At 55.7% G+C, this 69,035-nt stretch overlaps 1 protein-coding gene across 1 annotated transcript; it reads left to right on the forward strand.

Annotated features, from left to right (window-relative positions):
- The first annotated feature begins 5,699 nt into the window (after positions 1-5,699).
- On the forward strand, positions 5,700-50,358 carry PTPRU (protein tyrosine phosphatase, receptor type U). Its single transcript, XM_026043392.1, has 31 exons — positions 5,700-5,816; positions 13,660-13,931; positions 14,004-14,085; positions 14,580-14,695; positions 14,904-15,078; positions 16,032-16,325; positions 20,729-21,037; positions 23,895-24,004; positions 24,294-24,495; positions 25,548-25,650; positions 26,228-26,501; positions 26,684-26,720; positions 27,692-27,830; positions 29,581-29,610; positions 30,104-30,261; positions 31,580-31,770; positions 32,634-32,706; positions 33,035-33,111; positions 33,843-33,860; positions 34,501-34,537; positions 34,693-34,790; positions 34,886-35,002; positions 35,478-35,632; positions 35,999-36,134; positions 36,477-36,626; positions 36,705-36,878; positions 39,198-39,338; positions 42,212-42,337; positions 45,494-45,651; positions 46,545-46,680; positions 48,507-50,358. The coding sequence occupies exons 1-31, from the start codon at positions 5,783-5,785 to the stop codon at positions 48,567-48,569; spliced, it is 4,185 nt and encodes a 1,394-aa protein (XP_025899177.1). The 5' UTR covers positions 5,700-5,782; the 3' UTR covers positions 48,570-50,358.
- The last annotated feature ends 18,677 nt before the right edge of the window (positions 50,359-69,035 follow it).

Here is a 69,035-nt window from a genome sequence, read left to right on the forward strand (position 1 = left end):
CTGTCCTTGATGTTATCAACTTAACAAGGTGGTGCAGGGGACAGGCTGCTCTAGATGCTGGATTTCTCTGGACAGGGCGAGGAGATGTGGGAATTTCGTGATCTGATGTGTCCTAATGAGGCCCTTGTGCCCCGGTGGCTGTGGCGCAGTTGGTGCCCGCACATGGATGAGCTGTGGTGGCCCCCGGCATCTCCGGAGCTTCGCCCGCTCCTCTGGGCTCATCCCAGGTAGCCCAGGAGCCAAACGCCTCCTTTACCAGAACGTTTTGTCTGGAAATGGGAGCCTCTGCTGCTGCTCGGAGTATGGAGGATTTGGGGACAACTCACGTTGCCTTCTTGGTGTCTCATAAATCCCTTCTGGGGGTGACGTCTGGGAGATGCTCTGGTGGCACCACATCCCATGGCAGAACCGTTGGGTCCCCTCTCCGGCAGGATGTGTCTGGGTGCTGGGAGGTCTCTGAGCTCCTGTTGAGCTGCTGTGTTGGACTGATGGATCCGGAGAGGTTTGGGGTTGCTCTGGAGTGGGGAACCTCCAAAATTTCCCCTTTCATTTAGGAAAAAGAAGCCCAAATGTCCGTGGCGAAGGGCTTGGAAGCAAATTTTGGCTCTGGGATTTGCCCGGAGCGGCAGGAGCTCCCTCCTGCGGTGGGTTGTGCTCCAGTGTCCGACCGTTGTCCGGTGGCGCGTGGCACCTGCCGGTGACGTTTGCGGCCGCGTCGTCATCCCGCGGGCCGAGCGAGGGGCAGAAACGGCGGGTGCAGGGGACGTGTCGGGTTCGAAGAACAGGAGATCCCGATCGGAGGTTGGGAAGGATTTTCCAGCTCTTAGAACCAACCTGCTCCCCAAATGGGAGCTCTGGGGGTGGACGGAGAAGGTTTTTCCATGTCTCCATGCTCCTTGGTGCATGGAGCACCTTAGGAAGGGGGATGCAGCGACATCCTCCCTTGGGAGAGAGCCGTGCAGGGTCTCGCCCTGCAGGAGACCCGTTCAGACTCCAATAACCCTTTTTGATTGATGTTTAGCCCCCTGTCAACGCACAGCTCAGGGTTGTCTCCTCCTTTGTGGCTTCCTGAGGCTTTGGGAGCTCGGTGGGGATGTGACTGGTGGTTGTGGTGATGCCGGGGGACGAGTGGGAGATGGTGACGATGCTGCTGGAGAGGTTGCTCCTTGGGCCCGGTCCACTCTGAGCATCTCCCGTTCGCTGGGGCGGCTTGGAGCCTGCGAGCTGCTTGAGGATCCAGCTGCAGGGTCTAGCTCTTCCTCTTCCCTCTCTTCCTCCTCTTCTGCACTGCTGATACGGGCATCAAACAGAACTTGGAGCTGCTGTTATTAGTGTCACTTCTTATATAAAAAACCTATATATTTTTTATTTAAAAACATGTATGTATTCTACACAGGCTTGCTAAGGAGCCCAAACGCTTCACCTGCTTTCTCGTGTCAAGCTTTTGAGTTTGGCTGCCAGGCGGAGCAGTCGCGGAGCGGGTGCGAACGGCAGATGGGGGCGGCCGGGGCCGTCGGATCCTCCCTCCCTGCGCGGGGAGGAACATGCAACAGATGGAGGAGAAGGAGGGGAATTAAGTCCTGTAACGTCTCGGTGCAAAACAAACCTGCTGCAGCCGCGACGCGTTTGGCACCGGGAATGAATCATTTCGTCTGCGCTGCCGCTTGGGGTTTTTGTCTTCCCTGGGTGCTCTCCTCGTGCTGGATTTTGAATGAGAAAACAGTTGGGGTTTTTGCTCTGTTTCTTTGTTTTGGTTTTTTATTTTTGCTTTCAGAGTGTGAGTGCAATGAGCTGGCAGGGCCTCAGCCCACCACGCAGGGTCTGCCTTTGAAAGGGCCCTGTTTTGGGGCTCGCTGGGCGACGTTTCCACGGGCCCGCTCGCTGCCGGAGCCCTTTAGGGATTTTTCCTCCTTGGAGAGGGTGGATGCCCCTGTGTGCGCATCAAGCTGCAACTTTTAGGGAACCTATGGAAATAACTGGGCTCCCAGCAGCAGTGCCAGAGCCCATTAATATCCCCCAGGGGGAAAACAAGGGAGAAAACTCCAATTTGGACTATTGACACAGGCCGTTGGCAGGGCAATCCCGGCTTTGCGGGCAACGGCACCGCGAGGCTTGGGAGGAGAGGACGGGGCGCTCTCGGCGGGGTGTCCCCGACCCCGCGCGCTGCAGGGTGGGCGCCGCGACGCGCCCGGGTGCCCCCCGGGGCTGCGCCGCGTTTTGGGCCCCGGCAGCTCCCGCGGCGCCGTTGGCTCCGTTTGGCAGCGCGGCCCCCGCGCCCGTCGTTGATCCGCCCGTGTCAGCCTCCGCGCCACCTTTCAGCCTTCCTGCCAATCTTCCCCTATTGCTTTTTTCCCTCTTTTTTTTTCAGTTTTTCCGTTTCTTTACAGCTTGCGAGGGAGCTGCTGATGGGGTTTTTGCAGAGCAGCGAAACCCGCCTCGTTCCCACCTTCCTCCCTCCTCTTCCTCCCTTGGAGCACTTGGCTCCTGCAGTACCCAGGCGCTGTCTGGGCTGCAGCGGGGCGAGTTGCCTCGTGGGCAGCTCTGCAAGCAGCTTTTCCCCCCCTTTTTCATGGTGCAAAGCCATAAATAACACGGCTGAGCTGCCCCGCGGCGCCCCATGTCCAGCCCCGCGGCCGAGCTCCGCTCGGGGCAGCTCCGCTGCAATCGGAAGCGATCGGTGCCTGCGAGATGGAGGCTTCCAAAGTCCTTTTATATATATATATATGTATATATAAAAAAATATATTATATATATTTATATTTTCTCCTTGGAATAGAGGCAGCCCTGAATGTGTTAATTAACCACAAGTTAATTATTAAGTGCTTGCATTGCAGGCCAGTGGCTCCTGGGCTGGAAACCCAGGAGCTTGGGAGGTTTCAGCCATGGTTTGAACCACGAGGAGCCTTTTCCAGGAGAGGAAAAAAAAAAAAAAAAAAAGGAAAAAAAAAAAAAAAAAAGAAGAAAAGCTGTTGCCGACAGCCCGATATTGTTCCCGGCGGCGCTGCGCTCCGCGAACGCTGGGGTTATCGGGCATAAGTGACTTATTATGCAAATCCTCTCTTAATATCGGGCTCCTCTCTGCCTGGGATTGCATTGGCTAAAACCAGTGTTTATGCATTAGCTGCTTTGGCTATTTTACAAGGCTTCGAGTTGCAAATTGATGTTTCTTACAAGCGAGCAGATTATTTTCCTATTAAATGCAGTGTTTAGAAGGAGGAGGAAAAGCAAAACAAACTCCTGGCAGGGTTTTGGATGTCGCTGCTTTCCGCGTTCTTCTGCTTAGCTTACGCTGCGGCCAGGAAATAGGGAATTTTTTGCTTTTGAGCATTTTTCTTTTGCCGAAGTGGGCGGAGAAGGAAAGGAAGCGCTTCTTGCAAGGTGTTGCGTGTGGAATAGCTAATAGTTTGTGTGGGGCTGTCACGTTTGTGTCCCCCCGAGCGTGCGACGGGCGCCTAATTGAGTAGTTAGCTCCCCTCCTCGAGACTTGCAGAAAAGCCCCGGGGGGAGCGACTTCGGCTCCGGTGCCATGGAGCCCGATTGCTCCTGCTAACGTGGAAAAAGCTCCTGCGTTTCCAGCGCGGCGCCAGCGCTCAGCCGAGCGGCGCGGGGGCAACAACGGAGTCTGATTTTAGCCGGGTCTCGGCGCTCCCGCTGCCGGATCCCCACGTTCCCTCGCTCCCGGAGGAACGGGAACGCCGGGAATGCTGCGCTGGCGGCGCTGCCGGGCTGTTGCTGCTCCGCCAGGCCGTCTCCTTGCCCGCTTTGCAGGCAGCTGCATTCTGAATGCGAGCGATGTGCCTCACCCCAGCCTGGATCAAAAATCACATGCTTTATATTCCTGATTTTTGATTGTTTTTAAGTGGGTAATAAAAGAAGCAAGAAGGAGCAAGGGAAATGATCGTGCAGGAAGCCCTCGTGCCAGGCACCCCTCGCTCCCTCTGCGGCTCCGCAGGGCTCCTGCTCGCCGCGTTCGGACGCTGCTCGGCCACCCCGTCCTCGGGCTCGGGACGTTTACACCCTCTCCCTTGTGCTTGGGCGCTGCTGCTTTAGTCAGTGGTTTTTCCCTCTTCCTGTTTCCACAAATCCTTTGCTTTTGCTCTGCTCCCTGTGCAGGTCCCAGCTGCATCCTTCCCGCTCGCTGCCTTGGCAGCAGCATCCGGACTTTCCTGCTGGGCCTGTCCCAGACCCCGGCCACAGCAGGAGCTTTTCCATGTTCCTGCCCCATCTCCCGCTCTTGCTCCTTTTTGCCCCTTGCGGGGTGTGGGGCAGGGCCCTGCGTTGCCCTCCCGGGTGTTTTGGGGGTTTGTGCCGCTCTGAGACGCGTGGGCGCTCTCGGAAGTGGCACCTCGCGGGGTATTTTTATCTGCTCTTGCTGTTCGGATCGCACCTCCTCCAGCACAGGCTGCTTTTAGCCCGAGCACATGGATCTCTCTCTTTATTCCTGGCCTTGATCCGATGCCTGCTTTTTCCCACCGGTGCTCACAGACACTTGGCACAGGTGCCGACGTTGGTAGGGCTTAAAAGCGGCTTGTACTCTTGTGTACTCTTGAACCTACTGACGACGGGCCATTCCAGGGACAGCGTGTCCCAGCCCTGCAGGTGCTTTGGGCAGTGACAAGCAGCCCTGTAGGGGCACAAGGCTGATACATCCCTGATGGGGAAGTGCTCTACATATATATACTTAAAAAACTAAATTGCAGACAAATTGCAGCCAATGTGGAGAGCCCCACGGAGCTGAGCTGTAGACGGGGGGAGCGTCAGGGAGGAGAGGCCCCCGCGCAGGAGGGACCAGCCCAGGCAGTCGGGAGGGCTCGGGCAGCCCCGTGGCCACCGGCAAAGGCTCCTCTGACCGGCTGTGTTTGAAGCTTCTGCTGCTCACTAGCAAAAAAAGAAAGAAAAAAGAGGAGGAAAAACCCCGTTCCGTTTGGGCAGCATCCTTGGTGACGTGCTGGGATTTTGTGGTTTTTTTTTCCCAGCCTTCATGCTCAGCGGGGGGAGGTTTCGGGGAGGTTGGCAGCCTGGCCGGGCAGGATGGGAGGGATTCTGCGTGCGGGAAGAACCCGGGTTTCCTGCTGTGCTGGGGTGGGATTTGGGACTCTGCTGGTCCCGTTGCTCCCAAAGCCCCCATGGGAGCTGCAACCCGGCGCGGGCGGCATCCCCAAGCATCCCTCTGCATCCCTTTCCGCTTGCCCAGGGCTCTTCCCGCTCGCCATCGTTCCCTGGCCATGACCAGCATTAGTTGCAGCCCAAGTCCCGGCTTGCCCTAATCCCGGGTCTAAGGGCACAACACGAGGGAGCGGGCGGCACGTGGCGCCCCGGCTCTGCCGATGGCACTTGGCTATCCTGTGTTATCCGTGCTTGGATCCGTGATGGGGCCGCCCGACCCGGCCTTACTCTGCAAAATACATAAATAAAAATGAGTCAAGTAGCGCCCTTCTCCTAAAGGGTTTCCGTGTTTGGAAGCCGTTGCCTCCCCGGATGCAGGCGGGGGCTCACGTTAGCGATTGGCTGTGGGATAACCTGGCTCCTGGGTGTCTAAGTGCTGTGATCCCTAAGGATGGGGATGCTGGGAAAGGATGTGCCGGCACCCGCTCGAGCATCCTGCTGGGAGCCCGTCCGGGAGCGCCGGCCACGCGTGTCCCCGGGGCTCGCTGCGCGGCGCTCACGCCGTCTCCCTCCGTCCGCAGCCGGCTGCACCTTCGAGGAGGACGGCGACGCGGCGCAGTGCGAGTACAGCCGGGGCGAGGACGATGACTTCGGCTGGGAGCTCGTCCGCAGCTACATGATGCCTCACCTGAGCGCAGACCTTCCTCACGGTGAGTCCCGTGTCCCGGCGGCCTCGCGCTCGCCCCTCGGCCCTAGGGGACAGCGATGCCTCCCGGAGCCATGGCGGTGTTCCCAGGAACCCTGCTCCGGCTCCTGGATGGCGGGGAATGGGCTCCTGTTCGCAGGTGCCCTGCGCTCCGAGCTCTTCCTCGCTTAGAGCCCGGAGCTGCCATCGCCGGCTGGCGGAGAAGGGATCGACGCCCGGGATTGCGATGCCGGCCGGAGCGCAGGGGCCGCCCCGCTCCCCATCTGTCCCAGAGCGGCACATCTGCAGCAGCCACCCCAGCCTGCCGGGCGTGGACACATGGAAAAATGGTCCTTTTTTCTCCATTTTTTAAAGCGCCGCCTTCAGAGCAGTTATTCCCATGGAAGGATCTGGCTCTGGCCCGTTGACTGTTGCAGCATCAATGGCTGGGGCTGGTTTTGCCTGGAGCTCGGTGCTTTGTGCGTAATTCCTGCCTGCTGGTGTCCAGTGAGAAGGAAAAGGGCGTTTGTGGCCCTTGCTGGGCTGGGAGAGGCCGGTGCTGTGAGCCAGAAGCTTCCCCGGAGCTGTAAGAATGAGGCAGCGCAGTTGGACCCGCTTTGCTTCTTTCAGCCCCGTTGCTTTCACACCAGTTTGCATCATTTGCTGGACGCAGGGCGTCGCTCCGCCTGCCCGGCCGAGTCCAGGCTCTTTCTGCAGCCCAGGGCTCGGGGAGAGGAGGTGGCACCGTCGGTGGCACCGGTGGCATCCCGCTGGCACCACTGGGAGCTCCTGTGGATGTCGAGGGCAGCGGGGCCGGGTGGCGCTGGCCTTGTCCCCAGCTCCGGTCCCGTTTCCGTGCCACATCCCTCGGCTTCGCGCTCCCTTGTTTCTGCATCCAGGAGCTCCTGGACACGCTCCTTTAGGAGGCTGTGTCCAGCACCGGCGAGAGAAAAGCTGGTTTGTAGCCTGACAGCACAAATGTTTTTTTTCCCCTTTTCTTTTTTTTTATTAGAGCATTAACTGCTTTATAGAAAGCTCTTTACTGCCCCATCAATCTGCCTCTAGGTGTTTATCTTGCTGCCGCGCTCGTGCTGCTGCTTTGCTCGGCTCCCTCCTCTGCTCTTCCTTTATCTTCTCCCTCCTCCCGACGCCTTTTCCCTTCCCGCCGGCTCCAGGGACCGCGTTCCCGAAGGCAGCGGCCGCGGTCGGGTCCGCGTGGTCGGAGGCCCCCGCTGCGCCCTGTCCCTGCTGTCCCGGGGTGTCCCCGCTGTGCCCTGGGGGGTGACAGCGGGAAGGCGGATGGGGACCACGGAGGGCAGCAGGATGCGGAGGACGCGGTGTCCCCTGCGTGTCCTGGAGGCCGCCGGCAGGGACGGGGCTGCCACCGTGCCGAGGGATTCCTGTTTATGGGAGACACCTCAGCTCCGTGGTCGCCCACGGCCCAGCCACACCAGGGCGGCGCAGGGGGAATTTTAGCCTGGATTTAGCTCCTGCTTGGCTCTCGTGCGCAACCCAGCCTCTCCGGTGCTGATGGCCTCGTGTCTCCTGTGGAGCTGACAGGAGGGTTTTTCTGGGAAAAAAAAAAAAAAAAAAAAGGAAATTCCAAAATAAGGAGGAACCAGCATGTCTGGATGCAGCGGAGGTGTCTGTCCATGCAGGCTGTTCCCTGCAAAGCCTTGCTTGGAGCAAACGTTTCACCCTTGGGAAAAGCTTCCCGGCCCGTTCCGCATCTCCGGACATGCGGGCGCCTCCAGAGCAGCAATTAAATGTATTAATCAGCGGCCGTCTGACATGCTGGGGGCTGAGATTTAGGCCAGGAAAAGCTGGTCCTAAATAGAGCTCGTCAGAAAACAAAACAGCTCTTTCCTGGTCGGTTAATCATGGACACGATGCTATTAGCGGTGTCTATTTATTTTTCCTTCGGAGGTGGGAATTGCAGCGGCTCCGGAGGGAGCGTGGCGGGCCCGGGGGCTCCTCCTGCCCCCATTGCAGCCCGGTCGGACGGAGGGGACTTGTCTCGGAGCAAAGACCTGGCCGTGCTGCCAGACCGCTGCTCCTCGGGGATTCCTCCAAATAATTGCTTTAAAATGAGACTAATGGGAGTCTCGAGGAGGAGAATGGAGCGGGTACAGCGGCGGGGATGTCAAGACGGGCACAGGATGGAGCAGCGGAGCCTGCGGTGGCTGCGGGGGCATCTGCCGACGTGGGGTCTGCAGCTCCGGAACCAGCTGGGTTTGCTGCGAGCTTTGGGGCCGTCACTGAAGCCCCGCAGAGAAGGGGCCGAGCTGAAGAGCCGATGTCTGCGGGGCTGGTGCCACCGCGCCAGGCTCGCGGACACCCCGTGCGGACGCCGCAGCGGGGCCGCCCTTGCCCGCGGGGAGGCAGCGGCCCAGCCAGAGCCCTTGGCGTGAGCGTGCCGGGCAGCGGGACGGCGCAGAGTGCCGGATCAGCGGGATGGACTTCCCGACGCTTCCCACAAAACTGGCAAGGGCGGGAGGGGCGCGCGGCCCCAGCCTCATCGTGCCGCTCCGGGCCCCTCCGGCACATCAGTAATATCCCACATCCCTGCGGCCTCTCCAGGGAGCGCTTTACAAAGGCGTCTCGTGGTCTTAGATTAAAATGAGTTTTTATTGGAGATCAGCCAATTTCAAGGAACATGGAATTTATGTGAGCAGATCCTGGCTGCTCGCCACCCACCTCTACCTTTTCTTCCCTCTTTCTGTTTGTTTTTGTGCTTTGTTTGTGCTCATTTCCCCCAGCCCGTCTTGACTTGTCTCCCTCTTTCACATGAAGCTGATGGATGGGTCTCTCCCGCGTTGCAGTCCTGCTTTTTCACCACTTTATTGTTCTTTAAAGGGAAGGTTGGGGCGAGCTGGGGTCGCGGGAGCTCTCCCGCTCCTGAGCTGGGCTCACTCTCCATGGACGCGGCGGGGGATTTCGGACGTGCTCCTCTCCTAGGCGGGACCCATGGATGTAGCCTGGCCCATGGATGTGGCCTGGTCCATGCTGCTCTTCACATTCACATGGAGTGCCCCAGCTGCAGGGGTTGGGGTGGTGAAGGACAACCTGCCTCTGCAGAGAAAGGTCCAGATGGTCTGGGCAGGGAAATTGGCTCAGCAGGAGTTAAATTGGGCTGATTTCGGGAGCTGTTGAGGTGAAACACGAGGTTGAGTCACTTAGCAGTGGTCGAAGCTGCGAAGGGTGTTCGGGTGAAGCCCTGCGTGAGCTCGTGGGATGCGGATGGTGACGGGGCCCATGTTGGTGACGGGGCAGAACCAGGGGACAATGCTGAGGAAGGGGTTTTTGCTGTTTGAAATTGCCCAGTTTACCTGGTGGAAACTGCACTGCAGTTGATTGGGGTCGGAGGAAACCTGGGAAGGGCCCAGCTCGGAGCCTCCTGCTGTTCCGCTCCTCACCCAGCCGTGCAGCAGGGCCCCGCTAGCAGCGGCCACCTTGGTTGGAGCACCTGGACTCCTCTGCCTCCTAGAACTGCCTTGCACGTATATGTTTCTAAGTTTGCAGTGCAAAGCATTTTTCTTTTTTTTTTTTTTTTTTTTTTTAAGTTGGAAATTAGGGCTTACCTCCCCTCTAGGCTGTTTCTCATCCTGCTTTCCCTATTTCTTATCAGTCTTTTAAGTAAGTTCAGCGCTGGGGAGAGGAGAGAGGCTTTTCTGGTGTGATGAGACGCTGCTGGGTGTCCGGGCTCGCTTGTCGCCGTCGAGCAGCCAGCCCGGGGGTGGCTGCTCAATGTAGAGGTCCAAAAGCAGGTGGCAAACGTGGGGCGAGGACGGGTCAGTTCAGCATGAGCAACTGCTCCATTTGCATTTGCCTGCACACAGAGTGTAAAACATGTAAAATACAGATGGAGCAGCCCTCCAGAGGCGAGCGATTCCCAGGTCTCCTGCGTCCTTGTGCGAGGATGCTCTGGGGAGCACCAAGCAGGGCTCACCAAAAATCCCTGCTGCTTCATTGGGGAAGGGGACACCCTTTCCTGGATGCTTTCCCTTAAAATCACCCCGAGCAGGGCACCGCGGCATCCTGCACATGGCCAGTGCTGCCTGCCCCTTCCCGACCCCGCGGCGCCGCTCGGCTCCGATTCCCACTCGCCGGGGAAGCGCCGGAGCAGAAGCCACGGGGCCGCCCCGGGAGCTCGGAGCTCCGTGGCGCCCGCGCGCAGGGGTCGACCCCGAAGTGCGGATTGAGAGGAAGAGATTTTTGTTGCCCTTTTCCGGAGGCTTTGCTATTCTCTGGCGGATCCTCCACGCCGCTCAGGCGCGCGCCGGCGTGATCCATCTCGGCGCGCTCAAGGCTGCACTCTGCAGCTGGGCGGCTTTTGGGAACGCGGTGCTGGGCTTTGCTGCTCAAGGTCGGGGTTTTCGGAGGTGCCGGGTTATTCTTGGAGACCGAATTGGACTCTGTGCAAAGGCCAATTCCCCCCTTAATCAGAAAACTAGGCTAGAGACGTTGCATGAGGACTTCGCTCTGGCAAGCTCGAGGTTTTCTGCGTATGGGCAGAGCCAGTTTGACAGCTCACACTTCGGATGGGCCTTGCGGCCAACTTCTACAGAGCAAATGGATGCCTTTCCCATAGGAAATGCAGCCAGAAACTTCTGTTTCCATTTGTTTTACTCCAACACTTTCCAGCTTCCCCCGCCCTTTTCCAGAGTTTTTCTGCATTGAGCAGCTGGCGCCTCTTCCCCAGCAGCCCCTCCAGGTTAAACGCAGTGCCGGCCTCGTCCCGCCCGCTCCCCAGCCCGGCGAAGTGGGGCCGGAGGGCGCGGGCGGCAGTGGGAGCAGCGTCCATCGAACCCGCCCTCACATGGGATCGAAGGCCAGAGGAAGGAATTAGCAACCCCGGCTCGGCAGGGATTGATCTGCCTGTGCTAATGGGCTCTTGGCCGGCGGCGGCTGTGCACCAGGGGTGGCAGTGGACGGACGGATGAACGGTTCTCTCCTCTTCCGCAGCCACTTGGGGCAGGGGGATGATTCCTCTGCAGCTTGGGGCGATCTCTGAAACAGACCAAGCCGCAGGTTGGGTGAAAACTATGCTCAAGACTGGTGCATTTTTTGCGATGCTCCCAGGGCTTTCTGCTCAAGGTGTGGAGAAGCCCTTGCAGAGCCCCCCTACCCCTGCTGTGTCCTTCTGCATGTCCTTTCTGCGCCCAGGAGCCTGCGCAAGGGCACGTGGTTCTTCAGTGCAAGCCCTTTGGTGGCTCTGGGGACCTGTTTGCTGCTGCGGAGTGACACCAGCCACGCTGGAGCTGCAACTGGAGCCAGGGCCGTGTTGTGGAGGTTGGCGTGAGCCCGGACATGAGTGGATGGAGAGGCTGTTTCGCTTCTTCTCCTCCAATTCTTCAAGGCTGCAGGAGCTTTTAGGCTATAACCATCACTTGAAGTACAGGGTCTGAACCTGCCTTTGCCTCTGACTTCTCAACCCAGAGCATCCCACTGGTTGATGCAGTGATCCCTGAACACAGATGTTGGTTGTTGCATGGTTGATTCGCAAGTCATTTCCCTGTCATGAGTTTTAGAGCAGATTTTAATGGACATGTTGACATATGGACAGGACTTAAGGAAACAGCTGTGCTGATTAGCTGCAATGTTGCTCCAACCCCTCTGGCTGCCTCAAAATGTCCTGGGTGTCCCCTGGGCTCTGCTGCGCTGGTCTGGGACCTCCTGGGGCCGTGGTGGCCCTGGATGCCCAGCCGAGCGGGACCGGCAGCAGCCTCCCTTGCTTTGCCGTCTCCTGCTCCTTTGCAGGGATGGAGATGGGCTGTAAAATCCCGGATTTGGCAGCTCACAGAGTGCTCATTCCTGCTCCGCCATCGCCCCGGGTGGGAAGGCTGGGTGATCCTCATGGAAGCTGTCACTAGAACGAGGCTGAGTGCGCGGTGGGAAGGACGTCTTCCCACGGGAGAGGCTTCCTAGGGGTCTGGGCTGTGGTTTAAGGATTAACGGGCAACAAATCCAAGGGGCCTGGAGCCTCCTGTCCTGTTTGCGTCACCCGATGCACTCGCTGCTAGGCCACAGCGTGGCACTTGCCGAGGGCACCCGTGTTGCACATCGCGGGCTGAGTTCATGATTTACTGCAGCTCTTGTTATGGAGCATGACCGATTCACCCCAACATGAGCGCCATCTTCCAACTGCTCCAAGGAGCGTGGGGCAAATTCCTGTACGAGGCTGTCGTGTTCCTGTGGCTCGGAGAGCTCCCATATCCCTGCGGCAGCTGCACTCCAGGCACCTTTCCACTTGGCTCCTCCTTATTCCCACTGCAAACCCAGAGGCTCGTGGTACCTGGGGCCTTGGGAGCATCCCTGTAGAGCTCGGCATTGCCTTGGCTCCGGTGTGTGGCTGCCAAATGCCTCTTTGAACTTTCTGTCCAGATGTTTGGATGGTCATGGTGCACGTGCCAGCTGTCACCCTGTTGTCACCTGCAACCCTTGTGTGGGTCTCCTGCTGCCTCCATGGGTCTCCCTGTGCTGCTGCCGTGGGCAGGAGCGTGTTTTCCCTCAGCCCCATCTGTATCTGCCGGCATCTGTCCCTTTACAGCAGGAATAAACGGCGCTTTTCCCTCCGGGTGCTGCGCAGCCTCCTGCCACGCTGCTAGCTTGCGATCCTCTTTTTTTGCTTGGCGAGCAACTCTCACCCTTGCAATTTCAGTAATTCCCCAGGGCTGCAGGATGTGCTGCTTCATGCAGAGCCCCGTTAGCCCCTGCGATAACAAGGACTAATCAGCAGGCTCAGATCTGGACGGGTGTTTCACTTCAGTGCGCCGCAACCCGAGGATACTGCCTGCAGCAGGAGGATGCTCAAGACGGCTGCTCAGAGCTGGTTTGCTCGCAGCACCTCTATCCTCTCACTTGATTTATCCATTTAGAGCAGATAAATACTCCTGCAGATGAGTGCTTCCTTAATTGCCTCGTTAGTGGGAGATAACATCCTAGCTTGGGATCCTGGATCCTGTCGCTGGCTGAGCTGGCCCCTTGGCTTTAGGGGTTGATGACGAGCTCCTCATCTGGGGTAATGATCCTGGTTGTATTGGCAGCGCTGGGGACTGGCTCTGCCCGGGGAAAATTTGTTTGTTTGGGTTATCTTTCATTATTTATTTGTCTAAAGCAAAAAAAATAATCTATCCCCGGAAGGTTAAGGTGAAGCTGAGGCTGGAGTTAGCAGCAGCAGTTTGCAGGGGGGAAAAAAAAGACATTGCAGGGATGACATAATTACTGCAAAGCCGAGCAGCGCGAAGCCGCTTTCGCGGTTATGGTGACGCTGGGAAGAAAATATTTAAGAGGAAAAACACCGAGCGCGGGGATCCTTGCCAGCTTGGCAAGGAAATATGGAAAGTACGGAAAATATTCCCATAGAGTGTCTCGGGAGCGCTCTCCGGGCTGCGTTCGGGGACTGTGGGTCCATCGGGGAGGACTCCCCCGTCCCAGTGCTGCAGCCTGTCGTGTTTGGGGGCTGCTCAGCGATTTCATTTTACTCTCAATTATTTTTTTTCCTCTGCCCTCTTTCCAAAGGGCCTTTTTGTATCAACATCAACCAGCAGATCGGATGGGCATCAAGGACGGCGCTTGGCTGAGGCATGGCCCAAAGGGAGCCCGAGTGTCTCCATTTTGCAGCAATAACTTTGCTGGGGAGGGCAAAAAGATCATGAGAGAGAAGAAACATCCCCCTGCTCCCTTCCCTGCTGCTTCCAGGAGGAAATTAAAATGATCCCCTTTTATTTTTCTTTAATTTTCAGCCTGGAAAGCAGCCTGGCGCGGGCTGAGGCGGGAAGGCCGCGGTGCGGAGCGATGGCGAGGGGACGGGGCGGGCGGCCTGGGCGCCGCGCGCGGCTTCTCACGGCGTCTCCCCCGCGCCGCAGGTTCCTACCTCATGGTGAACGCGTCGCAGCACGCGCCGGGCCAGCGGGCCCGCCTGCTCTTCCCGCCGCTGAGCGAGAACGACACGCACTGCCTGCAGTTCAGCTACTTCCTCTACGGCCGCGAGGGCCGCGGCCCCGGCGCCCTGCGCGCCTATGTGGAGGTGCCGGGCGGCCCGCCGGGCCGCGCCGTCTGGGACGCCTCGGGCTCCCACGGCCGCCAGTGGCACCAGGCCGAGCTGGCCGTCAGCATGTTCTGGCCCAACGAGTACCAGGTGAGCGCGCGGTGCCCTCGGTGCCCCTCGGCCGCGGGCTGCCGCCTCGCCTGACCCTGCCGGCTGCCCCAGGTGCTGTTCGAGGCCGTGGTGTCCAGCGAGCGCAGGGGCTACCTTGGCTTGGACGACATCTTGCTCCTGAACTATCCCTGCTGTGAGTACGGCCGAGCGGCCAGCGGGCCCTGCTGCTGGGGCGGGTGAAGCCAGTGGAGGCCGTTCAAGAGGATGGACGAGGTCTCCTCGTGCTGCCCCAGGGCTCCTGTCTCCCGCCATGGTCTCTGAGGGACACGTTGCTCCACCGGGAAAAGAGCCTTTCTCTGCCTGATGTGCAGCCCCGTCGCTGCTCTGGTTGATACACGAGCTTGGTGCAATGCAGGCTGAAAGCAAGCGCATAGCCCCAAAACGCCCTCCGAGATGGGCTGGTGGGGCTGGGAGCTTCCCCCATCCCCGCTGGGAAAGGGGAGCTCGTGTCCCAACAGACGCTGGGAAAGGGGAGCTCGTGTCCCAACAGCCGGTCGGCTGCTACTCCTGCCTGGAGCTCAGCTCTGGCCCCAGCGCCCAGGTCCTGGTGGTGGGGTTGAGGTGGATGTGGGTCCTTGGTGAGTCTCAGCCCTCTGGTGACTCTCCTGTTTCCCCGTCTCCCGACAGCGAAAGCGCCTCATTTCTCCCGCCTGGGCGACGTGGAGGTGAACGCGGGGCAGAACGCAACCTTCCAGTGCGTGGCCGCCGGGAAGGCCTCTGAGGCGGAGAGGTTCCTCATGCAGGTAAGATGGATGGGCTGGTGCCCTCCGACCAGGGGTTACACCCCACCGCCTTCACCATTAACCTCCTTGTGTCCCTTTCCTATGGAACATGATAACAAACGAAGGGGGGATCTCTCCCCTCTAACCAGACATCCTTTGGAGACCTATTTTACGGCTTGGGAGGTGATGTTATGCCTCCTTCTAACATCTCTCTTTCCCCGGCGGGCAGAGGCAGAACGGGGATGTGGTGCCGGCCACCTCGGTGAAGCACATCAGCCACCGGCGCTTTCTGGCCACGTTCCAGCTGGATGAGGTGTCCAAGAGGGAGCAGGACATGTACCGCTGCGTTACCCAGTCTGTCCGGGGCTCGGGTGTCTCCAACTTCGCCGAGCTCATCGTGAAAGGTGGGCAAGGGGACACTGTCCACACGGCGCCACAGGCTGCGGGGAGCTGGGCTGCCCAGGTCCCCAGTTGGGGAAACTGAGGGCCTGCCACTGTAAACGACTTGCCTGGGATTAGGGCTGCGGTTAGAGGCTCGTTGCTGTGTTCAGTTCTGGTGGTGGCCGGTACCTTCAGCAATCCGTTCCCCCTATTTGGGCCTCCGCTTCCTGGAGTTTAAAATGTGGATAATTTCCTCCTCAAGTCTGGATCGCATCTAGGGCTTGGTTGCAAGAGCTGTTTCTGCTGCCCTGTTTGCCGAGGAGGACAGCGTTTTTCTCAAGGCAGGGGATCGCTCTTGATTGCTGTGACCAGTGCGCGTGATTCAACCAACATGTGCACATCAACACAGAGAAAGAACACTACCTGTCCCAGCAGCTTTTTCTTGTTTATTTGTGACTGTAGTAACTGGGAGCTAATAATTACAGTGCAACTTTGCAGTACCTTAGTGAATTTTGTGCTGTGTATCGTATAAAAATAATTAAGGTTTATCAGATGAAACTGAATTGCTGCCTGGGCTGTTAACCCTCACTGAAAATGATGTGTATAGAGGGACTTATTTGCTGGGCTAAAACGTGCTCTGGGCTGGGTTGTGCTCTCAGATATTTCAGTGCACATCCCCATCTTGGTTTCACTTGCCCTCTGTGCATGAAATCAGTTTATCCTGTTGTGCCCTGAGGTGTGAAGGTGATCAGGTTGTAAGAGAAGAGAGACTGCCAATGTCTCAGTTGTGCCCAGACAGAAAGATGGTTTCTAGTAGTAAAAGTACAGCTGAAGTCAAGGAGTCTCCTCTGGTTGAGAGAGATCGTATCTGACCTGGTGTTAGCAAGGCCCAGATAGACAAGGAAGGGCAGGGTCTGGGAGCTTAGCCCTTTCCAGAGGGGAATGCTGAATCCATCACGTCTTCCCTCTGTTCCAGAGCCCCCGACGCCCATCGCTCCCCCGCAGCTGCTCCGTGCGGGCTCCACCTACCTCATCATCCAGCTCAACACTAACTCCATCATCGGCGACGGCCCCATCGTGCGCAAGGAGATCGAGTACCGCATGACCTCGGGGCCCTGGTCGGAGGTGCACGCCGTCAACATGCAGACCTACAAGCTCTGGCACCTGGATCCCGACACGGAGTATGAGATCAGCGTGTTGCTCACTCGCCCTGGGGAAGGGGGCACGGGCAAGCCAGGGCCGCCCCTCATCAGCAGGACCAAGTGTGCAGGTGGGTGTCACGCTGGCGTCCTTCTGCCCCAAGCTGTGGGCTGTGCGTGGTGTGGCCGTGTGTTGGTCAAGGGCATCAGCGTTCCTGGTGGCTTGGAGGGAGCTCCCTTGGTGTCTCGAGGGGTGTCCGCAGGAAATCGGAGCAGGGAGGTCCTGGTGAGACTGGGAACAGCCCTGTTTCAGACCTCTCACAACTCCAGGCAATACAAACTGGTGCTTAAAGCTTGTGTGCTGCTTTCCTAGTCCATAGGCTGGATGGGAGAAGGGAAGAGAGCTGGGCAGCTCTGCCATCTCATGACCTTCCTTGTCCTCGCTCTGTTGGGAAGTGGAGACGAAGGGCTGCTGCGTCCGGACCAAAAGCAGCTCTGCTTCTAGAAGAGTCTGGTGTAGGAGATGCCAACCAAGATCCTTTTTGGGACTGGCAGGGCTGGAGGAGCCCAGTGGAGGGGTCGGTGTCTCTGGAGGCTGGGCCATAACTAACTAGACTCTGAGAGCATCAGCATGGCCTGGGACCTTGCCGGTGAGCGCGGCCTCACGGTGGGATTCCCTCTCTCCTCTCCAAGCTCAGCAGAGCCCCACTCGGGCAGACTTCCCTGTTGCCCTGCTCGATGAAGAGGTGTGGGGCTGAGCAGCCCAAATGAGTGTCGGGTATCTCGGGGGGACCTCTAGCAAAGCTGCTGTTGTGGTGGGGCTGGCTGGAGGGCGGCGGGAGCGCAGGCGGCAGCCCAGTCCTGAGCCCACGCGAGCGGCGTGCGTGGAGCAGCCGCGTCCACCCGCCCCAAAGCGCCAGCTCGAGCCCAGGGGCTCCCACTGACAGCCCATTTTTGCTAATCAGTGTCAATGGTTGCTGGACAAAGTAGCGTGACCTTGGTGCAGAAACGCACAGACGTGATGCACACGCTTATCAGCTGCATCTGCTGCTGCTCTTAGTCCCTTGTGGTGGGTGAAGGCTGGAGGAGGGCAGGAGATGCAGCTGCTGACCCCCAGCCTGGGCCCGGACCACAGGTCCTAGGCATGGTCTAGCTCAGGGCATCTCTAGAGCCCAGGGCTGCTGGGAGGGACTGGTGTCCCTGAGCACAGCCACTCTGTTTTAGGGGTCTCGGAGCATGTGGCTGGTGGGAGGTGGTGGTGCCCAGGCCGCTCTGCCCCGGCTGGGCCTCCTGCCTGGAGGGCAGGGCTGGTCTGGGATACAGCTCCATCCTAGCTGGATGAGTGCAGCGGCAAGGGCAACAGCTGCCACACACCTTGAAATGTCCCTTGGCCTCTGACAGATGCTGCTCTGGAGATGTACGTGGGGGAGTCCCCATGCCCTGGTGCCCGTGCAGAGGCAGGGCCGCTGGCACGTGTGCAGGTCACTCGCATGTTGTGAATGTTACCCCGGGCTGGACATGTCCCTGGCAGCCAGGGGAGGCTCCGAAACCTGCTGTGGCAGAGCCAGCGCCACACGGGGCTCGGGGCGGCGCCCTGGGGGTGTTTGCTGATTCGGGGCACCCCCTGTCCCTGCCAAGGCTCCTTGCTCCCATCCTGGAGAACAGTGGCGAGAAGGGATCTGGAATTTCTTCCTTCTGGCACATCTGGAGCCGGCTGCGAGTTAGTGTGGCATACCTGGTGCCCCCTCCATGCCTGACAGTGACAGTATTTCTTTGGGGATGTGGGGCCGCTGGTGAATCCCTTTCTCTCTGGGGATTTGCCCTCAAACTCTTCTCCGCCCGGCCTTGGCGGGGTGTCCGGCTCGGAGGACCCGCTCTGCCCCCGTTGCCTTGGCTGTGGTTGCACGGGTGAGAGGAGGCTCCTGGTGCAGGAGCTTCGGGCAGGACATGGCAGCCGCCTGCCTTGATGTGCGGAGGGCTGAACTGCCCCTAATTGACCAACGCCGGAGGGAAGGGGAGATGCTGAGGACGGACGTGACTGTTGTGCTCCTCGGCCCGGCGCGGGAGCAGTTTTTATGACAAGGCCCTTAACTGCCATCAGCCAGGCAGCGATTGCAGCCGTAATGACAGGCCGGGATCCTGCTCTTTGGTTTCTCTTCCCTCCTTCAGCCCTGGAGCCTGTTGGTGGCTTTAACTGAGGTTTATAAATTAAATCCAGGGGGTCCTTGTGCTCTGGTAGCAGTGGAAATGTTCAGCCTGTCTGGGAATGAGCTTCTTTTTCTGTTGTCCAGATAATTGCTCCAGTGTCTTGTGGAAGAGCGAGGGTGTCCTTGGAGCAGAGCAAGGCACTGGCGTGGCCTTCTTCCCATCAGTCCTCCCCATTCCCAGCCTCAGCTCCCTCATCGCAGGGGCGTTGGGAGCCTCTTTTGGGGAGGTGGCCTGGGCAGCTCCAGGTCCCTCTGAGCACCCCGGTGGCCTCCCTAGGGTGGGCAGGGGAACGGCCTTGGTGCTGCGTTGACGTTGCATCGTTTTCGCTCGTGAGATGTGGGAGTCGCTCCCTGCGTGTGTGTTACGGAGCTGGGGCTGGCCCTTGGCTGCCCCTGCTTGGAGTGGGGCTCCAGCGAGGCCTGTGAGCTGGGCGAGCTGACTCCGGGTCTGAGGGCTCTAGACCCGCACTCCTGTCTTCCTGAATAAAGATAAAATAATGTCCCCAGTCCTGTTTGCTTTGCAAAACGCCCTCCCTCCTAAAGCGCAGCACCTCCCTGCAGCATCGCTATTGCTCCGATGGCGCCTGCCTGCATGGGATGCAGCCCTAAATCCTCCCTGGGAGGAGCTGCGGAGTTGCCATGTGCCGCAGCATCCCGCGCCGGGCGGCTGGGAGCCCGCGGAGGTTCCCGGCACTGCGATGCCGCCGCGCTCGGTACCGGTACCGCTGATCGCACGGCTCTGTCCCGCCGTGCTGGCGCCTGCAGACGTCCTCTTTAGCCTCGTTAGCCGAGCGCTCTGCGAGTGCACGCGCGCTGGCCCGGGGCTGCCGCGTCTCTGCTTGTCCCTGCTGATTGAAACGCTCCGGAGCGAGGAGGGGATGGGGAGCTCGGAGCCTGGCCCCGCAGCCCAGGCGCTGAGGCAGCACCGCGTCCCCATGGAGACCCCCCTCTGCAGCCCAACGTGAGAGATGCCCACGGGCATCAGGACTCTGTGGTCTTGCCGAGGAGAGGGTTGCTCAGGGCACAAGGCCTGCAAACCCATCCTGAAAAGAGCTGCCCCCCGGGATCTGGCCGCCGTTGAGCACGGCCGCGTGAAAGCGGTGACCAGGACGTTGCAGTTCCCAGGTGGGCAGCCAACAAGCGGCCTCCTGCCTCCGCGGTGGCGGGATGTGTCCCCTCGGCTGGAAGCCTCTCCGTGGGCGCTGGGCTCCGAGCTGGCTGTGCAGGGCAGTGTCCCCTGGTGCCCGGGGCGAGGAGGACGGCGCCGTGTTTGCCCGAGAGCCGGGGCTGCGGGCGGCAGCCGATGAGCCGTGGGCCTCCTGGGTGGTGATGGTGCCAATCTGCCCTCCTGGTTACGGCAGCGCCGGGAGCTGGCTCGCTGTGTTCCCCCAGGAAGGTTTCCAAAGGCTCCTCTCCATGTCTGGCTACAACAGGCCGCATGGATGAGCCTCATCCCTTCCTTGTCGTGTTCCCCATCTGCAGGGTGCTGAAACTCGGTGCCGAGAGGCGCTGGGTGAGGAGCGAGCGCTGAGGTGTGCGGGGCTGCGTGGAGGAGCCCGGGAGCGGGCGCCTTGGCCGGGCCCCGCGGCAGGATCCGGCTCCGTCCCTGTCCCTGCGGGGCGGCACCTCCTGGGCACGAGCGGCTGTCCTTGGCCCATGCAGTCGGGCTGGGAAGCATCCCTCACAGCCCTGAGCTGTGCGGACTCCCCCGCGGCGCGAATCCGGGGGGAATCTGCAGTGCTTGGGAGGGATGTTTGCAGGGGGTGATTTGGGAGGGATGGTTGCAGGGGGTGGTTTGGGAGGGATGGTTGCAGGGGACATGTTTGGCCCTGCGGGGGTGTCGGGGTCGTGGGGCGCGTGTCACCGAGCTGCAGCAGGGTGTCAGGTGTCACTTGGGCTCTGCCGAGTCCCGCTGCGGGATTCATCCCACGAGGGCAACCTCAGCCTCCAGGGCGTCCTTCCCACCACTGCTCGTACAGCGGCCGGCCTAGGAGCCCGGCTCCTCATTAAATCACACCTCTGATGATGCCGATTATGCTGACTAATTAAACCTCTTCCCAACGAGTGCATCCGTCTGTCTTCCCGGAACCTGGCATGAGCTCCGTGGAAAGGCTAGTGCTCCCGTGGCGCTAGACTGTTCATGAGGGGTTGGATGCTGTCCGCAGAGCCCTGTTGGGGCGCTGGCCATGCTCCTTGAGTGGAATTCCCTCCTTTGGGTGGGAAGGAGATGGGGATGCCAACCTGGGTAGTTTTGCCAGCTGTGGATCCATCCTACTGCTTATTTTCCATGTATTGCTCATGTGTCCCCATCCCTCTTCCCTCGGCAGAGCCCATGAGGGCCCCCAAGGGCCTCGCGTTCTCCGAGATCCAGGCGCGGCAGCTGACGCTGCAGTGGGAGCCGCTGGGCTACAACGTGACGCGGTGCCACACGTTCACGGTCTCGCTCTGCTACCGCTACTTCGTGGGCTCCAGCCACAACCAGACCTTCCGCGAGTGCGCCAAGATGGAGCGCGGCGTCAACCGCTACACCATCAAGAACCTGCTGCCCTACAAGAACATCCACGTGAAGCTCATCCTCTCCAACCCCGAGGGCCGCAAGGAGGGCAAGGAGATGGTGTTCCAGACGGACGAGGACGGTGAGTCCGCGCGGTTCGCTCGGAGCGAGAGCTGTGCTGGGTGGCAGGAAGCTCCTGCCTTCCTGGCTGGAGCCCTGCCAAGTGCTGCTGGTTTCCTTGTTCGTCCGGCACTGCGGGGTCAAAGCCCAGTGATGGTTGAAGTAATAAATAGGCATGGTTTATAATAATAATAAATAGGTTTAGGTAACGTCGGCCGTCCATGGAGCTCGGGCTCTGCTTAACGAGGCTTTATGCCCTTCCTGGTTCTTCGCTGGCGACGCTGCTCCTAGTGGGAGCGATGCGGGTTTTCCTCTCCTCTTCCTGGCCACGCTGCAGGATGGATGAGGCCCCAGGGTCTCCATCCTTGGAGATACTCCAAAGCCACCTAGGCAACATGCTCTAGGTGACCCTGCTCGAGGACGAGGGTTGGGCTGGATGATCTCCAGAGGTCCCATCCAGGTTGTGATTCCGCCTCAGCCTGTGATTCTGCTGCTGCATCCCAGCGCCCATCCAAGCTGGGAGCTGCAGGAGGGGAAGGAGCCTCGTGACGGGTGGCGCCGGCTGCCGCGCGGGGCCCTCCTCCTGCGCGTGGGGCCGGGTGGGAAGGGTGCTGCCCACCCTGGTGCTGGGAACGGTCGTGCGCATGAGCTGCCCTCGGCACGAGCCTCCCTGCGGCTCCGGAGCGCCTTCCGCCTGACCCAGCCAAGCGAGAATCGGGAACGAGCGTGACGGTGCAGAGGAATCACCCTGTTGTTCCCGGGCAAAACCTCCTCCGTGTGCTCCCGGCTCCAGTAATTGTCTCCAAGGCACTTTTCAGCACCCAGCATTAGCAACCAGCGTGCCTGAGCTGGTAACTGCTGAGGGTTTGGCCCTGAGGGCAGTTAATGGGGGATATGCCCACTTAGTGGGACGTCGGAGCATCCCGCGAGACAACACAGCCACGGCGGCTCGGTTTTCCAGGGAAGCACCAGTTTTATCCCAGGGTTTTGCTTTGAGGGAGAAGCTGGACGTTCGTGCAGCTGGAACAGGAGCAAAGGCAGAGCCCGTCCTGGTGCTTCCCTGTCCCCAAGGCCGCCTGACCGCGCGGCCCCCGGCTCCCTGGTGTTTATTTTCCAGCTCTGATTTCCCGGCTGGTTTCCCCGAGCCGCGTGCGCTCCAGCTGCCTCCGCGTCACATGGGGACACTGCACATGTTGGTTCTTGCTCTGCTATAATCGCTCCAGCTGTTTTCCCACTATACGTTGATTAACTCCGGCTTTCCGCTTCCCCTTGGATCGCGCTCGATCCGGCACGTGCCGTCTGTCTCCAGAGGGATCAATAAGTCACCTCGTGTAGGGATATTTGGTCAATTATATCTGCCCAATTTATCTAAATTAGCTAATGATTGTGCCCAGTGCTCTGTTTCTTGCCCGGTGCATTCATTGTTGTATCTAAATTTTGGTGGCATTATAATATTTTTTTAGTAGACCTTTATGTCTCTTTTGGAGATGAAGCTCTGCTCTGCCAAATATATTGGTAGAAGTTGCCCTTGTACCAGCAGCAAATCATTTCTTTTTAAGTCTTGGGTGTTTTTGATACTGGATTTGCAGGTTTTAACACCAAAATCCGGTGGTGCTGCAGGAGCTCATCCGATGTGCTGACGCCTCCAGCTCGGGCAGAGCTTTCTCTGGAGTTAAAAGATGCCCGAATTGTGGCTGTGCCCGTGCGCCCTGGGGATGTGTTTTGGCCACCTCCCCAAAATGCTGAAAATTAGGGGCATTTCGTAGAGATTGTCAGAAAAGGAATCTGTGTCTGCACCCAGGCAGGATTTAGTGGCCGCATCCCCCTGCATCGTGGGCTACAAAAAACACCTGCAAAGCCTTGAAGCGGCGTCCAAGGGAGGTGGAGGAGAAATGTGTGTGTGTGTGTGCCTGCTGCTGCCCTAAAGCTCGCTGTAATTCTCCGTGAAGTTAATAACTGTCTCGTGAACACGTGTAGGACACGGTGCCTCTCATTAAATTAGCTTGTAAATCAGGTGGGAATTGTGTATTTGCATGGTGGGAAGAGCGCGGAAGGCGATCGCTCTCCCTCGGCCGGAATAGGAGTGCGACCCGAAGTGCAAAGCAGCCAAAGGGCTGCTTCCAAGCAGGCAACTTGAGAAGAGCCTGGCTAATAACTGTAAATAATGTCCTTGGGCCCTGCTGTTGCTTCATCCTCTTGGTTCTCCATATCTTGGTCTTTATCCTTATTTTTATTTTTTTCTGGTGGCTCCCCTTGGGTTGGAGGGTGCTTTGGTCTCATGATCACAGAGTCACAGAAGGGTTGAGGTTGGAAGGGACCTCTAGAGATCATCTAGTCCAGCCCCCTGCTCAAACAGGGACACCCAGAGCATGTGGCACAGGGTGGCATCCAGGCAGGTTTGGAAGACCTCCAGAGAAGGAGACTCCACAGCCTCCCTGGGCAGCCTGTGCCAGGGCTCTGGCACCCTCACACCAAAGAAGCTCTTCCTCATGTGGAAATGGAACTGCGTGTGTTTCAACTTATACCCATTGCCCCTTGTCCTCTCACTGGCCACCACTGAGGAGAGTTTGGCCCCCTCCACCCTACATTCTCCCCTCAGGTACTTATACATATTGATCAGATCTCCTCTCAACCTTCTCTTCTCCAGACTAAACAGACCCAGCTCACTTAGTCTTTCCTCATATGATAGATGCTCCAGTCCCTTAATCATCTTGGTCACTCTGTGCTGGACCTGGTGGTCATGGCTCGTATGGGAGCCATGTGGGTCTACGTGTGTATTTCTGGTTTATTTTTAACACATGTGAGGCCAGCAGGAGCTTTTGATGGATCTCAGAGGCTTTCTGCCCCTCCGCTGAGTGCTCTCCTTCCCTCTTTCCCAGTGCCCGGAGGCATCGCTTCGGAGTCGCTCACCTTCACCCCGCTGGAGGACATGATCTTCCTGAAATGGGAGGAGCCGGTGGAGCCCAACGGCCTCATCACGCAGTACGAGGTAGGTCCTGAGCCCGGCGCTCGTGTCCATGGGATGGAGCTGCCAGGGCCGCGTGCTCTTTATTTCAGGGTCATCCTTTCAGGGTCGCTCTGATTACCCAGCGGTGGCTTTCCAGCTGAGCCTCTGCTTTTATTCAGCCTGAAGGGCCCAAGCCGGGCACGTACCCCAGCCTCTGCGACTGCTCCAGGACCTCTCCGCTCCTCTGAATTAGTCCTTTCCCTACCCACTGCAGTAATTCCTTGTCTGTTCTGGTCCTGCCACCGCGTGATGCTCTCTGCTGACCTTGCAGATCAGCTACCAGAGCATCGAGTCCTCCGACCCTGCAGTCAACGTGCCCGGCCCGCGACGCACCGTGTCCAAGCTGCGCAACGAGACCTACCACGTGTTCTCCAACCTGCACCCCGGCACCACCTACCTCTTCTCGGTGCGGGCCCGCACGGGCAAGGGCTTTGGCCAGACGGCGCTCACCGAGATCACCACCAACATCTCCGGTAGGTCCAAAGGGCTCTGTGTCCTCCTGGGGGGTGAAGAGGGGCAGGAGAGGAGGCTGGCTTTGCCTAGTTCCCTGCTGCTCGGAGGAACGGCCCTGGCATCAGCCCTGCACGTTTAGGGGCTATAGGGCCCTTGTTGCAGGCTGGAGCTGGAGCTTGGCTTCCATCCGCTCGCCATGCGTGTTGGGATCAAACCCTCATTTAACCTTAACGAGTCCTTGGGAATGGGGAGGTGTGACAGTGCAGGAGACTTCTGCTCCGTGTGGGTACCACATGGCAGCAGCAATCCCTTCAGAGCAGACCGTGGGGCCTGTGCACTGCCTGCCCCTTCCCGGGATGCCCACGGACACCTCTGCCAAACACATTCCCTGCCTCCGAGGCCAGACCGGAGGCTGTCCACCCTGCAGCTTCCTTGAAATGGCCCTGGGGAGGATCCTGCAGCTGGAGCTGCAGGATGAACCTGCTAGAGGATGAACCTCCTCCGGATTTGGGATGGTCCCAGCACACGACCGCAGTCTTGCTGGGAGCATTGCAGCTGTGCAACACCCTGAGACTTAAATGTGCAAATGAGGGATTAATTGGCCTTCATTAACAAGCCACACAGCACTTAAGGCTGTTTGCTAATGTCCGCTGTGTAGCTATTAAGAGCACCAAATGGGCTGAGATGCTTCCTAACAGGGGCACAGAAATTGCGGAGCAGCACGAGGCAGCCCCCAGTGGCTGCTAATTAGCCACGGCTGGGGCACGCTGCCCATGTCAGGAGGGGGATGCTCCGGGCCTGCTGTTCCCTGGGGCAGGAGCCTTCGGGTCCTGCCGAGGACAGATCTCCTGCTTCCCAAAGCATCCCTATTTTGGAGGCTCTGCGGCTGGAGGGCGAGCGACCCGGAGACAAAACAGGCCGCATAGCCCCGGCTTGGGAGGGGGCTGCAGGGGCCTCCAGCAGGGAGGAGTCGGGCTCAATCGTGTCCCCCTCACCGGTAAAAGCACCGAAATGTGTCGGTGAGCACCGGGCCCGTCCCCGGGGCTCACTGCTGCCCCTACTCCCTCCGCAGCTCCTGCCTTCGACTACGCGGACGTGCCGTCGCCGCTGAGCGAGTCGGAGAGCACCATCACGGTGCTGCTGCGGCCGGCCCAGGGCAGGGGCGCTCCCATCAGGTAGGTGCTGAGGACGGGCTCTCCGGGAAGGCCCTCTGGGTGCAAGTGGCTCATCCTGGGCCGCGTGTCCTTTTCTGGGAGAACCTGCTATGGGCTCCGAGCCCTCCATGGCCCTGCTGTTCCCAACTGGAGACAAGGGGGTGTGGGAAGTGACCTCTTTTTCTCGTGATGGCTCCTCTAACCACAGCCGGGCAAATCCCTTCCCACGGAAGGAGGCTTTAGAGGCTCAGCAGACCCGATGTCACCTCTGGGCAGCTCCCTGAGAAGCCCAGTGGGAGATTTGGGCAGCTCCCTGGGGTGGGATGGGCATGTTTAGAGCATGATGTGGCTGGCAGAAAGTGAGGACCCCCAGGCTGGCCAGATATCTCCAGGCACTGCAGCAGGAGGTTTTATTTCTGCTTCCTTCGCTTGCCCATTCCCACATCAGCAAAAGGATGTTGTGCCTGGCCCCCTCATCCCGGTGCTGGAGTGATGGGGCTGGGTAGCGGGGAGAGGAGGAAGGAACCGTCTTGAGTGTGGAGGAGCATCATGACAGTCCCTTGTGGTCAAGCTCCCGTGTTTCTCACCCCCTGCCCAGCACCTACCAGGTCATTGTGGAGGAAGACAGGCCCAAGAAGATGAGGCGGGAGCTGGGCGGGCCGGAGTGCTTCCCGGTGCCGCTGACCTTCGACGATGCCGTGTCCCGGGGCTCCGTGCACTACTTCGGAGCCGAGCTGCCCGCCAGCAGCCTCACCGAAGCGAAACCCTTCACCGTGGGTGACAACCAGACCTACAGCGGCTACTGGAACCCGCCGCTGGAGCCCAAGAAGGCCTATGTGATCTACCTGCAGGCCATGAGCAACCTGAAAGGGGTGAGTCCCCGCGGGAGCGGCGAGAGCCTGGTCCATCTCTCGGGAGGTCGGGAAGTGGGAGTTCTCGGAAACTGCCTGGCATTAGTGGTAGAAAGCGCCTGCAAAGCAGGTTTGTGTCCGAGCGCCCTTGCTCATGGCAGCACATGGCTGAGCCCTGACGTTCCCTGTCTCTTTTCCCTCAGGAAACCCGACTGAACTGCGTCCGGATCGCCCGCAAAGGTGAGAGTCCGTGGGGTGAGGCCCTGGCTTTTGTCACCAGATCTTTTGTGGTGACTCCTGGGGACTCCGTCGGATGTTGGTTGTGTCGGGTGTTGGATCTGGACACGGACACACTTGCATTTGGCCTTGCAGAAGGTGGGACGAGGGGATGATGGTCAATCCGTCTGGTGTCTCCGGAGGGCAGTGGGACCATGACGGGAGGGGAGCGTGACCCAGTGTGGGGAGAGGGGAAACCACCAGCCTGTCCTGCTGCTCTGGGCTTTTCACCAAATAAACCTCCTGCTTTCATCTTTCGCAGGGTTTGAAAGTCGTGGCCTTGTATATTTAATAAAACTCCTTCTACTTGCCAGATATATTTAGCTCCCTATTGGATTTGGGGATGGGGAGAGGGGAAAAGAAAAAGCAATAAAGTGACTTAAAGTCCTGGCTCAGTGGGAAATGAAAAACGAGTATAAATGCTTGTCTGAATAGTGCAGAATATTAAAGAGGGACAAAAGGGGATTTATAACCTGCTAATAGTCTGTGTTGGAGCCATCCGCGGAGCCGCCTGTCTGGAGGCAGCAGCGGCGAGGTGGGATGTGTGACCGGGACGGATCAGCTCGGCGGGTTTAGGGTATTTTAACCCTCCCACGGACCCTTGGGAGGACAAGGTGCTCGAGTGCCGTGTGCTGGCACATGCCGTTCCGTGTGCGCGGAGGGGAGGGGATATATGTGCATTTAGGGCACGTTCCTGTGCACGGCAGCCCACATAGGCCGGGTGCAGATGCCCTTTTCCACCCCTGCCTCCCTTCACGTATGTATTTTCCGCTGTTTTCTCGGCATGCGATCTGATGTTGCCACTTGGGTTTAAGCTTCCTTGGCTCCCTCCCTGGGGCCGTGCAGGGAGTGGGAGAGGAATGTGCCAAATCCCATCGGGAAGAAAGTAGGTCGGAGCTGAGCTGACCCTCCTGCCCGTGTGCTTTCCCCGGCAGCCGCCTGCAAGGAGAGCAAGCGTCCCCTGGAGGTGTCGCAGCACTCCGAGGAGATGGGCCTCATCCTGGGCATCTGTGCCGGTGGCCTCGTGGTCCTCATCATCCTCCTGGGAGCCATCATCGTCATCATCCGGAAAGGGTGAGGAAACGCCGGCTTGCTCCATAGGGTGTTTGGGCGCTGAGCTGGAGGCGTCTCTTTTTTGCAGCCGTTTTTTGGCGCAAAGGGCGATGCCGCGAGCGGGGGGTGCTGCCCACGTCAGAGACACCGGGCTCTTCATGCAGCCCTCGCCTGTGGGGTTGGAGCAGCCGGCTGTGCCGGTGTCACCGCGGGCGCTCCAGGGGAGCTCAGGAGACAGCCCGGAGCATCCGTCTGTGAGCCGGGAGCAGCCCGAGGGCAGGCTGGGCATCCTCCTCCTCCTCCTCTTCCTCTGCTTCCCACTGCTCCGCACATCTCCTCCCGCTGCTTTGTGCTGGGGCAGGCGCGAGGATGAAGAGGCTCTCGCCTCTAAGAACACTCACGGGTGCCCGCGTTGTTGCTCTGGAAGAAGGTGTTGCAAGAAGCTTTATGTGGCCGCCGGCCATGGAAGGCAGCTCAGACTCCATCTGTGCGGAGCGGTAGCATCCGACCCGCGAGAGTCACTTGCAGAATCCCCCTCTCCCGGAGAGCCCAAGTGGAGGATCCGGCGCTTTGTGGCCAGAGCTGCTTCCAAGCCTGGATGGATGAAAGCGTTCCTGGCTGGGAAGAGTGGCCCCAAGAAGAGGCCGGGACTACAGGGAGTTATATCCAGCCCCCTGCCCTTCCCCGGAGATGGGGAGCACCATCCCTATGGGAGTGAGCGTCCTGCTGGCACTCGGGTCCAGCCCACAGTGTCTGGACTGGGTTGGAAAATGGCAGCGAGGAGCTGCTGGCAGTGGAGGAGGGAGCAGAGGAATGTGATGCTCCTTGGTGTCCTGCTCCCTGGTCGCCCAGGGCAGAGGGGAACCTCCCAGCTCCTCTGGCATTGCTGCAGAAAGGAATCCCAGGCAGCCGGGTCGTGTCCTGCTCCCTGTGACTTGGAAACGGCAGCTGCAAGTTCTGCCCGGCTGGAAGGGCTGTTTTCCCAGGACGGCTGCCGGGCTCGGGCCGGATGCTCCCCAATCCCAGCACGCTGCCAAAATCAGATCTTTCCTTTGGCGGGGAAGAGCATGTTTTGTGGGGGGTGCTAGTGATGTTGTCTGCCTGGATACCCGTCACCCTAGTGCTTTTATTTGGGAAGTGAAGTGGGTCAAGAGCCCCCGCCAGGGAGGCACGGCAAGGGCTTTCTGGGACACTTGGCGCCGGGGGCCTCGGGAAGCGGCTGCCGCTCCGAAAGGCTCCGTGCGCTCGGCACGCGGGCCCTGAGGGCAGCATTCGGAGCAGGGGGACAGAAGGGCAGCAATTAAAGCGCCTTCCCCTCGCGGGGCTCGGGAGCCGTTCTGGGACAGCAAAGGAAGAGCCGGCGGGAGGGAGAAGCAGTGGGGCAGAGCTGCGGCACGTGCAACTCCGCGGCTCCCGCCGCCTTCCGGCCTCGCTCCACCCAGCGGAAGCTGCCGCGGCCCTCCCAGCTTTGCTGCTGCCCAGGGTTGGGCTCTTGGCATCTTTCCAACATTCCCTGTAATAAAGGATGCGGAGACCTGGAGGCTCCCCGGGATGCGCTTGGGCTGCCCACTCTCTGCGAAGTGGCTGCACCTTGGAGAGCTCTTTGCAGTTCCAGCTCCCAAAATTGCCAGAAGCTCCTGCTTTCCCTGCTCCGCCTGCCCTGTGCGCCATCCCCAGCCCTTGGCAGCCCCCTGAGCCTCCCCTGGGTTGTTCCTGGGCCTGGAGAAAAGCTGCTTATGCAATTTCTGCTCTTTGTTTGCACGCTTGCCAGGAGAGACTACTATTCTTATTCCTATTACCCGTGAGTAGCTTTCCTTGTCCTTCTCCTCCCTTGCTTCCCTCCTTGCTCTGCTCCTCCGAAAAGGCTTTTCTCCCTCAAGGGTGTTTTAAGGCCCTCTTTGGCCCGAGGAAGGTGCTGCTGAACTAGTGAGAGCTCCAAGGCACCAGGAGCAAGAGAGGGGTCCAGTTCCCAGTGCGGCTCTGCTGCGGGAGCCGAGCAGGAGGCTCTGGTTTGGAGGTTGGGCCACATCCTGCAGGACCCTGGCCCTGCTGGGCGCTTCAGAGGGACGAGGAACATCAGTCAGGGGGGCTGATGTCTGCAGTGCTCCCCACCTTGGGAGCAGGATCAGCCCTGGGATTTGGGAGCGGGAGGCCTCAGAGCTGGGGATGCTTCAGCAGACTCCAAACCCGGTCCCTGGCACAGGCCGAGCTGCAGAGGGCCCGGGGGGGATGTGGGAGCCCCAGTAGCTCAGCTGCACTTACACTCACGCCCGTTGCAACCTCCCTCCCCACAGGAAACCCGTCAACATGGCCAAGGCGACCATCAACTACCGGCACGAGAAGACGCACATGATGAGCGCCGTCGACAGGAGCTTCACGGACCAGAGCACCCTGCAGGAGGACGAGAGGCTCGGGCTCTCCTTCATGGACACACACAACTACAGCGTCCGGGGTAAGCGCCAGCACGCGGGGCTGCCCGGCTCCTCCGGCCCGGGCACAGCTCCACACTCACGAATGAAGAGGTCGCTCTGTGCATGGGCTCGCTGCAAGGTCTGCAGTTTTCAGATGCAGACACCGGCTCCAGTGTTGGATCCTGGAGCTGGGGTAAGCCCCAGCTGCAGCAGTTTGGCTCCAGGACACCAGCCTTCCTGTTGCTGTTGCAGGCAGCCCTGGAATTTGAAGGGTTAAAGACTCCTGGTGTTCCTAGAGGCAGACTGATATTTAACACCCACCGGAGTATGCGTCTCTGGACTGATTTAGCTGTAAAATAACTCGTTCAGTGCCTGGTTGCAGCCATATGCTGGTAGCAGCTGTTCCCGTAGCTGCGAGGTGCTGCTCACGCGCGTCTCCTGCACCCGCTGCTGCCTGGACCCGATGCCCTGCACTGGCTCATGCAGAACAGAGGCCTGGAGGGCAACTTTTCCTCCTGTTTATGCACCTACATCAGTGTATTATTTTTCAATTATTTACTAATCTTTCACTTAGATCCTATCAGGGCTTCTCAAAGGGTGTCTTCAGGCTGGTTTGCTGGCAAGGGTGGTTTGGGAGGTGTTGTGGGTGCAAGAGCACCCAGCATTTCCTCTTAGGGTGAAAGTGCTTGTCAGCAAACAGCCAGGGGCTGGTGCCAAGGGAGAACAGCCTCAGCTGCGTCCCGTGGCAGCCACAGAAAGCATCAGGGTTTGTACAAACCCGGCGTTAAGGACAGCGTGTGTTGGCCAGGCAGTGGCTGTGTGGGACCCTGCAGGACCAGGGCGGGTGAGATCCAACTCTACCTCCATCTCCATGGCAGATTATATCTCAGAGGTGTAAACCAGGTAAAATCTGTGAGAATTACCCCATTAAACAGCAACAAAGTCAATTTACCTCAGTGCTAGAAATGAGGCGCTGGTAGAGCTAACCATCAGGACTGGATTCCTCAGCGATGCAATCTTGGAAGCCCGGGCTTGAAGCGGAAGGTGTTTGTGTGCCTGGCTTTTAGGGGGCTGGTTGCAAGTGCTCGAATCGATGGGAAATAAGCGCGTAAACCCCTTGAAAATCTTTCCATGGGCTCTCTAAGAGCTCTGCTGTGATGGAGGTAGGAGATGGGCAGAAGAGATGGTGCTCCCCTGAAAGGCTCTAATGGGCCCTGCTAGGTTTGTATCGCGGGAAGCGCCGCGTGGGCGATGCCCTGGGCTCGCAGGGAGCTCGCTGGGCCTGGCCCGCTTGCCGACGTGCTGGCGTCAGCAGCCCTTCGCTTCTCCAAGGCGCCGCGTCTGCTGTCCCCCCCGCAGGCGAGCAGCGCAGCAGCGCAGTCACCGAGTCCAGCAGCCTGCTGGGCGGCTCGCCCCGCCGGCCCTGCGGCCGCAAAGGCTCTCCCTACCACACGGGGCAGCTGCACCCGGCCGTGCGCGTCGCCGACCTCCTCCAGCACATCAACCAGATGAAGACGGCGGAAGGCTACGGCTTCAAGCAGGAGTACGAGGTGAGAGCATCGGACACCGGCGTCCTGGTTGGAGGCAGGAGGGACAGGTCCCGCGTGACTTGGCAGCGTCAGGTCGCTGCCAAGTCCTCCCGCTCTCCGAGACGCTTGTCCTGTGATAAAAGGACTCTTCAATAGTCTGGCAGCATCCAAGAGCAGGGAAACCCCAGGGAGGGAATGTGGGAGAGGGTGATCCCATCTCTTCCAAGGGGAAGAAGTCACCTCCAAGAATTACTGAGTGCACTGTGCCCATCCCACCCTCACAGGCTGGAGCCCTCGTAACGGAGCGAGGTGATTTCCAAGGTTTTGCAGCAGTGCATCCTGCAGGGTTGATTTCCTGATTCCTTGGTGTCCCCACAGGTCTGGCAATTGAAATTTCCCAGTGAAATTACTGTTTAATGCTTAGTTGTTTCAAGTGCCGGAGCTTTTTTTTTTCCCCTTTTATGTACTGGACAAACCAGGGCTGGCTATAATCATTAGTGCTCCTTGAAAAGCTGCTGTATGTTCTTGGAACTAGTCATTTGAAAGCACTCAGATATTATGGGAGGGGAGAAAACATGTAATTTCCTTCCACTTTCCTCCTCTTACGCCAATCTATGAATGTTGCTGTTATTGCACACAAACCTATTCTGTGCTGGGGAGAGAAGGGGCTTGAGAGGTAAAAAAAAAAAAACAAAAAAAGGAACCAGGAAAAAACAAGCAGCATGTATTTTGTTGGAAAATGGGGCATTTTGTGGATGCAACAGAAGCATGGAGCTGGTAGGTGGTGTCCCATGGCCGGGGCTTCAGGGCAGGTAGGCACAAGCTGTGACACGGGGCAGACCCCCTTGCCACCTGAGGCCACAACAGGCTTCTCTTCTTCTCAGAGCTTCTTTGATGGCTGGGATGCTTCGAAGAAGAAAGACAAGACGAAGGGGAGACAGGATCATGTGTCAACGTGTGAGTGTCTTCAGCAGAAACTACAAAACCCTCCAAACCTGAGAAGCCTCCTAAAGGGTTGGAGTTTGTTTGTTTGGTAGCTACCAGATCTATGGCAAGAATCAGCTGTGACTGGGTTTAGTTGGTCAAGGGCAGCATACACATCCTTGTTGAGCACAGGGTGTCCAGGCCTGGGTGCCTCACATCGGTCACCAAAACATGTGCAGCCAACTCTGGTTCTGCAGCTTTGGTGACAGTGGGTGCAGAGATGGGAGCGCCAGCTTGGACTGTAATCCCCCTCACCACACGTGCCCCTCCATGCTCTTATCTCCTTGGGCTTGCTTTCCAGATGACCGCCACCGAGTCAAGCTGCATCCGCTGCTGGGAGATCCCAATTCGGATTATATCAACGCCAACTACATTGACGTAAGTCAGGATGGTGCCTGCTGGGGCCTGCTCACATCCGCGGGCTGCTGCTGAGGTCCAGGTGCAGTGGAGCAATTCGCGAGGGAAGGGGCCTGTCCCTGAAAACTCAGCAGCAGGAAGGTGGCTGAGAGGCCAGGCCGGGCTGGATGAGGCCTGATCCGCGCGTGTCCTCAGCCAACCCATCTCCCACTGCGCATGGAGCCTGTCTGGCTTCACAGTTCCTGCTTATTCCATGTTGCTGTCCCATGGAGTCTCCCTCCTTTCCTGTGCTGCTCCTCTCTGTCCCCCTCTTTGCTTATTTGCTTTCTTAACCCCTCTTTTTCACGTTTTTTTCCTGATCCCAGTGGGGCAAGTGAGTTCTGAGGGGCTCATCCTGGGGTCTCCCCAAATAAATGCCTCCAGGTGCCATGTAGGGGATGGCAGCAGTGGCCCTGCTCCTAGGGGCCACTGCATGAGGGAGGCTGGCATCTGACTGGCCGAGGAAGAGGAGGCTCCCTCTGGTCTTGAACACGGAGATCAAAATCCCACCCTTTCCTCCTAATGGGGAAATCTCCTGGCAGAGGGGACCCGTTGCCACTGTGGCGGGCTGTCCCTGTCCCCGCACCTCCTTCCTGCCCTGCAGCCGCTCCGGCCAGCGGCGACGCTCTGACCTGTCTCTTGAGCTGTGTCTCACTAATGTCTCTGTCTCTGATCTCTTTCTTTCAAACCTGTGTCCGATTGGGATCGTTAAGATCCGGATTAACCGTGAAGTAAGTAGCTGGTTTGCCGCTCCGCTCCTCTCTCTGCTCCTGTTCTCCTCCCAGGTGCCGAGCACCAGGCAGCAAGGTGTAAAAGAGCATCTGGATAAAATTTACAGAGCAGGTGGATGCAGCCCAGGGAAGGGGGAAGTTTAGCTCTCCTTGGAACAGCTTTGGCAAAGCCTGAAGTCCCCAGGGTGATGGGGAATGGGGATCTTCATTGGGTCGGCTTCAGTGGCTTGGGAAAAGAGTCAAATTTACCCAAAGCAGGAGCTGGGGATTTTCCCTAGGGAAAGGAATGAAGGTCGTAGATTGTGCCAGATCTGGTGGGACGTGACCCCTCCTTGGATGTCTAGTGATGGTTCCCTGCATTTTGGAGGATTCAGCTCTGCTGTCCCTGGAGATTTTGCTCTTTGTGCTGTTTTTGGAGGGCTTGCACTGGGCAGGGATTGGTTTGAGCGGGGATCAGCTGGAAATCGGGTCCGATGCCGGGGAATGCTCCGTGCTGGGGAACGATGACCAGCAGCCGGTGGAGCTGGTGGCCCGAGCCGGGCTGCAGAGCGCGGCGGACGCGCGCGCTCCCCGTGGGCAGCAGGTCCCGTGGGGCTGGGTCCTGGTGCCACGGCGCCTGACATCTGCCTTTGCCTCGCAGGGTTACCACAGGTCCAACCACTTCATAGCCACCCAAGGTGAGTCAGCTCCATGCCGTCAGCTCCAAGGAGGGAGAAGGGCAGCTGCTCGTTGGGACAGGGGTGGCTGGTTCCCCGGAAGAGCCGGGGAATCTCGGCTCCCCGCTTGGCTTCGCCCTGCATCCATCCTGTTCTCCTCCTCTCCCTGCCTGCAGGTCCCAAGCAGGAGATGGTGTATGATTTCTGGCGCATGGTGTGGCAGGAGCACTGCTCCAGCATCGTGATGATAACCAAGCTGGTGGAGGTGGGACGGGTAAGGCCCCCGCTCGCTCCCTGTCCCTCCTGGCTCTGCGAGAAGCCCCTTCCCATGTGCCCGAGACCCCGGCCCCGTCCGCTTGCTTGCTGCAGGTGAAGTGCTCCAAGTACTGGCCCGATGACTCCGAGATGTACGGGGACATCAAGATCACCCTGGTGAAGGCGGAGGCGCTGGCAGAATACGCCGTGCGCACCTTCACCCTGGAGCGGGTAAGCTGCCAGCTCCCTGCGCCCACGGAGCGTGTTCCCGGGGGTCCCAGCTTCCCCCTCCGAGGTGGCGGGACCTCTGTGCTCTCCTTCACATCTGGGCAAATGCCCCAAGGCCTCCTCTGGGCCCCCCTGCGCTGCGCCCAGGCGCCAGCCCTGTTGTTGATTGGTGGGGATGGAAGCAAGTGTTGAAATCCCAGGTAAGGGCTAGGTGATTGCAAAAGGGGACGAGAGATACTGCTTCTCCTGGCACCTGGTGTGGACGTTGCAGTTACTTTCCAGCTTGGCACCTAGGGATGGAGCCAGTTAATTTACCCCTTAATCAATGGGAAGGCAAAATCACTTGTCTCGTTTTGAGCAAAAAGCCAGTGAAATTGGGGACCTGCCCAGCACGGTGGCTCTTCCGAGGGGCCCCGTGCATCGCAAACGCAGCCTCGAGAGCTGTTTTCCCCGGGCGCTCACGCTGCCTCCCTTGCAGAGGGGCTACTCGGCGCGGCACGAGGTGAAGCAGTTCCACTTCACGTCGTGGCCCGAGCACGGCGTCCCGTACCACGCCACGGGGCTGCTGGCCTTCATCCGCCGCGTGAAGGCCTCCACGCCGCCCGACGCCGGCCCCATCGTCATTCACTGCAGGTGAGAGCAGCGCCCGGCGGGCGGGCAGGAGCGCGCCGGGCTCGGCCTGCGCTTCTGCTGGGCGAACGAGGAGGAGCTGATGAGCCAGAGGGATCTGCTGTTTGATTTCCCCCTGTCAATGGCCTCATCAGGATTCGTTTGCCGGCAGCAGCGAGCGTGATTAGCTCCCGTAGCCTGTAATCACTGATAATCACGGCGAGTGATTCAGCAGCCCCAGAAATTAGTATCGTGCTGTAAAAGAGTCTAGAAAAAGAGCAGAGCAGTGGCTGGCGCAGCCCTTCTGCTGCGCCCGGCCGTGTTTCTGTCTCCCGCGGATGCTCTATGGATACGGGAGCGTGTTTGCTTTCCTCTTTGCCCCCCTCCAAGTGCCGGCACGGGCAGAACGGGCTGCTACATCGTCCTGGACGTCATGTTGGACATGGCCGAGTGCGAGGGTGTCGTGGACATCTACAACTGCGTGAAGACCCTGTGCTCGCGGAGGATCAACATGATCCAGACAGAGGTGAGCGGGGAAGCGGCTCCCGGTCCATTGGCCACAACGACACTTCTCTGTGTCCTGCAGGAAGGGCCTGACAGCAAATTAGTGAATTAGTGCCCAAAATGCAAGCTAGAGGGCAATGTCCCAAGTGGCCACCACAGATGCCCTCATGGAAACCCAGGGCCCTGTCCTGCTGCTCTGGCTTGTTGCAGGGCATCTTGCTTGGGTGTTTTGCACCCTGCGGCCTGGCAGGAGCAGCCCTGGCTTTGCCCGGGAGAGGAGCGGGCACCGGGCACCCATGCGAGAGGAGGGAGGCCCTGCGCTGCGCGCTGGCCCGCTCAGCCCCTTGCCTTCGCTCCCGCAAAGGAGCAGTACGTGTTCATCCACGACGCCATCCTGGAAGCTTGCCTGTGCGGAGAGACCAGCATCCCGGCCGGCGAGTTCAAACCCACCTACAAGGAGATGGTCAGGATCGAGCCGCAGAGCAACTCCTCGCAGCTGCGGGAGGAGTTCCAGGTGAGCGGGGCCGGCGCGGGCTGCGCGCCGCAGGGGCTGCCGGGGCCGCTAAGCGCGGAGTCGCGCGTGTCCCCGCAGACCCTCAACTCGGTGACGCCGCACCTGGACGTGGAGGAGTGCAGCATCGCCCTGCTGCCCCGCAACCGCGAGAGGAACCGCAGCATGGACGTCCTGCCGCCCGACCGGTGCCTCCCCTTCCTCATCTCCGTGGACGGAGACAGCAACAACTACATCAACGCGGCCTTAACCGACGTAAGCGTGCGGGGGCGAAGGGCTGCGGCTCCTTCCCGAGCCCTTGCAGCACCTTTGGGCTCCCTTTGCTGCGGTCAGCTTCACGGCGTCCCTAAGGGAGCTCATAGCACAGCAGCCTAAGCATCCTTGCTCGTGCAAAAACTGAGCTGCATGGTGTAGTTTTGCACCCCCAGGGCCTCAGAAGCTGCATGGGTTGCATTCAATGGAGCTGCCTTAGGCTGCAGAGTGGCTTTTGCACCAATTTTGGTGCAATTTTTGCACCCACGAGATGCAGAAGCCGTCTGGATTGCATTTGGTGGAGCCAGCTTAGGCTGCGGGGCGGCTTTCAAAGGCAAAGCTGGGCTCGGGTTGAACCCCCCGCCTCCTCTGGCACAGATGCACACGGGCGCGTGCTGCTCCGCGCTCGTGCGCGCCGGGATCCGTCAGCAGCCCTGGGGGACGAGGCAGGACTGACTGAGCTGGGTGCTTCCCCACTTCTTTTGTGCAGTGACCTCACGCTCCCTTTGAAAGCGCTTTTCATCTGCTCTCATGAGCTGCACACAAAGGAAGGTTGGGGCCGTGTCCTCCTTTATTTCCTAGGGAAACTCTGTGCCGCAAAGGGAGAGGAAGCTCTCCGGAGGGAATCGCTAGCCCGGAGCTTTGCAGTGTGCAGCTTGGGCTCGTGCAGCCGGGCTGCGTTGGCACGTGCCCCTCTCCAGCGGCACAAAAGTTCCGTGCTCCCATGCACGTGTTCCTCTGCTTCCAGGAGGAAACACGGGAGCTCTCCCAAACCTACCAGCAGTCGCAGATCGGAGTGCGGAGGCCACAGCCTCTGGCAGCCAAAACTGCTTTGCTTGTCCCCAGGGAACATGGGATGCTCGCAGTGCCCGTGTGTGGGCACTTCAGTGCCCGTGGCCTCCGCATCTCTCGTTCCATCTGGGCACCCCCGTGCTCCGGCCGAGCTCGGCATTTTGCACCTGGAGGCCGTTGATCTCGTTGCTGCTCTACGCAAAAGCAGTTTGGAACCTGGCGAGGGCTGCTAGGAGTGACTCTGGGCACCAGGCAGCAGTTTGCAGCGAGCTCGGGGCTCTGACTTGCCCGGCACGTGAGCTTTGTTTTCACTTTGCTCGGGGTTTGCGTCTCTCTTTTATTTTTATACATCACTGAGCCTCCTTTCCCTAATCTCTGCTACAGGGACAGCCTAGGTCAGAGAAGAGAATTTGCAGATAGAAAAAGGCTTTTGGATGAAATTCTTGCGAAGGGATAAACCCATTTTCCTCTCTGATAAAACATCTCCCTCTTTTTAAGTGCCAAAGCAGCTGGCTTGGTCGGGCGTCCTGTCCCACCCGACCTGGCTTCTCCGGGTCCCTTTTGGGTTTGCTGGGAATGAATGGGACCCTCCAGGGTTCCTGCTGCAAGGGGCCAGGCTGAGTCTTGGCGGATTTTTATGGTTTTACAGATATTTATGGTTTTACGGTTGGACTCAATGATCTTGCAGATCTTTTCCAACCATAGTGATTCTATATCAGATGAAGAGGTGACGTGCAGGAGGGGCTTTGGAGGGTTCCTCCTGCCCAGACACCTTCCATCTCTCCCCAGCGGGGAGAGGAAAGCCACTGAGTACAAAAACACCTTATGGAGATGCTCCCTTGCCTTAAATATGCCTGGCAAAGGAGGAGTGACATAAGGCAGATGCTGCTGGAGATGGAGAGGTGCCCTGAAAGCACTTGGTGCTTTTGAAGAACTAGTGAGAATCGTTTCTCTCTTGACACTTCTTTTTTTTGCTGCCTGTAGAAGGTTTTCTCTTGATTCTCAGGGATGCTGGAGCACTGCGGTCCTGCTTCCCAATCCGGAGCGACGGCTCATGCTTGTTCGCGTATCAAAGGTGTCTTCTCCCTCTCTGGGAGAGCCAAGTGCAGAGACGATTTGGATGGGTTTTTATAGCACTGGGAGCACCAGGGTGAGCCTTGGAGGAGGTTAAGCGCTTCTGAGGTCTTAGGGCAGCTTTGCTCTTAGTGTCGGTGCAGTTGGTGGCAACTGCAGCAGGGAAATGTGGTTGGAGTGGGACCCTTTACTGCCCACAGAACCTGGTGGGGCAACGCTTGTCCCCTGCACCCGGAATTGCTGTGCCTGGCCCTCTTTCCTTCTCCTCTTTGCTAAAGCTCGCTTGGGAGAGTGGGATGCAGAATCTGGGTAATCCAGGTTGTCCTGGAGATGATCTCCAGAGGTCCCATCCAACCTCGACGGTTCTGTAGATCTGTGACACTGGGGGCCACGTTCCTGCCCAGGGGAGCTTGGAAGGTTGTTCCTGTCCTGATCGTGGTCCTTGCCCCTCTGCAGAGCTACACCAAGAGCGCTGCCTTCATCGTCACCCTGCACCCGCTGCAGAACACCACCACTGACTTCTGGCGGCTGGTGTACGACTACGGCTGCACCTCCATCGTCATGCTCAACCAGCTCAACCAGTCCAACTCTGCCTGGGTGAGTGCGCGCTGCAGCCGGGGCGCCCCATGGACATCCCATGGCTTTCAGTAGCATCAGCAAAACCAGAACCCCTGCCTGGAGCCGTCCGCTCCAGAAAAGGAGACGGGACTTTCTACGGGAGCTGGGTTTTAGCCTCCTGAAGCACAGGGTTGGCTACTTGAAGTCCAAGAGGCAGCACCAACCAACCTGACTTCTGTCAGGACTATCGTGATGTTGTCTTGATATTGCCATACCATGGGCTAAGTTACAGTGTACCTCAGGGAGATCTAGGGTTAACAAGGCACAGAAAAGTTTGGAGGTAAAGAACTGGTTTTATCCTCCTCTCTCTGTGGGCTCCTTGGCTCTTCAGACAAGTTTGGATAAAACTTGGTGTGAAATGGGGTTCTCCTGGTTCCATTTTGGAGATGTGTCTGTGGGACTGCGCTTCCCTAGCGAGATGCGTCCTTCCTTCTCTCTCTGCCCTGGATGATTGTACGGTCTCGATGGGTCCCGTCACCCTCCTCTACCTCGAAGGAGCTTGTGTTTCAGGCTCAGCAAGCTTTGTTCTTTTCCAGTGGCACCAGTGGCTTGTGAAGGCTGCTCAATAATTTGGTTTAATGGTGTGATGGGATGGGCAGGTCTGTAGAGCAGGAGGGGAGATGTTACCTCTCACCTGTCCCCAAAGAGAGGGGACGAGAACGCACCTCCAGTGTCCCCTGGGAGCTCAAGCTGTGTTTGAGCCTTCTGCAGCTCTGCTCTCCCACTGCACCCTTCCCCAGGTGGATTCCCGCAGCACTCCTGCTGCTGGCACAGGTTTAAGAGTCTATTACAGGTCCATAATGTTAATTCAGTGAGGAGACCTATTGGATTTTTACATAAAATTAGCATTATGGACTCCTAATGGATGTCTGGAGAAGACTTCATTAGCTGGATTATTTTGTGAGCTGAGATCAGAGACTCGATGTGAGGGACCCAAAACAGTGGTTGTGCTGTTGGTGAGGAGGACCTGGATGGACAGAACGATGACTCCGCACGAAGGTGTCCTGTGAGGGCTTTATTCTTGTCTATGTTATGTTTGGTGTTTGCACGTGGCATGTGCAAACGTGCTGAGCTAAAGCTGCGGGCTCAGAAGGACCCCTGCATGGGTCTGCAGCTCCCTGCAGAGGGGAATCTTCGCTGCCTTGGGGACGGACCTGCCACCTCCCCTCTTCGTGCAAAGAGCTTTTAGAGCAGGAGCATTTGGGCTACAGACGTGGCTGCGATGGAGGAGGATGCAGTTTTTGGAGCTCGCGTGGGAGAGCCGCTCTTTGCTCTCTGCTGCCGTCAGCTCCGTCTGCGGGGAGCTCCCTGGCACTGTCCAGTGCTGCCTTATATCTCCCTATCCACCCCTGCTTCCCGGTGGATATCTGTCCTGCAGGGATGTCTGTGCAACAATATTTAGCTGTCTTAAATGTTTACCAGTTTAAGACCAACAGGTAATAAATCAGCCTTTACAGCAGGCAGCTTTGAAAGGTGACTTAGAGGGTATATCCCTCACTTGAACTATGTCTTGCTGAAGGAAGTTTTAATATCCAAATTATAGCTGGGAGTCTAGAAGGCTTAGAGATCTCGGAGATTTATAGCTCCTATTAACAACCAATTATTTCTCGAACACATTTGCCATGCAGTTAGGCCCAAGCCGTTAGATAGCCTGAAATGCTAAATGTGCTGGTAAAGTGCAATGACAAATATCATATATTTTGTGTTGATGCTGGTTTCCCGGCAGCAGTGGGGTGAAAACAGTCGCATTCCCAACCCTTGGCCGGAGGAATCCGTCAGCGCTCTGCCTGGCGCAGCGCGAGGGATTTGCTTTCCCGAAGCATCCGGCACCTTTCTGGGGCTGCTGCTTTGCCAGTTGGGATCTGCCTCTCTTAGAAGGAGGGCAGAGGGGTGATCCTGGTGCTGAGTTGCTCTTGGGAAGCTCCTTGGAAAGTTAGGAAGCAGAACGGCCTGGAGGTGTCCTTAGGGCCGGCCACGTCCCGCTCTGCGATGCTGCAGGATCAGACGCGTCCTGGGCTGCGACAAGGCAGGGACGAGGACGGATAAACCCGTGGCTGGAGCAGTTGTGTTCGGGTGGTCGGGACGGGGCTGCCTGGACGTGGCTGTCGCTCGGAGCCACCCGCGAGCGGAGGCCGCCCCGTGCCGCGACTCGGGAGTGAGCGATGGGAACGGGACTCTACTCAGCTCTGGTGAGGCCGCACCTGCAGTACTGTGTGCAGTTCTGGGCTCCCCAGGATAAGAGGGATGTGGAGCTTCTCGAGAGGGTCCAGAGAAGGGCAACTAAGATGATTAAGGGAATGGAACATCTCTCGTATGAGGAGAGATTGAGTGAACTTGGCCTGTTTTCTCTGGGGAAGAGAAGGCTGAGAGGGGATCTGATTAACAGGTATAAGTTCAGGAAGGGAGAATGTATGGAAGAAGGGGACAAGCTCTTTTCACTGGTGGCCAGCGATAGGACGAGGGGTAATGGCCATAAGCTGGAGCACAGGAAGTTCCGTCTCCAGGTGAGGAGGAACTTCTTTACTGTGAGGGTGCCCGAGCCCTGGCACAGGCTGCCCAGGGAGGCTGTGGAGTCTCCTTCTCTGGAGGTCTTCAAAACCCACCTGGATGCCACCCTGTGCTACATGCTGTAGGTGTGCCTGCTTGAGCAGGAAGGTTGGACTAGATGATCTCTAGAGGTCCCTTCCAACCTTGTGTTCTGTGGCTCTGGCTCCCGGCGTGGGGCTGTGCCTCGGTGCCGGGAGCCCCTCTCCATGTCCTGTGTGGAGCCGTGGCCAGCAGCTCTGTGCCGCCTGCGGTGAGCGCTGCCGCGTGCCGCTCCTCATGCCGAGCGCGGCCTCTTCTCTCCACAGCCCTGCCTGCAGTACTGGCCCGAGCCCGGACTCCAGCAGTACGGCCCCATGGAAGTAGAATACGTTTCTGGAGCAGCTGACGAGGACCTCGTGTCTCGGCTCTTCCGAGTCCAGAACATCACACGGGTGAGGCTCTTTCCACCGGTTCTGCAATGGTGTGAGCGTGTGTGTGCATGTGTCCAGGTGCTCTCCTACCTCCGGGCGGGCTCCAGGATTGCCATCTCATCCCGGCTCTGCTGAATGAGATGGCTTCCATGGAAGGACTGGGTCAGTTAGCTGCTGCTTTGGAGAAGGGCCGGAGCCCCTCCTTTGGAGGGAAGGAGGCAATGCAGTGCTGGAAAAGAGCATTGTGGAGTTGGGAAAGGTGTTATCCTATATAAACTAACTCCACGCTGATTAGGAAGACTGTCTCCAGCAGGTTGAGGGAGATGATCCTCCCACTCATCCCTGGTGAGGCTGCCTCTGAGTCCTGCGTGTAGTTCTGGGCTCCCCAGTACAAGAGGGATGTGGAGCTGCTGGAGAGAGTCCAGCGCAGGGCTACCAGGATGATCAGGGGCCTGGAACATCTGCCCTGTGGGCAAAGGCTGAGGGAGCTGGGCCTGTTCAGCCTGGAGAAGAGAAGGCTGAGGGGGGACCTGGTCAGCGTGTATAAATACCTCAAGCTAGGCAGTGAGGAGGAGGGGGTGGCCTATTTTCAGTGGTGGCCAGCGATAGGACTAGAGGAAATGGCCACAAACTGAAGCACCTAAAGTTCCACAGGAACTGAAGGAAAAAATTTTAACAGTGAGGGTGCCAGAGCCCTGGAACAGGCTGCCCAGAGAGGTTGTGGAGTCTCCTTCTCTAGAGATCTTCAAGAGCCGCTTGGACACAGCCTGTGCCTTGTGCTCTGGGTGACCCTGCGTGAGCAGGGGGATTGGACTAGATGATCTCTAAAGGTCCCTTCTAACCTTAATGATTCTGTGATGTAGATGCAGACGCCTACAGCTCAATCCAGCTTCTTCCAGAGGATGCAGCCTCAGTTTTCCCTCCCATAGAGAGGAGCTTGTTACAATCTCCTTGGCTTAATCCAGCCTTTCTTGAGTTCACATCCACTTGCAAAGAGCTCAGATGACTCCCCAGGAATACCTTTCTCCTCCTCACTGGAAGTCAATCCATATCCTGACATACTGCTATCTCCTGGATGGAGAATCCTCAAAACGGCTCTGTGGTGTCCATGGACCTGGCAGAGCAGCTTTCTTGATGACCCAGAAGATATGCACAGGTTTTTCTTTCCCTCTTGTCTCAGCATTTGCTGCACACTTGGTTTTCACACTTGACCAGTTCTGCTGGCCCGTGAATGAAGAGAAATGCAGCTAAGTTGGGAAAGGGCAGTGATTGTGATGAAGAGCACGCACGGAGTCCTACACAGGCAAAGAGATGGAGGAGAAAGAGCTGATGGACCAAGAAACGCCGACCATGAAGAGAAGTCCTTGCTGCCTGTAAATCTCCTGAGGGCTGCCGAGAAGGCCAGAGCGCTCTTGGAGGTCACTGGGCAGATGAGAATTAAGGAGCCGAGAAGGGAACAAATTACTTGATTGACATTCTGGCAGGGGAGAGTGCTTTGGAGTGGGAAAATGGGGGTCAAGTAAGATAAATCCTGGCTGCTTATCTGGAATCTAAGGCAAAGAGGGTTTTGATTAGCACTCCCTATGGGAGCATCTGGCCTTGCCTTGGTGTTGGCAAGAAATCCCTCAGCGAGGGGGCTTTGCTCTCCGTGGCCTGAGTGCAGATTGCAGAACATACCCGTTGCTACATTAAAATGCAGCGCAAATGAAATCTCTGGATCTAGGAAGCCGCTTCCCCAGGGAACAGGCTGTTGGAGGAGCGCTGCCGAAGAGCAAGAAGCCGAGCTCCTGCCAAGCCATCCCGGCTGCAGGTGGGAGCAGGCTTGACCTCGGCATCGCGGCAGTGCCACAAATCCTAAGAGCCAACCAAAACCTTCATCCAAAGCAGCCTGAAGCTTTTCTTCCTGGGCTGTCAGAGGAGTTTTTTTTCCATTTTTCCTGCACTCCTTTGCTTCATCCTTTCCTCTCTGGCTTCCACCTGGAAACAGGAGTGTTGAGGTGCTGGGAGGGCTGCCCGTCGCAGCCACATTGCTCTCCCAGACGGAGCTCCCAGGCAGCCGGCAGAGCTCCAGGAAAGCCGCAGTGTTTTGCTGCGCTCCTTGGTGGCCTCGGGCCAGCAGCCCCTCTGCTCCGAGCATTTCACCGAGGCTTGAAGCAAGCCCAGAGCCGATTTAGCCCCTTCGATGTGTCGGAGAGTTGTTCAGCAGCTGGGCCCCGTACATCGCGGCGTTCCGATTCCTTCGCTTGCCACCCTGTGTAACTAGGTGGGTGCTCAGACAGCCCCAACTCTCCCACTTGCCTCTGCGTGGAAACCACAGGGGCTGCTTTTAATAGACACTGAGTCCTGCCTGCCGTGATTGAGGTTTGGTGCTTGCCCCGCACACACCGTCCATCCCAAAACGGGTGGCCGGAGCCATCCAGAGCTGGGAATCTGTGTTTGATCCCCGCTTTCCCCTCCTGTCCCCACCACACGTTGTGCATGTGCTGCCGTTGGCGACTCAGGCGCGCGAGCAGCTCTTATCCCATCAAAACACACGGGGTATTTCTGAATAAGACCCGAGCCCCACATCTGGCTGAAGCTTGGCCTGGTTTCACTTTGTGCCTGTAATCCTCCTCCTTTCAGAGCCTGCTAACCAGATTAGCGTTCAAAACTAACTAGATTACCAGAGTATTAAAGCGCTTCCACCGTGCTCTGCCTCCGTGCGCGGGAGCTGCTCATGAGCCTCCTGCTCTGCAGTGAACACAGGAAGAACTGTCTCCTGGGATCTCCTGCGTGCGAGCCCAGGACGTCTGGGAAGTTTGGGGATGCTCGGCAGGATGGCAGCAGGTAGCCAAGGTGCCCTGGTGTGAGCGTGGTGGGCTCAGCGGCCTCCACCAGCCGCGCTGGACGTGGCTGCTCGACACCGGGCTGGTGCCACCTGCTCATCCAGGAGGTCTGAGGTTGACTTCAAGTGACCACAGCAGCCAATACAGATGCACCCAAAGACTGCACAAGGCTGGGAAGCTTGAGAAGTCTTAGGCTTGGCTTTCTCTGGTGTCAGTGCTCTGGTTGTTCCCTCTTCCTCTAGCATTAATGTTGGGTGAACCCCTCCTGTCCCCCATTAAACCTCCCCTGGAGACAAATGAGGACAGCCCATAGGTTCAAGCTAATGAAGTTTATTTTTTCTTTTTTCCCTAGTTGCAGGAAGGGCACCTGATGGTCCGGCACTTCCAGTACCTGCGGTGGTCACCCTATCGGGACACCCCAGACTCCAAGAAATCCTTCTTGCACCTCCTGGCCCAAGTGGAGAGGTGGCAGAAGGAGAGCGGTGACGGGAGGACAGTCGTGCACTGCTTGTGAGTGACTCCCATCAGCTCGCTGGGCTGTAGTCCTGCCAGGCCAACCTCTGAGAAGCCCCCAAGGGAGCAATTTCCCACCCAGATGAAAATCAAACCACTTTGAACCACCTAGTTTGGGGACAGTTTAGGCACCAAAGTTCTTCTCGCTTAGTGGGGTGTTCAGCAGAGGTGATACCCACTTACACAGTGCAGCACCTCCTCCTTGGCACCATGTCTGCCTTTGCAACGAGGCTCAGCAGAGATGCCAGGTGTGTCTCCAGGTCCTGTGCGTGCACAGAGTGGTGGGGGTGGACAGGAGCTGTGTAACCAGCCTCTTGCTTCTTGTCGAGGCTGCGTCAGTCTCTGCCTCCCCCTCATCCCTGCTGGCTCGCACGCCTGCCTGGACGTGCTCACACATGCCCACTTTCCTCATATGGGACCTAGCACGTCCTCAGATTGGGAGAGACAGCAGGCAAGCCTTTAATCAAAAATTAATTACAGGCTCGTCCATCTTCATTAACTGAAGGATAATTTGAGAACATACGTTATAAAATACCAGCATCACGTTTTCTCTTCCTCTCCTCCATCCTCCTTGGCTGCTGGGGGAGCAAACGTGGGCATGTCAGATGGTTTCACTCCAAGAGCAGTGGAGATATCCTGGGAGCCTCTGTGTTGGGCAAACTACGGGACGTGGCCATGTCTGGTTCCCGCAGCCAGTGCTCTCCAACAGCTTCCGAGCTCTGCAAATGCAGATGGGGAGAACCCCAGAGGACCGGCTGTCCTCTACAAGGTCACACAAGGAACTGGGTCAAGGCAGGGCTAGGAGCTGAACCCAGGTGCCAGAGACATTAAAATCCCCAAGCTTTCTAATGTGAATTCTTTCTTCTCTCACATTGTGTTTCTCCCTCCAGGAATGGGGGTGGCCGGAGCGGCACCTTCTGTGCCTCCACCATGATCCTGGAGATGATCAAGCGTCACAACATGGTTGATGTTTTCTATGCTGCAAAGACCCTCCGCAACTACAAGCCAAATATGGTAGAGACCTTGGTAAGCGTTGGGCACTACCAGCATCCATCCCAGTCCCTGTGTCCCTGTCCTGCTCTTTCCTGGCCCTTCCCTTGGAAAAGCATATAGGGGTGCTCACCCACCATACACACTAACAGCACACGAATCTCAACTCGTGTCTTTCAGTAATTTTTAAGGCATTTACCTATAGCCTTTCTCCATTCCATGCTGTGGAAATGCCTGTGGGGAAAGGGGGAAAGGCCCGTGCCTTGTTGCAGGCTCTCGCTGTTGGGATGGAGGAGAGGGAAGGCATGCGGCCATCCCTGCTTTTCCAGTGGAGGAATCCAGGTGCCTTATGGTGTTTTAAAAGCAAATCAGATAGAAATGTTTGCCCCATTTGGATTATAAAAGCCTTAAGTTGCAAAATGAAATGGTTTTCAGGGGGATGTGATTTGCATTAGGAATTAAAGTGGAGGGAGAAAGCGAGGGAGGGGGGCAGAGGCGCAGAGGGAGGGCTGCACGTAATCAGAAGATGAAGTGACAAGCATGAAGTCACTGGGCCCATTTGACAAAATTGTGCGAATATTAAGAAAAGCAACGTTTGAGGTCAGCACGCAAGCGTCCTCCAGCCCGGAATGAACCTGGAATGTCTATTCCGGGCATCCCAGTGTAATGGAGCTGCGGGGGAGGCCGGTCCCCGCGCGGGGGAAAGAGCAGCTCGAGTGCTGCTGCTTCGCTGGCCGCTCAGCCCGCCCGAGCACCTTCCCCCGCTGCTTGCCCCTGGGGGCTAGTTTTATACTAGGATAAATGGGAACAATCCCTTTTCCTAATCCGGAAGCATTATGTGCTTTTCATATCAACTGTCACAGCCTCCTTGCTTTGAAGCCCTTTTCCCTGGGGTCCCCAGTGAGCTGCCCCCCTTCCTGGGTGAGTCGTGGTGGCTCCTGCTGCCATCAAGGTGGCTCGACCCGTTCCCTGTGGACACGGCAAAAGGGGAAAATAGAGCCGATCCTGTCCAAAACCTCTTTTGCTCCCCATTTTCCCTCTCCCCCTCCTCTGTTTTGCTTGTTGGAGGCTTGAAGGGGAGGTCCAGGATTTCTGAGGGTGGGTGGAGAAGAGCTCGGCAGTCCCAGGAGGTGCAGAGATGGGGACAACCTTGACTCAAACAGCGAGGCACTCCCACACTCAGCCTTGCATTTTCCCACAGGACATTTGGTGCTCAGCAAATGGAAATGAAAGGCAGGGAGCGGGAGAAGGGAAAAACTCCTGAGCCTTCTTCTCCCTTGCACGATGAACACCCAAGGGCAGCAGCATCGCCCTGCAGTGCCAGGAGGGAAAGTGGCATTTTTCTTTCTGCAGCAGCAATACTTGTGCTGCAGATGGTTCCTGGCAGCTCTGCGCAGGGTGTTTCCGCAGGCAGCAGTTCCCTGGTAATGCGGAGCCCGGAGCACAGAATCGACGAGGTCGATGAATGTGCATGGGTCCAAAAGCCATTTGTAGCTTCGGTCGAACTCGGACGTTAAACTGGCCCCGATTTCAGAGCTGGGATTTTGCTCTGGAACCCCCCGGCCACTTTCCCCGGGTCAAACCGTTTCCCACAGCCCCTTTGCAGGGTGGTCTCCATCTCTGGCATTGAAGTGACTCTTCATTCCCTGTGAAAAACCAGATTGCAGCAAATGGAAGGCTGAGCCTGGGGCAAAATCTTTGTGTTCCAGGGGACCTGGGGCTGCTTCCCTCCATTCAGTGGGGAGTTTCCAAATTCCTCTGACGTTCCCTGAGCCCTTGCAACTTCTTTTGCCTTGGCGAGGGGCAGCGTTGTGAGGGGCTTTGCTTGGCCTCTTACCACCCTCTCTCCCCGCTCTGTGCAGGAGCAGTATCACTTCTGCTACGACTTAGCACTGGAATACCTGGAGGCGCTGGAGACCAGATAGCACCTCGCCGCGGAGCGAAGGCCGGTGCTTGTGCGTGGGGCTTGTGCCAAAATGCATTTTGCACGTGGACGTCGAGCTCGTGCCGAAGGCGAGGAGGGGGAAACCAGCGCAGCAAGAAAAACCTAAAACCAAACGAGAAACAAAAGGCAGGACGTGGGGACGGGCCGTTCCTGGCCTTCATACTCCGCTCTCCATCCTCCTTCCCCTCCTCTCACCCCGTGCGTGTCGGACGTGGGTCGGATGCTGGGACTCACCCATCACCGCAGCCAGGACGTGGATCCTGGCAATGGATTTGGTGCCCCGGCACCTCTGAAGCTGAAGCAGAGACCGAGGAAGAGGCCAAAGGATCCCCAGCCCGTTTCCCAGCAAGGGCACAATGGATATTTGGAGATGAGATGTCATTTTTATAATAGGCCGTGGAGTGGAAGCTGCTCTTTGGAGGAGCCCGGCAGGATCGAGGGTGCCGGCAGGTTCTGCCCTTTGTGGGACTGAGCCCTGATATGCAGCAAAGACCCTAAAAGGAGTTTTCTGAATTTCACCCTGAGCTAATCATGAGTTTGATCTTCACCCTTTTATTTCTGTGAGTTGCCCCCACTTGGGGTACGCGGCCTGGTTGCAGTGAATGCAACCTGGCTGTGAATGCAGGGGACGGGGTGAGGAGCCCAAGGAAACGCTCCTTCCCCTTGGGCTCGGCCAGTTCCGTGCGATCCTTGACACTCGCAGCACTGAATTCCTGAACAAATTCAAGAGAAAAACGGGAAATTTGTGTCCTTCTGTCTCCCACGGGCCGTCGGCTGCTCCGTTGCCCCCGCTGTGGGTTGCAAAGGTGGATGGCGCTGGTGCCACCGCACGCGGTGGGGACGGGCCTGGTGGCCGTGGGGTGGCAGGACTGTCCCCAAAGGTAGGTCCCGAGCGGGAACGTGACCCCGCCGAAATCCAGCAGCCCCGCCCTGCTGCCCCGAGTTAAAATTGGAGTTGGTTTTTTTTTTTTTCCTTGAAAGCCCCCGGATAAAACCCGCCCTCGGAGGTGCCGGGATTATTCCCGGGATTAGCAGGGCGCCAGGGTGAATCCGATCACTTTAGGAGAACCCCGTCCTCACCCTGAGGAGCTTGTCAGCCTGGATGGAGGGGCCCGAGTCCCTGTGGACACCAGCGGGGTGTCCTGGGGCTAATCCAGGAGCTGGCGCCAGACTAATCCCGGCGAGGCGGCAGAGGGGGACGAGCTGTGCCGAAATGCACTTATTTCCATCTGATTTTGTAGCAATTAGAGATTATTTTGTGGGGAGGGAGGAAGGCAGGTTGTGGAGGAGCTGTTCCTGCGGGCATTGCGATGCATGCTGCATTATCCAGAGGCTGGATCACCCTTTGGAGGACGCTCGAATCCCAGCTGAGCTCAAAGGGGGCAATTTTCCAGCCGCCTTCCAAATGGGGAAGAGCAGCCCAAGTCAAATCCCTTCCTTTGTTTCGGAGTATTTATTCATATGCAACCACTTGCGCGTTAAATGTTTGCAATTCCAGCCAGGAACAAGCTCCGGCTTCCCATTCCTGGCTGCTTCCTGCCCCGGTTTCCAGGCTCTTGCCGCACCTCGCGCGCTCCAGCGCCGACGGCCGTGCCGGGGTGGCCGCGAGCAGCATCCGACCCTGTGCCTTGAGCTGAGGAGCCCGGGGCAGAGGCGGCACCGGTGTCTGCGCCGGAGCCCTCGGCCTCGCTGAAACACTCGCGATAACCGATTCCAAGGGCTATAAACCAGCCGTCTGTCGGCTCCCTCGCCCGCTCGGGTTGTTCTCCCGGCGCTTCCAGCATCGCCAGCCCTGGCCCTGCAGGAGCAGCTTTGCCAAAACGGCCGCCTTTTGCCCAAATCCCCCCCTCTCCGCGGCTGCATCTGTGCCCGGAGCGCTGCAGCTGGAGCGCTGGGTGCGGTGGGATGCTCCAGCCTGGTGGCCGCTGCTGCCCCACCTTGGTACCCAGAATTCAGAAGTTGGGTTTATTCTTATTTTTGGCTTGCAAATCTACTTTCTGGGATGTCCCAGGCTCCCGTGGGCACTGGGGCTTTGGTGGCACCAGAGCCGCTTCTCCTGCATCCGCCTATTCCCCGTGCGCGGGCAACACGGCCAGGAAGAAATAGTAATGAAAAAAGAAAAGAAGAAAAATGGAAACCCCGTTTAGCCCCCATGAGAAAACAGAGACTTGGAGGAGTTGTAGATATGTTTTAAAAGTGAGATTTCTTTTTCTTTTCTTTTTTTTTTTTTTTTTTTTTCCTAATATCTCCTTGCTGGGTATCTCTGGGTGTCCCGAGCATCTCTTGGGACGAGCAGCCACTATCCAGCCCTGCCGGAGATGCTCGTGTGCCCTGAAGCGAGGCCATCCTGTACATAGGAATATATATAGAGAAATATATAAAATATAAATACCCTTCTTAAGATGGATAAAGTTTATTGGTATTCCGGATTGGAGTGGTGCTTTTTCTTTTTCCTTTTTAATAATAAAAATAAAGAAGACCAAACCCACACCACGTCAGAATGACTTTGTGTCCACACGGAGAAGGTGGTTCCCACGCAAAGCGCTGCCTGCGCGCGGGGGACCGGTGCGGGGCCGCTGGCACTGGAAGCGCCTCTTGTCCCACGCGCACCCGCCTGTTGTTCAGTTTATTTTTTTAATTACTCCTATGACTTTTTTTTTTTTTTGCTTTCTTTTAAGAAAATCAATTGCCTAAATAAATGTTCTCCAATTTGTGATGGCCTCTGGGTTTCTTTCACTGCCCTGCGGAGCCAAAACCTGTGTCCTTCCTGCAGCCTCATCCTCCTCATCGTCATCTTGAGCAGGGGTGCAATCTAGTGCAGGGCTGGAAATCTAGATGTGCTTATAACTGCAGAAACAGCAAAAACACCCCAAAATCAGGACCAGGCAAAGGCTGTAGTTAAACCTCATTGCTCCGCTGATGCCAGTGGGATCCCCTGGACTTAGTCCCAGCCTTGGTTTTCCCATATGAAGGGCTAGGAAAAAAAAATGCAAGCAGAAAGAGAAACTCTTCTGAGTACATTTCATGACTGGGAAATAAATGCATAAGAAAGGGCTGCAGAAAAAGAAAGCTCCGGCGGTGTCTGCAGTGATTTATTTATTATGGAGCCGCCTCGGGTTTAATGTGTTGTGATATTAAACACTTCCAGTAACACTTGAGTCTTAATTTAATGGAGGCTAAGGAGGGGTTGGGGGGGAAAAAAAAACCTAATTGACTTGTCAGGACTGTTTTTCATCTTTAATTAAGGTTTGTGAAGGATGTTGTAATTACGTTTTACTGATAAAGAACAAAAAGGGGGATAATGCAAATTAAAAGCAGGGTTGCACTTAGGAAGGGCTGGGAGCACTGGCGGGATCCCGGCCCTTGCCAGGGGGTCCTGGCCTGGAGGGGACCCAGGAATGGGCTCGTTCCCAGTGTCACCATTCCCGGTGGCGTTGGGGACAGCAGGACCTGGAGCCGTCAGCATCCCTGGCTGAACAGTCTCCATTCCCAGCAGGTTGTGTTTCACTCTCTCCGGGAACTGGGGATTCCTCAGCAGCTCCATGGTCTGATAGGGCTGGGGGTGACTTCCCTAAGCCAATGTCTGCTGTCCTTGGAGGTGACCTGGATGAGAACATGGTTGGTCACCTAGGTCACCTAGGGCTTGTACCCTAATCCTGAGCCCGGCAGTGCTAGGTGAGCCCATCCCTGCTCTCTGCTCAACATCCATCCTCCCGGCTCACGCACGGATGCCGCTTGCTGAAGCTCTTGATGCTGATGGAGGAGACCACAGAGGTCACAGCCGGTACGATCCCATCTGGGATTCGCTCCTACCCCGCTGCCGGCACCGCTGTGCTTGGGTGCCCCCACTGCCTTCCTGCATCCACGCTGGCGAGCAGCGTGAGGGACCCCCAGCCGGGCTGAGGGACCTGCATGAGGGTCGCGTCCCATGGGGCGGCTGCCTTTCCCTGGAGACTTCCCACCTCTCGACTGCGGAAAATGCAGCTGGGTAATTTATTAAAGTGGCCTTAATGATACCGTAATCTCAATGCTGAGAGTGTCACTTCTAAATAGTCCATCAAAAGGCTCAACGGGAGGAATTTGTATTTCGAAATAAATATTTCCTGGCGGTGTGCAAAATATCTAATCATGTGTTTATCCTTAAGTACTTCCAAAAGTCAACATAATTATTCTAGACCTATTAAGTTCAATTTGCAGTAAATTATGCATTTAGCTTTAAGTCGAGGGTGCTGGTTAGAGTCAAGATAAAGCTTTCCGGTTTATAAAGGCGTATTTTTGTGTGGATATAAAATGCAAGCGAATCCTAATCCAATAGTTTGGGAAGATTTTCAGGTGGGCATGGTGAACAGAAGCCACGAAAGGAGCAGCCGCCTCTTTGCAGACCTTTTAACACTTCCACATCCTGCAGTCCAATCCTATCAACCCCCAAATCACTTACAGGGGGCGAGGTATCTTCTTTTCCAGCTAGAAGAACAACTGGTATTTTGCTAAGGACCTGCTTTCAGAAAGGAAACTCATCACCCGACTTCGCTCGCAGCCTTCTCCAGGGTTATAGGACACGTTGTTCCCGCTGGAAGAAGCGGAGCTGCTCTTGCATCTATCCCCGATGTCCCTGCACATGGATGGCTGTGGATACCTGAGCCCTTTCCGAGTGTTTTGGGAAGGTCCCGGGAGGTGAGGAAGGGGATGGGTAGATTTCCAGCACCACGACAGAGGTGTGGAGGGCACATCCCTGGCTTGCGAGCCTCCGGATGCTCCCGCGGGAGGTGCCGGAGGGGCTGCCCGCTCGTGCTCTCGGAGTACGTCACGAGGAGCCCGTTGTGCCCGTCCGAGAGGCCTCAGCTGCTGAGCAAAGCTGCCAGGTTGGCACCGAGGAGGCCTCAGCTGTGTCCGAGCTCCAGACCCTGCTGAGGGCAGCCAAAAATGTCCGTGCGCAAAATGACCCGAAGCTTTGGGAAAGCAGGGCCTGGAGCATCTCCACCAGGATGCACAAGGATGCTGGAGCCACGGTCACCCAGCTGAGAAATGCAGCAAAACCATCTCCAGGATTTAGGAAAACGGAGTCTAACGAAAGGCTAGAGATTGCTGCTCCCAAATTAGTCTAGCCCTGAGGAATTTTACCTATGGGAGTTGGATGCACAAATGGTTTGGGAGTCTGAGTAGTTTTGGCCGCAGTTGTGGGCACCAGGGGCAAGGACATCCTTTGGTCTTGTCGCAAATCGAGTTCTAAGGTAGGTGCTCGCTAGGGAATTGTTTTTCCCAAGAGCTTCCCCAGGAGCTTTTGGAGACTGTAAAGAGAAGCTCGCAAGAGGAGCTGGCAAGGTTAAAAGCCTCGTGTCTGAACCCACCGTGAAGCTCTGCTGGAATTTACAGCTGTGGCTGGCAGGCACTCGCCATAGGGGGAAGGGAAATGCAATTTAGGAGAACAGGAATAAATAAGAAGCTGCAACAGCCAACACGCTCTGATTTAATCTCCAGCCCACGGAGAAGATTTATTTTGTTATCTGACAGTTTGATCACTCCAGGAATCCCATAGGTCAACCCATATCTGCTGTTATCATCTCTGGGCTGATTCCATCAAGATGCACAGAGAAGATTTGCTAAATAAATGAGCCAAGAAAGGTTACTGAGAAGATCCCATAATAGATGGAACCTCCAGAGACCTTTGGCATGGAGATAACTTAAATGGTCCATCCCCACTCTGGGCTATTTGGGCTCGTCTGCACCATGGATGGGCATGAAAGCCTGGAAGTCTGAGGAAGGCACAAGCACAGAGAACAAATGGAGAAGAGTCGGTGCCAAGGTGCTTCGAGGGAACTGTGGAGGTGGTGGGGACGTGCCAGACCTCTGCCATGGGGTTCTGGTGCAGGCATCTGGCACCTGTCCTTGTTTCTACCTGCATCCCAGACTCCTCCAAGGGAAGCTTCCTGCTACACCTCACTGTAATTCCAATGAGGAATTTGGAAGATAGGAGCTTGGCCATTGAGTGCTTTCTGGGACAAAGCGGAATGGTGACTCTACTCTCTGCTCCCTAATATCTCTGTGTGGATGAGCAGGAAGGAACACTCGGCATTCCACATGCAAGAAGTCATCAGGAATCACGTCCTAGGTGGGGGATGAGCATAAATGCTGTATGGGGACATTGTAAAACAGGCACTTGGCATCCAGAGCAATCGGCAATCCTCTCGGAAGTCCGTTAGATTCAACACAGAGAGGAAAGATGAGGAGGAAGCTGAAGGAGTGGGCCTAAAAGCAATTAATCTTTGTTAACGAAGGCTGGCAGAGCTCAGGTGTTTCACCAGGAAAGGCAGGACCCCTGCAACGAGGGAAGCCTTTGGATTGGTGGAGCCTGGTGACCTTCATTCCCAGGTACTTAAAGAACTGATTGGAGGGCTTTGTGAGGAGGTTTGGGCATTCAAGTTGTTCCTTTGAGGAGCTGTTGTTTTTGGTGGTGCTGTTTGGAGGCTTCTCTGGGCTGGGAGGACCCTGGATGTTGCTGCTGGGATGCTGCAATGGCATGTGGTGCTCCCGGGCTCCATGTGTGCTGCCTGGACAGGTTTACTGCTTGTGGTATGGTATGTTTTCTTTCCTGAAGGCAGATGTGTGCCAGGGGGCTATAGAGAGAGGCAGAAGGTGCTTTCAGAGTTGAGATCTAAGGGAGCATCATTTCAGGTGCTCTTTGATTGAGGTGCCAAGGAATGGTGGGGTGGGGGATGTGCCTTTGAAAAGCTGGTGGGATGAAGCTTAGAAGTCTTCTAATGGGACACCTGTAATGGGTTTGCTTCCTCCTTGCATCTCCCTTCTGTTCTGCTTGGCTGGTAGTGCCTTGTTTGCAGGCCCTACCTCCCTTTGCAAGATACCCAGCTCTGCTGTGGAGGAACCATTGAAGTCCAGAGGGGCATTCACCTCCTGGCCTGGCTCTGCGCTGTTCTTGGTGCTTCCTCTCTGCTGCTGTACGTTAACTTCGCCTTGCCCTTTGCTGCTGGAAGTGCCTGGGAACGGCCCCGAGAAGCCGCAGCGCTCTGCTCCGTGAGCAGGCAGGTAGCCGCAGACGCCCGTGCGGAGGGGAACCGCCTGCACCAACAGCACGTGGGACGTAGCCACATGAACAGACACAAACACCCAGGCCTGCGCACCCCCAGTCACGCCAAGGCAAATCCCCCCCAGCAGATGTGCTAAAACACCTGAATGGAGGCAGAAATGCACAGGCGTGCACAGGCTTTCCCTGCAAACAGCCGCATCGAGGACATGCACCAAGGCAGGTACAAATGACTTAAGTGCATACGTGCACAGTCCTAAAGACAGTATTTTATTGTAGGTTTCTCTAGGCAAAATGAAGTACGTTGCGGTGTCCAAGACCTGGAGTTTTCTTCAAGCCTCTCCTTACCCAATTTCTCAAGTCTTTTTCCCCTCTTGCTAAGAGCTAATTGATGACAGCACACACCAATGGGCAGGGAAGGGGTATGAGATGGGTGTGCTGAAGCTTAATTGGCACAGTTGTCCTGATCCTCTTGAGGAAGAGGAGGTTGGGGATGAATTCCTCTTTGAGCCAATGTGGATCTGCTCAGTGGGGATTCCACTTGCTCTGAGCCTGGCTGACCCCTGGAACTTGCTGCCAGGCTGGCTGTGGAGTTCCCATCCCTGTAGATGTTTGGTTAACTGGACACAGTCCTGGGCAACTTGCTCTCTCTGGCCCTACTTGAATGGAGACCCTGGACCAGGTAGTCTCTAAAGGTCCCTCCCTGCTCTTCTGGGAGCGTTGTGGGAAGGTTGAACCCTAATGCTTTTTTCATTTTCCAACATTCTTCCCAGATCTCGTGGGGCTGGGAATACGTTTCCAGGGTAGCTCCCACGACCCATTTCCACCTGCGGTGCCGGTTCTCTGCACTGCCCCATATTCAGCCCCCACAGGCCTCCTGGTCAAGTGTCCGGGTTTTGGCAGGGCTGAAGCTAGTGCAGGTCCCAGCTGCTCAGCGCTGTTGTGGCTGAGGGCAGGTTGTCCAGTTGATGCCCTGTGCCGCTGTGCAAGCCTGGAGCAGCCAGGATAGGAATGTGGGTGTGAGGATGGGAACCAGGAAGTCCTTCATCCCGCAGGCCTGGGAGGCTGTAGCGTTCGGGACCTTGCTCGTCTCCATTGTGGTTTGTGTTGATGTTTATTCAGATGTGGGTGCTGCCAGATCCACCCGTTACGACAGCTCCTGGGGTTGACAGCCTCTTCACCAGCCTGAGTCTCCTTGCATGGATGCCATGTGGTTCAGGGTGAGCAACAGGGCATGAACAACCCAACCCCAGTGGGGCTCCCTCCTGCTTGTACACCCCACCTGAAAATTTACCTCCTTTCTCGGTCCAGCAAATGCCACATTTCAGGGGACAGAGGGTGTTCAGGATGCTCGGGTGAGCGATGCTGGTGGGCCAGCGCTTCCAGCCATGTGCTTGGCCGCGCTGATGGGCCTTCATGAGCAGCATAACTACAAAATCCTCCCAGACAAGATGTCTTTAACCTGGTTGCCTTGCAGCATTTAGTTGGAGTGCAGCTGAGGGGAAAGGAAAAGGCCAAATTGTTTCAAATGGATGTTTGCACAAAGTGCTGCTGCTACCCGGCTCTCGGGTGAGGGGCTCCCTGCAACCACTTGGCTCGACTGCTTTTTGCTCAGCAAGGACCACGTGGCGTGTCCCGACTTGACGCTCTCAGGCTGGACATGGCCTTGTGCCAAGGGGAGGAGGAAGGTGGTCTCTTCCCAGGAATGGAGGCACAGCAACACGTCCTGTCTCCATGCCATTAGCTGGTCTTATCCCTGCTATGTGGATTAATGGCCCTGTCTTATGGAGGGTATGTGACCTTGTCACCCCCTTTGAGCCTTCTCATGTATTTCTCAGGATTAGAGGGGCAGGAACAAGATGGGGACTGTTTATGGGTTGATTCTCTGCTGTTGTGAAGCAGAGCAGTTTTAAAAGCAAACTTTTGCCTGAAAGAGTTGAAACCCTTGGTTTTGTTGGAACTGGCCAGGTCATCAATTTAGCTGCACTCGGCAAGGACTCCAAGGACCAAAATGCCAAGACAGGAGCATTGTGATGGGTGGAAGTGATGGATAAAGCACAGTGAGGCCTCCCCCAGCTTGGGCTCTGTGTGGGCAGCCAGGACTTGGATCTGCAGAGACTGCTGCTCTCTATTGCATGTCCCAGACACGTCATGGCAATGCATCTAGCGTGTCCATCACCTCTCCTAACTTCTCCTCCTGCTGTTCATGCCAGATTCTATTTGGGGTCAATGAGTGTTCTAGTCTTTTGTGACAAGCTGGGACGTTCTTCAGGCCACTCTGTGACCTGGTTTCCTGATTTACTGGCACCATGTCTTGTCTCTGGTGTACTGCTTTATGGTCCTACTGCCATTGCAAGAACTGTCTTCTCATGGAGGCCCTTAGGTGACATCAAGGACCTGTCTCCTAGCTCATCTGTGCTGTGTTCTGGCTATTTAAGCATTTAAGAAGGCCATCTCCAGGCAGTAGTGTTATTAATACCCAGGAGTCACCTCGCCTGACTTTAGATATCTGCTCTGATGGTGTCTGCAGCTGAGCTGGTTGCCTCCTATCTCAGCAGAGATGCATTGCACTGCAGAAATGCATTTCCCTGCCTGCATGATCCAATCTTAGCTGTCTGTTTCTGATTCAGAGGTGGTTTTTCCACATGCAGAGTCGCAGATGAAACTACTGCTGCTGCCTGAGCCTCTCAAAGCTCTTCTGCACCTCTATCCCCTGCCCATTGCAGAAGCAGCTGTCCCTGGAGACCAGCGCAGAAAGAGCAGTCCAACCTCCTGGCTTCATCAGCCTTTCTATATGCACCCAAATTCTTCACTTGAAGCATCTTGTCTTGGCTGGACACCTGGCCTTGGAGCACCGTGGAAGCAACCCGCAGAGGAACTCCACAGCTCCCAAGCACCAGGAGCCCTCGCTGCACCCACGGGGGGCACCCAGACTGCACAGAGCACCCCAGGGCTTGGCTGGGACAAGGTGGGCTGGATAGGAGAGCACCTAGAAGCCTCTGCACCATAAGGGCTACTCTTGCTTGTCTGTCCCCCTTGCACGAGGCTTTCCCTTCCACCACAACCATCTGCTGCTGCTGAAGCTCAATAAATATTTCCTTTCCCCTGCTGTCTCTTGCCTGCACCCTTCCTCCCAGGCCAGATCTTGGAATAACTGAAACATCTGCAATAACAGCCCTTATTAATAAACAACCCTAACAATCCCCTCCCCAGAAAAAAGACATTTGTTTTCCTGTTTGGAGATTAGAAGGGGCAGCGGAGTCAACCTGGGCTGCCACTCGTGTGCTGAAGTTACTGCAGCTCTGTCTCCAGCCCAGGCTCCTCGCCGGAGCAAGGACTGCTCGAAGTACCGGGGTCGTCTATCAGCGTTGCTTTACGTTTGCTGGGAGACAGGTCCCTGTTAATCTATTATAGCATCATTAAAAGGGAAAATGTTTGCTCCATAGGGCCTCACGTGGCCTTTTTAAACTCCAGCAAATATGTAGCTACCGGCTCACTTGGGAATTTAACCCTTTCTTTTGTGCTCATGTGCCTGGATTTGTTGCCGCAGAAGAAACAGCAGGCCTAGAGAGAAGTTCAGAAAGGGGCAGGGAGAGCCGTGTTCAGCTGCAGCGTGGGTTATTTTTCATCCCCACGACCTGGAAGAAGACGCTGCTATGATGGGGCAGTTGTGTTTTCCAAAATGCCTTGAGAAATGCAGGTTAAAAAGTTGGAATTTAACAGGATGAGCACCTTCCCCAACGCTCCGAGACGCCTTTGCTCCCAGAGCTTGGCTTCAGCCCCGTGCTGAGAAGCTGAGGCTGGGAACAGCCCGGCTGTGGAGGCTGCGCGGAGGAGGCCGCCCCGCCGGGCCCCCACGTGGCACGGCCGTCCCCCCGCGCCCCATCTGCTCTCCCCGAGCTGCCGTCGGCCGCCTCGCAAAGTCCCTCCGCGGGAACGGGCAGATGGGATTCGGAGCGGCCTCTGTCCAGGCGGCTCTTCCCCGTCGCGGGCGCCAGCAGTCCCGGCCATATGGGGCTCCCCGGCAGCGATGCGGAGCCGCGCCAGGGGACACGTGAGTCTCGGTGCTGTCTGCGCCGCTCCAGGGCACCCACGCTCCCGCCTTTCCTCTGCCACAACAGTGACATTTGCTCCCCAGATGCACCAAGGAGTCTTCGGAGATGGGGACAGTGCAGGGTGTCACCTCCGTGTTCTCCATTTCCAACTCAACCCATGCACTTAGGGGCAGAATTCTCTCCTGTAGCCTCATCTGGTTAGGCTGCAAACTCGGAGCAAGAGTCTTGTCCTCCAACAGAGTGGGATCTCTAAGGGTCCCACTTTAGTGCTGAATGGGCTCAGCTTGTTGTGGTCTTCTGCTGGGGGGAATCAACACTCACGTCTGATAAAAGCTGATTTATTTTTATCTAAGAGATGGGGGAATAAGAAATCCTCTACTTGTTCTGCAGGGCGCATGTGTGCGCGCACTTGTGTACCTTAAATTGTAGCAGTGCCACCGTCAAGTGCAGCTTAATTATCTTAATGGGAAGCCAGGATTACTTGGTGCTGCTCATAAAGAGGAGCACTTCACACCATGTGCTGAATATAACCCAGGTGAATGGCTTTCCATTAAAACCAGCACGGCCCTGGCTGCCTGCTGCTGACGTGGGGATCAGTGCATCCGACAAGGGCAATCGGTGCCCGGCTTAGATAACAGCTCTGCGGCCTTTGGAAAGCCTGCTGTGGGTTTTATAGGAGAAGTTTAATGTTGCCTGACTAGGATGTTTCTTCCCTTTAAGGTGGTGGGAAAGAGGCTCTTGTGCTCCCTTACCAGTCCTTGGTAGACAGGAGATGCTGCAAGGTCCTGATGACTGACCATGTTGAGAGAGTTTGGCCAGTGGTGGAGGGGCTGGAGTGATCTAAGAAGTCTTCTGGATGCACAAGGTGTGTAGGATGAAGCATATAAACCTCTGCTTAACTTTCAAATTTTTATTAATTTCCCTGAAGAATCTTCCCAAAAAAAGATCAAGGCAGAAGCAGGTCCTTGTAGGTACCTCTCTCCCACTCTAGTGTCTGTGATTTTTGGGGTGCCCATGTGCCCCTGTGAAGAACCTGGACTTACCAACTTTGGGCATCTCTATTCTGTCTGAAGGAAACCTTTGTCCCCTTGAGGCTATCATCCCACTGCTCCACTACTTTGCTATCCTAAGCAGGTGAGAAACTTTATGACGCAGTGTTGAGGAAGGAGACTATTTTTAACTGCATAGTTGGAAAGAGAAAACGTCAAGAGACTTGCGAATCATGCTGAGAAGGGAGTAGAGTCTTGTCCGAAGGACATTGCTCTCCTCTACCTTGGTCCAAAGGCAGAGTGGTCCTTGATCCGCTCATCCATAGGATGCCCTTAGATTTCAAAGCTGAATCCTGGGGCAATTCCTAGCGTTTAGCTAGTGAGAATGGGACTTCATCATGCTGCATTAATACAAAAGTCACTGATGGAAGCAAAGTATTTCGGCAGTTGTGTGAATTAGCTCCATCCACAAGGAGCTGTGAAGTGTGGTTGTAAGTGTACACGTCTTAGAGATGACAAGTATGGGTTTGTCCCACGTAGACGTAACCTCTGGTTATGGATCTAATTTTAGCGTCTTGGTTTGTTCTCATTCTTGTGTCTTCACGGTTCTAGCTCCACTTCTTACACATTACACAATATGATACTATTTGGTATCTGGTGCCAGGCTGGGGACAGCAACGGGAGCAGAATTGGGTCTGTTTCTCCTGCCTTCTGTACAATTGTCCCTTCTTCTGGGCGGTTCTGCTGATGGCTTCTGAGGTTTATCCTGATTTACCCCACCACCTCGGAGATGAAGATGTGGAAGCACATCTTGGTTTCTGGTGAGATGCACCACACTATTTAGGGATTTTTGAATGAAAAGGGACAGAATCAGCTCACTCAGATTCATATCTCTCCTTGAAGGAAAATTTTCCAATGGGCAGTTACATGGGTCAACTATGGGGGGCAGAAAAGTACCGACGTCACCTCACTAAAGAGCATCCTTTGGGCAGTGCTGAACTGAGCAAGGCTGCAAACTGGCCAGCAGATTTTGCTGCAGTTTAAATCCCTATTGCACTAATAATCCTATTGGTTTCCAACATATAGTATTTTGAGTTTAGTTGTTTACTGGGATTTAATGACTATTGATTCATTAATATTAAAATACCAGCACATGCAGCTGTTTTGACAGTCCTTTCTCCAGAGCGGAGATGTCCTGGGACTTGCTCTTGTTTTGATTCCAGGACCATAGAATAGTGTCCAGGGTGACACCTGAGCAACTGGATGAAGGGAATGGCTGCTGGTCATTGGGGCCACTCTCCTGCAGGCCTGTCCTGCACCTCTGTTTCCTTCTGTGCAAACTTCTGCCATGTCCCTCCTTGTTTTTACCCAAGTGCTTGAGCTCAGACAAACTTGCCTGACCATGGACATGCATCATCATTGATCCTGACTGAAGAGCTGCTTAAATACACGTGTGTGTGATGATGGGAGAGCCTCCCCAGGAGACTGGCGTGGAGGGAGGAGGCCAGCTAGCAACGGCATTGAGCAAAACCAGCATGAAGTCCACTTACAGGAAGGGCACTTGGTATTAACAGAACCTGAAATCAATAGAAGCACCAAAAGATCCATTTTAACAAGCTGCCATGAGAATGTGGATGCAAGATCCAGGGATTAATAAAGCAGGTAAGTGCATTCTTCTGGGAGGTAACAGATGAAGCTGCATTAAGTAGAAAGATGGAAGAGGCTAATTTGGACAGGGGAGAGAGCTTTACTGTCAAAGAAGAAAAGGTGGTGAAATAGAGGTCAGAAAACTTTTCAGAGACATCTGGGCTTAGAATCAGAAAAAAGTCATCGATATTCTTAAGAGAAAGCCAGTAGGCTTGAGAGCTGCGAGGAATAACTAAAATGTTTAACAGTGTGACGGTTATAGGAGTTTTGAAAGTACATCTCATACGAGGGTGTGTAATGTGATTTTGTCCAGCTTGACTGATATGGGGTAGATGGATCTGGAGCTTCTGGCGAAACCACACCTTAGCAAAATCAGACAGCAGGGCTGGGAGGAACCTTATTCAGTTGATCAGGATCAACACTGCCCACGTCCTTCTAGGCAGGAGTTTCTCTAAGCAGTTTTTGTCTCAAGTCCATAAGGTGAAGCATCTCTTGTTTCCTCTCTATGACCTTCCCAGTGTCCCATATTAGACTTCCGTTCTAGCTCTGGGTTCTTCCAAAAGCTCATGCTTTTATGGTATTCCAGCACTAATGTGACTTAAACCCCATTTTCCCTCCCAACATGCAAGGTATACCCAAATCAGGCAGCCTTGTCCCTATTCTTGTGGGTATTTTGGAGTCCTGTCGTTGCAGCTGGTCTCCTGTTCCAGAGGACCAGCCCGGTGGCAAAGGATCTCGGTGTGTAGGAGATGATATAGATGAGAGCAGAAAGTGGAGACAGAAGCCAGGAGGCACAAAGAAATGGTTGTTGGTTAGAGTGGTTTCAAGATAGGGAGGAAATTGTGCTGTCAGCTCTGTGCCCTCAGGAACCCTCTGTTACCTCCATGATTTTCATGTGTTGGTGTCATCAGAGTCATTGGACAGACAGAGCTGATTTGATTATGGGCCAGCTCATCTCTTAGCTTCCTCTTGGCAGGCACTGAGGAGATCAGAAGCTCAGATCAGGTTTATCTTGCAAGGAGGGCACAGAATATCTTCTCCATCATAAGAACATTCATTATCCTTTATTTCTCTCTCCAATTTCTTTTCCTTTCTTAATACTCACTCTAACTTTTCTTGGGACTGGTATTTAAGATGTCACTTACCTCTACCAAGGCAGAGTCAATTTTCCTTCCAATTCCATTAAAATATTTATAATAGAAACTGAAAAGGATGGACGATAGGGCTGGTTATTAGCATTAAATTAATTAAGATATAGAAAGATGCATTTAAGGGGGTTCTAAATGCAATTTAGTTTTATGCATTGTTATCATCAGGATCTTTGTGTTCATCAGAAAATGGCCCTTTGATAGTGGGGCTCCAGAGAGACTGTCACGCAGGACAGGGCACTGCACTGAAGCTGGAATGCTCAGATGCTGCTTGTGACATGTGCTGTTTTCTGGCATGAATAAATACATGAAAGAGCAGAGATGGTGGCTCTATGAATGTTAAAAACTTCACTGTGTCTTCTGTTGTGTCTGAAAATGGCAGGTGATTAAAATTAAGTTCTTGGTACTGGAAACCAAAATAATCTGAGACTTTTATGGGTGTGAGAACAAGATCAGAAAGAAAAGGTAATAACAAATTGTACAGTCTTAAATAGACCTTAACCCAATGACTGATATGACAACACGTCCTCGAAAGCTGCCAGAAATGATTTATGCAGAAGAAGACAAGAAAGAGGACATAGCTTCAAAGGAGCTGTGCCAGACTGTTGCCCAGCTGAAGTCAGGGTCCAATAGAGCCCCTAGTGCTGCAGTTATTTGCTTTGGTTGTGGGGGGATCTGACCTGTAGCATCAGCTGCCCACGCCAGCAACTCTGGCAACAGAAAAATCTCACTGGGAAAAAGCCATGCAAGCAGAAATCTGTGGGTGTGAATAGTAGGAGCAACCTGGACAGGTTCTGCTGTTTTGACATTGAGCTGTCCCTTATTCTTCCAGCTGCTCCATGGGTTTCTCTGGATTTTTTCTTGCATAATGCTACTTGAGTAAGGATGACTACTGTGTGGGAAGACGCTAGTCCATCCAGTGCCCCTTGGGATCAATATGACACAGTTAACATTTGAGGTTTGGAGATCCTCAGAAGGAGAAGGGAATCTGATTCCTCCCAGAGCCTTCCCATCACCTCCCTTCTACCTGAGCTGCTCAGCAGACGAGCGTGATCAACAGAGAAATGAGGCTGAGCAGTCATGTTGCAGAGCTGCAAAAACAGGTCTGTGGGAACTAGGACACCCTCCCTTCCTTGAGTGGAGACAAAACCTTTTTGTCCTGTGTGCTGTTCCTGGAAATCACAGTGATGCTGGGAGACAAGTTCTGAGAGCAGGAATCAGCACCAGAGAACAACAGGGATGCTTTCTTCTTCATCTTGTAAAAATACATCCAGATGAGGTCTCCTATTCTGTACAAGCACACAGGTTGTTGAATGGCTCCTCATGCCCCAGAATGTTGAATAATTGTTTAAGAGTATATGCATGAAGAGGTGCAGCTTCCGGCATGCAAAGCTTTCCCTCTGTTTTGTTGACTCAAGTCAGTCAAAGGTTGGATTCAGACCAGCCCCAGAGGGGAGACACTTGTGTTGTCAGAAACAGTGATTAGTGACGCTGTTTGCTAGAAGCCTTTCTCTCTGTGCTGGCCAAGGAAGGACAAACATTTCCTTCGGCCCTTCAAGTGATCCCTCTAGGCCGGGGCAGAATCATGTTTGAATTCAGAGCTCTTGTCATTCCTGTGCTTGGCTGGTAGCTCTGTTATTGAAGTTTTGGGCTTTCTTGTTCAGCAGCTTTAAGCAAATTTGCTTAGAAAATTAGAACATGGCTATGTGTACATCCATCCCACTTCTCTTGTCAATTCTTATTTCTGACCAGAGATCAGAGGAATATCCAGGGGAGTGCATCTGGTGGTTATCCTCCAAGACGCCTGGGTCCTGAGTGTTCCAAGGTTACCTGCAGGTAGTAGAGGTGGTAGCTCTGAGATAAGGTGCTTCGGCTTTTTCTGATGCTTTGGGGGATTTTGCTGCACTGTTATAAACATTCTCTGGATCCAGAACTGGTGTTTGAAGTCTTCCATTCCCAATCACTTCATGCATCTTCTCTGAGAGCTCCTATGTGAATCTCTTGGGGGTAACCTGGCAGGGAAGGGATGAAGAGGTTGTAAAGGAATCTCATCAACTTCGCTGTTTTGTATTCACATCACTTGACAATTACAAGCCCTAAAAAGAGCAGGAATCCTGCGCTCTCCCTGCCTCTGACACTCGTGGCTTCCCAGTGGTACGGCAGATGGGGGAGGTCAGTCTCCTAGGGCAGAATTCTCTCTTAAACAACCATGTCTTCACCTGCCAAGATGATTTCTGCAGGGTTTTCACACAGATGAAGTTTAAGGCTTCTGGTCATCGAAGCAAAGTTAGCCATCTCAGTCCAAGATAAGGAATGCACGGCAAACCCTGCTGCTTTGGGCGCTCCTGCATAGGGGACATCCAGGAGGTCCCCTGTCCTCCACGTGCCAAACTGGGGCCCAGAGCTGGGGCTGGTGGTTCAGGACTGCTCCTGAAAGTGCCCAGCAAGACGACTGCTGCTCTCGAACGGAGGGAACTGGAGAAGAACACTTGAAATATCCTTATGCCACATTAGTTTTATTTTGAGAAGAAGGTAATAACCTTGCATCCCCGTATGAAATATTGAGTTTTAAGGGAGATGCAAACAGGTACAAATGAAAAATGTCTCTGATCATAAAGAAAGCATTTGCTAAAATTAAAATAGAATGCATTACTGTCCAGCTCAGGGACAGAAATGTCAGCAGAGCTACAAAAGCAGAGGCTGACTTCTTAGGTGACCAGATACATTTATCGTTTTCTTCCCATTAATGCCAGTGGCAGTCTAAAAGAAAAAAAATCCAATTGCCTAACAACACTTTAGAAGTGAATTAAGTCCAGTCCTTCCAGAGGTCTCCTTAGCTTCTTTCTCAGCAGGAATGAAGGCTCAAATGGATTTGCATCCAGAGGGACAGAAGGGGGTGAGGGGAATTAATTTTGCTGAAGAAGAATAATATTGATAATGTCATATTAATCATTACAAGGACAAGTGAAATTGCTCAGGCCCTTGCAGCAATCAATAGGGCCCATTATCCACTTGAATTGGCATTTGATGGGAATTGCTCATTATTGTATTGGATGTGTCTGTGTTTCGCATCTAATTCAGAGCCAGAGGTGTATTAATAATATCAGACCACATGCATTTGCAATCTGTGGTGGGTCTGTGTCTGGGAAATTGTGCACATAACTGATGTGAATGCACGTGTGTTTGAGCATCCTCTGTGACTCATCCGCATGCCTTTATGCTTGCACTGGCGGAGACTCTGATCAGAATGACCTCAACCAGAGCATGTTGAAGCTAATGAAAAGCATCTGATGACTCTAGTGGGCTTTGGGCCAAGGCCAATGTGTAGACAAACATACTGCTCAGTGATATAAGCACCATCTGTAGGTACGAAAATGCTTGATATACTGTCATTGGCCCGGGCAGATGCTCCTGTGAATGTTCAGGCCCAGCCAGACTGCAGGAAGCTTGTTGTTGGGGGAGTCCCCAGCCTTGTTCTACACCTCCACAGGGCCCCATTGGTAGTGTGGAGAAGGCTCTGAAAATACAGTAGGTCCTACTTGAAGGCACTGGTCCTCCAGCCCATGTAGCATGAATGAGGTTCAGAGAAGTCAATGGGTTTGTGTAGACTGCTGGAGGACTTGGTCCTGGAGCTGATGGAGGACTGCTTATGTGATCTACTCTGGCAGTAGCATAGCTCTGTTGGAAAGCCAGGAACAAGCAGCTCAGACAAGACTTTCCTAAGCCTCTTCAGTTGGCATTGCAACACACAGTATTGCAGTAGGGCTATGACCATTGCTGCAGCGTGGTACTCTTGGCCGTGAGATAGTTAATTTCCCTTTCTCTCCAAGCAGGAGCAAGCACAGAGCTTAAAAGAAAAAATCTCAGTGATTCAGTCAATTAAACTAAAGCCTACTGGGTCTGTTGAATTTTTTTTTTTTTATTATTTATTTTATCTTATATTTTTGTAAATGAGTCTTCCAGGGTCTTGGAGCATTTACCATGGGGAGTGACAATCGCCATCCACTGCCTCACCTCACCCCATGCTACCTCTCCACGGGGGCTCAAGGAATCTTAACATCCCATCAAAAGCTAATTACATTCTGACACACCAATTGGAGACGGCGAGAGACGAGGAGAGAGAGCAGCTTACATAATGGCTTTAAAATTACATAAAGCATACTGAATATTTGGTGCTATGAAGTGCCAATAGCTTGATGCCTCAGAGGGAGAAGGATAATGGCCATGAGCTGCTGTAAGGCAATTCCTTCTTGAATCCCACTAAAGGTTGGAGGTGCAAATCCCCATCCTGTGCTCTACCTTTCCTTTCAATCACTTTTTTCAAAGGGAAAGCTGTCCCCAAAGTTTTCTCCCTGAGACTCTGCTAGTGTGACCTACTTGAGCAATGTGGATGGTGGTTATCTCTCTGTCCTTAGGGAAATCCCTTGAGGTTGTGATAAACAGAGATAGATCCTTTAGGACACTTTTTGGAAATGTCTCAGTGTTGCCATTATGTTCTTGTGTCCTCTCTGGGTCATTTGCTGGTGGCCACTAACAAGAGATCGGATGATGGTCGATATGGAGTTGGTGGAATTGAGGTTGGAGATGGAGGTTGTGGTTATGAGGGGGAGGAAGGTTGAATCATCCTGGACTGAGAAACTCTTCTCCAGTCCACAGCACTGTGATGCTCTCTTGTTTCAGGCCTAACACATGCTAAGAGGTGGCAAACACCCACTGACTAGAGTATTTCTATGTCAGCAGCTCCTAAGAGCCCCTGGTGTAGTGATGTCCACCAAGCAAAGATTTTGAGATCAAAGTTTGTATTCTCGTCCTCATTGTAATGGTGAATCCTCTCTTTTGCCTCTCAGGTTGCAGTCCTGGATCTTCTCCCACCACGAGTTAGCTGTGGTGGGCAGGGACCTTGTTCCTGACAGCGAGCAGACAGTGGAGATGCAGGGTCCTGCTAGTGTGTGTGTGTCCAGGGGTGATGGCTGTGGGGCTAAAATGTCACCCCACTTTCTTCTAGCACAGGGTCCTGTTTTCTGAATCAACTCGTCCAGATCTAGCTTTCATTGAGTTATCCTAGAAAGTAATTCGTTCTCAACACTGTTGGCTGGGCTCAGGAGCATGGCAGGCAGGCTGTGGCTGACCAGACAGCGAATTAACTGGAGTTTCATTATCTGACAATTTATATGCCGCTTATGTTTTTTTTTGGCAGGGCTCCTTCATTAACAGAAGAGGCCCTCTGCCTACTACTTATGCCACTTGTTTCTGAGTGATCCCATGTGATGCTTCCGTTTTTAGTGACCTTCATACATGAGAGGAAAATGTTCCTTATTTTCCCTTGATTTTAATGATGGATTTGGTTGCTTCTGTTTTGGGAGGATTTTGCTCCTCTGGTTTTAAAACACTGTAGGCTTATATTGCCTTCTGTACTGATTTAAACTGGGTTTCACTCCCCAGTGTCACTTGTGTTGACAAAAAGCTGCTTAAGCAGCCTAAGCAAGATACTAGCCGGGATCTGGTCTCGACTTTGATGCCCTAGACTTGGAAGGCAAGAGGGTAAGTGCAAAGACATGCACGTGGATA

Source organism: Nothoprocta perdicaria, unplaced genomic scaffold (genome assembly GCF_003342845.1).
Source record: "Nothoprocta perdicaria isolate Ctin4 unplaced genomic scaffold, notPer1 scaffold_33, whole genome shotgun sequence".
Taxonomy (NCBI): Eukaryota; Metazoa; Chordata; class Aves; order Tinamiformes; family Tinamidae; genus Nothoprocta; species Nothoprocta perdicaria.

Coding starts and splice junctions, on each gene's coding strand:
- PTPRU (XM_026043392.1), top strand. CDS start 5,783: ATGATGCCTCACCTGAGCGCAGACCTTCCTCACG. Junction 24,496..25,547: donor GATCACCACCAACATCTCCG/GTAGGTCCAAAG, acceptor CTCCCTCCGCAG/CTCCTGCCTTCGACTACGCG. Junction 25,651..26,227: donor GGCAGGGGCGCTCCCATCAG/GTAGGTGCTGAG, acceptor CCCCCTGCCCAG/CACCTACCAGGTCATTGTGG.